Source organism: Nicotiana sylvestris, chromosome 6 (genome assembly GCF_000393655.2).
Source record: "Nicotiana sylvestris chromosome 6, ASM39365v2, whole genome shotgun sequence".
NCBI lineage: Eukaryota > Viridiplantae > Streptophyta > Magnoliopsida > Solanales > Solanaceae > Nicotiana > Nicotiana sylvestris.
This window is the reverse complement of record NC_091062.1, coordinates 155,742,058-155,814,146: the sequence shown is the minus strand read 5'-3', so window position 1 is coordinate 155,814,146 and position 72,089 is coordinate 155,742,058. Positions and strand designations below refer to the sequence as shown.

The 72,089-nt window shown below is 37.3% G+C and overlaps 2 protein-coding genes, 1 long non-coding RNA gene and 1 pseudogene across 5 annotated transcripts in view; 1 reads left to right on the top strand and 3 right to left on the bottom strand.

Annotated features, from left to right (window-relative positions):
• Positions 1–4,002: 4,002 nt before the first annotated feature.
• Positions 4,003–7,799, bottom strand: LOC104231860 (premnaspirodiene oxygenase-like; annotated as a pseudogene).
• Positions 7,800–9,964: 2,165 nt separating this feature from the next.
• Positions 9,965–10,441, top strand: LOC138871517 (serine/threonine-protein phosphatase 7 long form homolog). The gene has a single exon (XM_070149398.1). The coding sequence runs from the start codon at positions 9,965–9,967 to the stop codon at positions 10,439–10,441; it is 477 nt and encodes a 158-aa protein (XP_070005499.1).
• Positions 10,442–37,859: 27,418 nt separating this feature from the next.
• LOC104249212 (histone-lysine N-methyltransferase ASHH2-like) lies at positions 37,860–66,070 on the bottom strand. Of its 2 annotated transcripts, none has more exons than XM_009805596.2 (18): positions 65,870–66,070; positions 62,436–64,243; positions 62,117–62,324; positions 59,643–59,800; positions 59,454–59,533; positions 57,941–58,072; positions 57,738–57,854; positions 53,929–54,021; positions 53,603–53,680; positions 51,600–51,656; positions 49,393–50,275; positions 49,258–49,313; positions 48,676–48,755; positions 48,483–48,565; positions 48,319–48,398; positions 47,179–47,258; positions 40,221–40,266; positions 37,860–39,221 (listed from the first exon to the last, which is right to left on the bottom strand). In XM_009805596.2, exons 2-18 carry the CDS (start codon positions 64,123–64,125, stop codon positions 38,100–38,102), a joined length of 5,043 nt encoding a protein of 1,680 aa, XP_009803898.1. In that variant the 5' UTR covers positions 64,126–64,243; positions 65,870–66,070; the 3' UTR covers positions 37,860–38,099. The 2 variants fall into 2 exon arrangements, with proteins under 2 accessions (XP_009803898.1, XP_009803900.1); XM_009805598.2 differs by having other exon boundaries at positions 62,436–64,217.
• A 3,818-nt stretch (positions 66,071–69,888) lies between these two features.
• Positions 69,889–72,089, bottom strand: part of LOC104249213 (uncharacterized) — a 2,445-nt gene continuing 244 nt past the window's right edge. The window contains exons 1-3 of one of the 2 annotated variants that reach the window (XR_011400606.1): positions 71,654–72,089; positions 70,581–70,715; positions 69,889–70,248 (exon numbers count right to left, since the gene is read on the bottom strand). The exon at positions 71,654–72,089 is cut by the window's right edge and continues 244 nt beyond it. This is a non-coding gene — a long non-coding RNA (uncharacterized lncRNA). The remainder of the gene's footprint in view (positions 70,249–70,580; positions 70,716–71,653) is intronic. The other variant, XR_011400605.1, reaches the window with a different exon arrangement.

The window sequence follows — 72,089 nt, the reverse complement described above, 5'->3', positions numbered from 1 at the left end:
CATTGATGGCATCATATGAGATTTTTGGCGGTGTTTGAGATGGCTTATTGCTCTAGCAACTTGTATTGGGTGAGGCGATATTAGTGGACCTGAAATCAGTGCGATCGAATTTATGTAATGTATATTAAAGAGAAAATGTCACTATTCAGTTCAGAATGAGGTAATAATTTTTGACGAGCGGAGAAACTCCATGAGTTTTTTATCTAACGGGTGGTTATAGGTTCCTGCACACCTCTTTTCTCGTTGCAGTATGGTGAGGGTTGAAACCGGGCTTATATGTGTTATGGAATATACTACGGGCATCTGGTTCGTGAATCTACAGCTATTGTAGCCGGAGGATGTTATCATGAACATACGAGTTGTGCGGTGCATTATGTGATCTCAGCATGGGTGCAGGATCCTATTTGGTACAGTGGGTTGAGATTGTGATGGTGTTCACATGTTGGAATCAAGGCTCGTGGAGAATTCTGGATGTTGGAATTTGGTTCTAAGGCTTGTTAGCTTAGGTTATAGGAAGGATCTTCAGTTTGGTTCGATATAATGTGCTCACGTTGGTTGTGGTGGCACGGGTAGGTGCACAAGGTGTTGAGCAGTGATTTTGAGGCAACTCCATAGCAGTTCTTGGCACGTTCGAGGACGAATGTAAGTTTAAGTGGGGGAGAATGTAATGACCCGACCGGTCGTTTTGAGCCCTAGCGCGTCGTTCGGTGGTCTGGGGCATTGAGTAGCTTCACTTCATGTATTATGACTTGTACCGTGGTCGGAGTTAGATTTGAGAAGTTCAGAGTTGATTCGGATGGAAAATTCTAAATTCGGAAGCTTTAAGTTGGAAGAATTGACTAAGATTTGACTTTGAGTAAGCGAACTCGGAATCGAGATTTAAAGGTTCCAATAGGCCCGTATGATGATTTCGGACTTGGGCATATGTTCGGGTCGAGTATCGGGTCACCCGGGAGCATTTCGGCGCTTATTATGAAAAGTTGGCATTTTGAGGATTTTAGAATTTCCTAAGTTTGGTTTGAGGTAGACTTTGGTGATACCGATGTCCGTTTGGGGTTTCGAGCCTTGGAATAGGTTCGTATCATGATTTGTGACTCGTAAATAAAGTTATGATTTTTTGGACCGCTAGTAAGTGTCGATGTCGATCTCTCGTCACTACTTTTCTGGGGTTAGGCTAGATACTTACTGGGTATGCGTTGATTTATGTACTCACACTACACTTCTGTACTTATTGTGCATGTTTACATTTCTGATGGTCTTTTGGGCACAGAGGCGCAGCTATTGCATGGACTTTACAGTGAGTTTCATTCTATATTACAATCCGTAGCATACCGAGTCTCCATCAACGTTATTTATATTCTCCTGTCTAATTTGTATTCCAGAAAGATATTGTATTTCATTATATTTTTTAGTTGATGCTTATGCACTTGAGACACTGGATTTTGGAGGTTTCTACTAGATGTTTGGTGTGGTAGTTCACGTAGTTATTATCATTTCACCCTATAAATTTTATTTCATAGTATTTAATTAATGAAAATTTTGATTTCAAAAATAATAAAAAGTGAGTAATTAAGTTGATCAATCACCGTTGGCTTGCCTGACGGCGGCATTAGGCGCCATCACGACCTATAGTGGATTTTGGGTCGTGACAATTGTATTATTTTAATATTTCTTTCTCTCTTTTTTTCAATTAAGAAAGTAGGTAAATGCCAATTATTTCAAAAATAGTGGATTAACAGAAGAAGAAAAATAAGTGACTTAATTAAAATGATTTAGGGGATTCTAGATCACCTAATGGTCTAAGGGGTAATTTTTAAAAGTTTGCTGATGGTAGGGGTAAATTTGGCCGGATAGCATAATGGTATGGGTAGATTTGGCCGGACAGTATAATGAAGGTTAAATGTAGACAATATCCGAAAATAAAGTGATATATTTGTCCCTTTTTCCTTTTGAGGTCGTAAAGTACATCGAGTTCCGATGACTGCAAACTAGGAAAAATGTCATCTTTGGGTAGCATTCAGTTGGTTGTGTTTGATAGGTACTCAATTGAGTCAGAAGAAGAGATATTTAATAACATCTTTACAAGCTGAAAACCATCTGGAACTAACACATCCATTATGCAACAGACTGCTAATCCATTCACCCAAAGGAAGAATCTCTGGGAGGTTTAGATACAGATTTCTGTAGTAATCTAATTTATACAATCCGTTTCTAGAGAGAATCCCATGCATCATCAGAGCCTGCGGTGAAGCCAGAATTTTTATTAAAGAATATCAAAATATAAAAAACTAAATATACCGAAAAATCTATGGAAGTCAATGTATAGTAAATATACATATAACAAAAAATTTATCTAGCAATACAGTGTAATTTCCGGCGAAAGAGTGTTGCCCTTGGTTGAATGTGTTAGAAGATAATTCTTATATCTCAAAAATAAAATAAAATATAACATATTCATTATCATTTACTACCCGTGATTAATAGCCATTATTATAATATTATAACTAACTTTTTATTAGCCTTAATGGCTTTAATTTGTAACAGCCCTTTCAATAGCCTTTGAATTGCATTTAATAATTTTAAAACGTTGCTTACAATCTGAAGTTAAAATCTTTGGATTATATATATATATATTCCTATGTGTTACTTTGTGTAGTAGAGTGAACAAAGTTAAAACTTTTCTTCCATTTTCTTTTGTGCTGAGTTTGCTTTTATTCAATCTTTGTTGTTTCTGCTCCTAGTTTATACTAGAAGAACTTGTTGAATTTTGGGGGATACGCCTAATTTTATTCATAACGGTGTAGGTGAAATATCCTTAAGGACGGTGTCTTTAACACGCCTCAAGCTAAACCTTCTATTCTCCATAATCATCCAATATTTTTCCAACAGAATGTGGCATTTCAGGAAAGAATATTTGGATCTTCAATATTGATCTCCAACCTCTTCAAGTTTATAAGCAGTAATACTTTGATTTCCTTCTATCTTGATCTCCCATGCTCTTTGAAGCTGTTGTGCATGCTAGTACTTCTAATGCAACTAGGCAAGAGATGAGATGACCTGGCATGATTAAATTTAGCCTTGTACAATATGTCAATTGTTCAATACCTTTAAAAGGTAAGTCTTCCTAGCTATCTCAAGTGGTAACATCTTAGTTTAAGAATTAATGATGCCTTAGGATTTCTAGATTTGCTAGTGAACTACTACGATGCACTTTGGCATGTTTACTTCCATCTAAGTAACAGGAAATAATTTTTGAGTGTATCCACCAAATCCAAGTACTCTGTTTCTTTCTTTTTTTTGGTTAAGAAGTACTATGTTTCTTGCTTCTCTTAAACTTTGAACTGCAACAAAATATATGTCTAAGTTCAATTCCATTATCTGACCAATTCCTCTATCCTAATATTGGTATACATCTTCTTTAAACAGACAACAAAAGTAGAAAATATATATATATTCCAAATATCTTTGATCTTTCCATCTATCAAAAAATCTTGACTACTCGTTGAATAACGATTAGGTATTCCAACTCATTAAGAAACAGGACACAATCCCCGTGAGTGTGTGTGTATATATAGTATCACACACAATTACAGCACGAAAAATTCTTTTACTTCTTTTAGTTAGATTACTATTTAGATCATGACGGGAATAACCAAAAGCAATTTACTTGTTAATTCTTTAATCAGTTTTAGATCTCCTTTTTTTTCTTTCTTGGGGGAGGGGGGGAGGAGGGGGGGTTCAAGGAATATCATATTTAACTAAAACTGGGTTGTAGATCATAAATATATCTTTGAGAATATAACACCAACGCTCTAAAAGATAAATTGGGGAATAGATTATTTGGTTTGACGGATTGAAGCAAAACCGTGCAACCAACTATGGATGATGTTATTCGTTGGCCATTTTCTTGGCGTTCTTCAAAATGAATACACGTACGTAAACCATGCGAAAAAGGAGATGAAGAATTGTGTAAGTCGACATTTCACCATTTCAAACAACACATCAGAATTCTTCATAATGATTTGTGGCAGCTAAATATAGATCTTCCTGTTTTGTTGCAGTTAATCCATGTGTTTCAGTCATATCCAAATCTTTTGGATTAGTTCCATATGGGAGTTCCCATTCAAAATGATGGAGTAACTGCGCCAATGGAAGTCCAACATTAGCTAAACCAAATAGCACTCCTGGACAAGTCCTTCTTCCTACACCAAATGGAATAAACTCAAAGTGATTTCCCATATAGTCAATAGAAGAGTACTGAAATCTTTCTGGTATAAAATTTTCAGGATCATGCCAACTTTCGGGATCTCTCCCAAGTGCCCATGCATTGACTAGCACCCTAGCTAGTCTTGAGAGGTATGTGAAGAATTGCGTATATGTGTTCGTAATATACAGCGGAAGATAATAACAATCCTAGACAGATCTTTTCATGTTTAAAATTTATTTACATGTCAATAGATCGGATCTAAGACGTACCTAGCGAAGAAGGTCTCGTTTCAAATTCTTCGATAGTGCGAAGACTCTGTATCCACACCGAGACCGATCCTTGCTATCAACTCATTGATCAATGAAACCCGCGAACAAATTGAATGAAAAACTTGTGCTGAAATTTTTCTCAAAAATTTCAACTCAAAGATAAAAGAACAAGAAACAATTTTCTTGTAATTGTATTTTCTCTCTTGACTTTGTATTGCACTTTCACTTTTACGAAGTGGTTTTCTTCTCAAGACTTAATAATAATGCGGCAAATTTTCTCCATCACCCTTTATATAGCATCACCTATAAACTTTTTTCCTATTTAGTTGAGGTAATGATTTACTTAGAGTAAAAGTTTATACCTAAATAAACGTTTTTGAAAAATTTCGATGGAAAATTGAATTCCCATTCAAATTGGTATCGTGACTGCCAAGTCCTTATGGACTTTCCATAAGATCCAATTCCAAATTGGATTATAAGTACTCATAGTATTTTATATTAAAAAATTCTAATCTCATTCTTAATGGTCTAAAGTAGCCGCACGTCCTTTATGGACTTCTCGTCAATCCAATTCAAAATAGGATTTACTTAGAAGCCTTCATTAATATTTATATACATACCTTAAATAAATAAATATTAATTATATATATATATATATATATATATATATATATATATATATCAATCAAGAGATACATTTTAATTTTCTATTCCAAATTGAAAACTTCAAATTGTTCACAATATTAATTATATCCTTTGTGTTAGCAAAGAATATAATAATATTTCATTTGGACTAAAAACTATATTTGACTAATTTAATTATCAAATATTAAAGTAACTAATCCTTTAGCAAAAATCAGAACACTCGTTAGTGTGCGACCCCATAGGTTCAATACTAAACCGGTAGTAAACTGATCACATCAATATACTAATCAAGGGTGGCGTCTAGCAACACTCCTTAACGACCGATACAATGAAGTATACAATTTACTCTCAAGAACCAGTAGAAGAATAATGTAGTAATTCCTTCTGTCCTTATATCTCTGGATCACCCTAGGATATGGTTCAACTGTCAAATCCTAATAGGCGACCAACTATGTGTTCATGTCGAATATAATCGACCATTGAATGACCTAAGAAACTCTTTTCTTCTTTCATTCAATTGCTCTGGCCAAGGTCTTAATTTGGTCGTTTATAATTCATGACAACATGGAGCTTAAACTCAATACCAAGAGTTGACAGATTCCATCTTGATCAATCACTAATTCTACAAGTATTCAATTGTACCCAATATCCTTTCAACTATCGCCATAGGTGTCTAGTATTAAAGCACAACAAATAACTTGTCAATTACTATGACGATCTCAGGTCAAAGGAAACTCTTACATCACATTCTTCAAGAGAATATCCTATTGACATTTTATGGTAATTCTAACCATTAGGAATTATCTAATGAGTCGGTTCAATGATCATATCTCTATATGCATCATCTATCTATGTGATTCAGTTAATGAGATCAACTAATCTTTATCCCATAAAAATAATCACATAAATATTGATCTAACCGGATTACTAATGTCCAAATTAATAATCCTACGATCAAGAACAAATTTAGATTAAATTGTAAGAGATTTTGCTCTCATTATCATGATCTCTATTACGATGACAAATCTCAAAATTTAATCAAGGACCTTATCAAATTAATCAAACAATTAATAATAACTATGATAAAAGAATGGCATATATTTTTATATCAAATAACGTTCACAAAAATATGTTCAAATCATCAAATATGAGTTTGGATCTAGTGCATATCTACTATATCTCTAACAGTATGGTATATCCATCAATATCTATTTGCTCCCTACATTCTCTGGGCAAAAGAGGAATTGGAGTATGAAGCCTTGGTGTCTCCTTAATCACTAAGTTTAGGTACGTCAACTTCTCAAGATCTTCTTCACCATAACTTTTTCTTTCCCTTAAAGACTTTTCTCACTTCACTTTGGGCCTTAGCCATATTATTTGGGTTCTTCATCATTTCCAACAATGCCCAAATAATAGTTGTAGATGAAGTTTCAGTTCCATCAGTAAAGATGTCCTACAATTAACAAACAAATAAAATAAAGTCAATAAAACACAACCCAATAAAATTTGAGTACTAAAATATTAAGGAGAAATCGTTAAAGGGGTCTGGAGCTATAAATTTCCAACTTTGAGTATGTGTTAGTGGATCCCCGGTCGATACAACTTTATGTTTTTCCCTCAGAGAAGTAATTTATTGCAACTATCTTGTGTTGTTAGGAACTACTAGTTAAAACATCAAACCTCATTATATTATCAGGAATGACACTTAGTAAGGACTACTAAAAAATAACAAATGGAAAGGCGGCAGGGTGAACAAAGATTATGAGATGGGAGCAAACTTACAAAAATCACTGCTTTAATATGGTCATTTGTGATTGGAAATTGTAGTTCAGCGTTCCCTTTAATTCTTAGGAAAATGTGAACCAAATCTTCACCTCCAAACTCACCAATTCCCTTGTTCCCAGCTGATTTATTTTCAATATGCTCATTTAAGATATCCTCCATAATTTTATCACCCTTTTGATGTGCATTCACCAATCTAGATTTCGCACCACTCAGTTTGTGAAGTAACATCCAAGAAGGGAACAAATCAGCCACATCAAATCCCGCTCCTAATAAGAGTACTTCCTCGATCAGTTTTATTAACTCGTCTCGATCTTTGAACATTTTCCCGAATGCTGCTCTACAAGTAACAGAATTTGTAAAGTGGACGATTTTTTCTGTTATATTGACTGGAGAACCCCTTATTGAACGGATTGATGAAATGAGACTTGAAAGCTCATCTTGTCGAATTGCACCAAATGACTTGACCATCTTCACACTAAGAAGTTCTATTGTACAAACTTTACGCATTTATCTCCAGTATTCACCATATTGGCCAAATGCAATGTCTTTTTGATTGTAAAATATGATGTTTGTGGATGTAGATTGTGGCCTATTACAAGGCGAGATCGTGAGTTTTTAGAACTTGTTTCGCAATACTAGGTGATGATACGATGATCGTAGGAACTTGCCCAAGTTGCAAGTACATAATTAAGAGGCCCATATTTTTGTGCTAAACTTCTAAGAGTACGATGTGGAACGCCTCGTCCGATTAAGTGATGCAGACTTCCAATAAGGGGAAGTCTCCACGGACCTGGAGGCAACTTTTGGTTTTTGTTTCGACTCCATTGTCGAACTAGAATAACGAGGGAGGACAAAAAGAGTAGCAATGAAAGAAAGGAGTAAAAGATCTCCATTGAACAGTATGGAAAGAAAAGGAAGTTTACGATGCACGGATATTGCTTTAAATAACTTTACAAGCATTTATAATGACTCAATATTCAATTGACCTAAATAAAGAAGTCATAACCTTCTTTACTTTATGTATAAAAAAAGCATACCCATACCCGATACTTACACTAACATAATCAATATATGACACATGGTTTCAGTTACGCTTTTACCAAAATCATAGATAATTAATATACATTCTTACCTTAATTTATGGAGTAACTCCGATCATCATATTATGTGTAAAAAAAATTAAAATATATATTAATAATAAGCTGATACCAACTTTGAATCCTGAATTTGTACAAAAGGACGATGCAAAGTACTCACACCGATCCTATTCATTTATCACTTTTGATAAAATTAGATGTCCAAAAATACTTGTCGTTGACAGAGAAAAAGAAATGGACTCCAGACCCAAATTTGTCTGTGCGTCGTCTCCTCGTTAGAAGGCGTTCTAACTTTTTTGATGATTTTTTGGACAAAAAACACTTTTCTACTACTTAAAAAAAAGTTACATAAATGAGTAAAACGCATTACTATACTGCGAATTACTTTAACGGAAATTTAGCCATTAAAGTAAAACGTAGTACCATACTGCGTTTTACTTTAAATTTTTTTTTTTTTGTAATTCGCAGTACTAAACTGCGTTTTACTCAAAATCTGGGCCCAGGTTTAAATTATTAAAGCTGTTCGCAGTACTATACTTCGTTTTAAGTAAAACGCAGTATAATACTGCGAACAGCTTTAATAATTTAAACTCCCTTCTTCTTCCTTGGACCACTGAGCCGACGCACTCCCTCTTTTAAAAATTCCGATTCTGCTAGTCCCCCCTCCCCCCCCCCCCCCCCGCGACAAACTTAAAAAAAAATTCGGCCCCACTCGTCACCTAAAGAGCTGGGAGTGTAGGTCCCACATACAAGACAAGCTTTGGATTCCTTCTTTCAGGTGCAAAAATTCGATTTCAATCAAATTCAAAAAACTTAAATCAAGGTATTTCGATTTTGTTTATGTCGAAACTCGTATAGTACATGCATATTTGTATAATTATACAGTCCAATTTTAAGTATAATTAATTATTTAATTTATTAAGCTAACACACACAATTCTAAAAATGTTGAAATTGACACGCATAATAATTAAGGATAACTCAGTGTTACCTGGCCTCAAATATCGAGCCTGAAACACATACATAATTATTCAGTCCATTTTTAAACATAATTAATTATTTAATTTATTAAGCTAACACACAAAATTTTAAAAATGTTGAAATTGACACGCATAATAATTAAGGATAACTCGGTGCTACCGGGCCTCAAATGTCGAGCCTGGAACCCATACATAATTATTCAGTCCAATTTTAAACATAATTAATTATTTAATTTATTAAGCTAACACACAAAATTCTAAAAATATTGAAATTGACACGCATAATAATTAAGGATGATTCGGTGCTACCGGGCCTCAAAAATTGAGCTTGGAACCCATACATAATTATTCAGTCCATTTTTAAACATAATTAATTATTTAATTTATTAAGCTAACACACAAAATTCTAAAAATGTTGAAATTGACACGCATAATAATTAAGGATAACTCGGTGCTACCGGGCCTCAAATATCGAGCCTGGAACCCATACATAATTATTCAGCCCAATTTTAAACATAATTAATTATTTAATTTATTAAGCTAACACACAAAATTCTAAAAATGTTGAAATTGACACGCATAATAATTAAGGATAACTCGGTGCTACCGGACCTCAAATATCGAGCCTGGAACACATACATAATTATTCAGTCCAATTTTAAACATAATTAATTATTTAATTTATTAAGCTAACACACACAATTCTAAAAATGTTGAAATTGACACGCATAATAATTAAGGATAACTCGGTGCTACCGGGCCTCAAATATCGAGCCTGGAACACATACATAATTATTCAGTCCAATTTTAAACATAATTAATTATTTAATTTATTAAGATAACACACACAATTAATTTTGTTTAAATTATAGTAGACGACATGGACTTTCCTCCCCCTGCGCATCCCGGACCTACCGAGGATCAGCTACTAGTGTTGCAGGGTGACCATAGGTCCTCCTTTGTATGGTAGGGACAGCTATCGATGCAGCCTCTCCGCCCCAGGAGACCTGACAATTTGTGGGAGTTCATCGGGGAGCATCCTTTCCATGCCCACGTAGTCACGCGCCTACAGGCTACGGGCTTCTATACGATTTTTGAGCTTGGACGGATGCAGCTTGATTGGTCTCTCATCACGGCCTTGGTAGAGCGGTGGCGACCGGAGACGCACACTTTTCACTTGCCCACTGGAGAGGCCACCATCACGCTGGAGAATGTTCAGGTTTTGTACGGGCTACGCGTAGATAGACGGGCCATAGCACTGCCCCGGTACATTAGATCCATGACGCGTGCACAGTTTTTGGATATGATGAGGCATTTTACTGGTTATAGACCTCAGGGTGATGCTGGGGGCAGTCGCGTTGCTTTGTCAGCCATCAGAGATCATATAGCGTTTTTGCACCCAGACATTACCGGCGAGACGGAGGATCTCCATATTGAGAGGTACACGCGGTTGGCTTAGCTCCTGCTTTTCGGGTGTGTCTTGTTCCCGAACACTTCGGGGAGTAAAGTGAGTATGCGCTTTCTCCATCATCTTCAGGAGCTGGATGGTTTACCCCAGTACAGTTGGGGTGTTGTTGTTCTCGCATACCTGTATAGGAGCATGTGCCGGGCGAGCATGGGCCCAGCGGTGGACATATGTGGTTTTCTGCCCCTCCTATAGGTGACAACATTTTCGAATACTCTTTTCATTTCTCTGAATTCTATATGGTCGAAATGACTCATAAATTTTACATCAACCTTTTATCTTAGGTTTGGGCCTGGCAGCGGATCATGTCGTTGCAGTCACGTCTACCAGCACTTGCGCCTGGTGAGGCTTATCCGTTTCTCCCTCTAGCTTCTAGGTGGATTCTCCGGCGGGGGAACTACCGAGGGACCGATGCTCATCATAATCTCCCCCTTATCAGGGATGTGCTAGATATGCTGGTGGACGGACAGGTAGATATGTACCTACACTTACTTGTTTTAAATTGAGTTGTGTTGCGCATACTCACTTTTATGTTATTATTTGGTAGTTCATCTGGACGCCATACAGCGACGAGTTGGTAGCTCAGCTGCCCTTTTATTGCTCAGTCGATCGAATTCTTTGGAGCACCTCCGTCCCAATGATCTTCTTCGATATGGTTGAGTATCATGCCACAGAGCGTGTGCTTCGCCAGTTTCACCGTCCCCAGCCTATACTGAGGGAGCCTGGATGGGTGGCTATACACTATCAGCGGGATGACCGTGCCAGGCTGGACGAAATATATATGGGATGGCTAGAGCAGCAGGTACTTATTTGGGAGGAGCAGCGAGCTGACCGTATTCCGTCAGCACCTACATTTACCCAGGATGTTACTGTAAGCACGTGATTTTTGACCCTCCCCGAGGATTTTCACATTTTTTTTAGCATAAATATGTAATTGGGTCTAATATAGCCATTTTAACTATTTTTACTTTATTTCGTTGCAAAAAGAAAATTTCAAAAAATATATATATAAATTTTAGTTTATGTATCTCTCATAAACTTGAAAAATATAAAAATTGTACTTTATTTTGGTACTTTATATAAATTCGAAAATTACAAAAAATATATATAGTTCTATTAATGTTTGCAGTCATTTTAACTTGGAAAAAATACAAAAATATTACCTCATATTTTATCTTAATATTTAAAACGAAAATTACCAAAAAAATAGTTTTATTAATATTTTGTAGCTATTTTAAAATCTTGAAAAATATTTAAAAATATATAGTTTTGTTTAAATACTAGTCTTATTTTTGGTAGTTATTTTGCTTACATAGGACTAGTTAAGCAACGTATTCCTATTTCTCGGGTCCGGGCAAAAGAATAATATTCGGGTTCAAACTACCCGGTTTTAGGCCTAATTTTCGGACCTAGCCCATAATAAACCGAGTCCAGGACACATGGGGAACCCCACCACGCGTGGGGGACATATGCCTTGAACCCCACCACGCGTGGGGCTCATTTTTCTGGGCAAAGCCATGTCAAATACACGGACTAACATTTGGAAAAGGGGGACTTCCGTTTTTTTGGAAAACAGCTACTGTAGACCTTCTTCTTCATAAAGAAGAAGAAGAAAACCTACTGCAAAAAGGACTACGAGCCCAACTCCGTCACCACCGTCCAAACACCACCCAGTCTCCTCCTAACTCCGTCACCCTTTTGTCCGAAACCACCGTCGACCACTACCCGCGACGACCAGTCGACAAACCAGTCCCAAAACCATCGTCAAACCTACCCAACACCACCACGACCTTCCACCTCCAATTACCAGCCTCACCATCGACCACCGTCCAAACTACTTGCCCAGCTCCGTCAAACCAGTCCGGTGTCCCTCCATTAAACCCGGTGTACACTGCTCGTCGCCTTCCTCCTTTCCTCAAGAACGAAACCCTACCCAAAAACCCACCTCGCGACCACCACCAGTCGACGACCCAACAACCTCAAAGCCACCACCTAACATCCCGCAACCCAACCAGCCTTCCAGCTCCCCTACCCACGACCAACCTGAGCCACTGCCCAAACAGCTCGTCACAGCCCCCCACAGCTGCTCCCCGTCGCGAAACCACCAACAAACAGCCCTCGACCACTGCCAAAACAAGCCCGTCAGCAGCCCCCCTCGCGTTGACCTTACTGTTGTCGACGTTGTTTCATCTTTCGCGAGCAGCTGTGGTTTGCTGCGAGCCTGCTTGGCCGAGCGTTCTGTTTTCCGTCGAGGTCGACTTTGGTTCGTCGAGGTCCGGTACGTTGAGCTTGACGTCGAGGTTCCGTCGTTCCGTCATTGGAGAGGTTTCCGATAGTTGTCGGGACAGTTGGGTTGTTGTTCTTGCTTCAAACAGGTGCATACCCATTTCCAAACTTGTTATATTTGCTTAAATGGAATGAAATGATATGGATTTCCTATGCACTGTTTGTGTATCGGATTTGTTGAATATCGGATTTCCTATTCTGAAAGGTGTTAATTACTTAGTTTGTCTTAATAGTTGTTTATACATGTGGTAGTAATGTTAAAATTTTAGTAGCAATTTTAATTCCGCAGAAAAAAAACCGCTTCATCAAATGAGTTCAATTTATAACCCATGATCTCATGAAGTAGCGAAAAACGTAGTTATTTTAGTCTTGTCCTTTTTCTAAAAGAAAAAAAAGAGAAAAAAAAATAAATAAATAAATAAATAGAAAACGAGACTAGCTTCGCCAAATAAAAATGTACAGATTGCGAAGCCCTCACAAAATATATGTATGAAATATTTAGATTCCGGGACGGGTCGTTTAGCAAATCTCACGGCCCTACCCCAAAAATAATAATGCGCTAGTTGCTTTAGGCGCGCCTTTAATGATGTTATCTCCCTAAACTCGGGTGCATATTTATGTGACCCAAATCCAAATCTCAACGAAATCGAAATGTGTCTCTAATCACGGGTACATTGACTGTGACGTGGTCTGAGATGCATTTCCACGACGTTGCAAATTCCTTTAAAAAATAAGAATGAGATGAGCCTCGCCGAATAAAAATACAAATTGCGGGGCCCTCAGTAAATACTTGTTTTAAATTTACTTAGAATTCAGGAGGGCCGCTTAGCGAATTTCGTGGCCTTCCCAAAATAATAACACGATAGTCTCTTTAGGCGCGTGTTTAATAATCTACTTTCTTAAACTTGGGTGTGCATTTCATGCGACCCAAATCCTAATACCAAAACGTCAAATAAAATATGTTCTGGATTGTGGGTGCATTTCATGTGACGCAGTCCAAAGACATGTTTTAAGCGATGTTCACATTCCTTAAAATAATGATAATAAAGCGGTAAAAGATAAAATTTGCACATGGTTCATAATTGTATTTAAAATCAGATAAATAAGCCAAATATAACAGTTGAGCGACCGTGCTAGAACCACGGAACTCGGGAATGCCTAACACCTTCTCCCGGGTTAACAGAATTCCTTATCTGGATTTCTGGTACGCAGACTGTAATATGGAGTCATTCTTTTCCTCGATTCGGGATTAAAATTGGTGACTTGGGACACCCTAAATCTCCCAAGTGGCGACTCTGAAATTAATAAACCAATCCCGTTTCGATTGTCCTTTAATTGGAAAAAACTCCCCTGCGCCCTCGCGGGTGCGGAAAAAGGAGGTGTGACAGCTCTGGCGACTCTGCTGGGGATTGGGACACCCAGAACCACTGGTTCAGGGTTAAGAATTCGAGCTTAGAATAATTGTTATTATTTGGCTTTATTTATTATCTGATTATTACATGTTTTGAGCCTAATGTGCTAAATGCTGCTTTTACCGCTTTGATATTATTTGAACTGTATATAAACTGTGCCGAAACCTTTCTCTTCTTACCTCCGGGGATGTGCTTACTGGTTGAGACTCCCTATTCTGTTAGTGTCATACCCTAAATAAAAGAGGCTCGGAAAGTTTCTAAGCCGGCTGGCCTTTTGGTTCCCGGAAAGGAGCTCCTTCCTCAGCTCGAGTTGTCCGCTCGGGTACACTGTCTAGAACACCGACCCAGGTTTTTGAACCTAGTATAACAAAGCCACATGCCGGATCCCTAGTAGGAACGTTTATTTGCATCATGTGCATTTGACTTAGGGGACTCAACATAGGGGTTGGGTCCGTCTAGGACAAGCAACCTGAAAATAATAGACCATCTTATGGCATCCTATGTGCTACATGTTGTATTCAGTCAAGGGCGAATGGGTCATTTGGTCATTTCCAGCATGATGTTATTTTAATCAAAGCATGGGGAACATTTGTGGAATCCAAGAAGCCTTGGAATTCCCTATGTCCCCCACGCTTGCTTTTTGGGAAAGCACATGGGGAACATTTGTGGAATCCAAGAAGTCTTGGAATTCCCATATGTCCCCCACGCTTCATATGTTGGGAAAAGCGCATGGGGAGCATTTGCGGAATCCAAGAAGTCTTGGAAATCATTATGTCTCCCATGCCACATTTTTGAAAGAAATAATAAATATAAAAAATAAAAATACAAATAAAAAGAAAGCATGAAAATTCAAAAAGATTTTGTATGTTGTCATCATTTTCCACATATAAGAAAATCGTGAAAAAAGGAGAAAATAAACGCATAGAGAAAAAGTCCGAGCAGAGTCGAAGCTCTGCCGAAATTTTGAGAAAATGAAAAAATGTCTTATTAAGTTTGTTTTATTAGCAAGTCTTGTTTTGAAAAAATGTCAAAAAGTCCAAAAGTTTTATTATGTTAGAAAAAAAAAGGGAGTCGGGCGTTGAAAGTGGTTTTATTATTGCAAATATATATATAAAAAATAAAAATCAAATAAAAAAAAAGAATCCAAAAAGTTTTTCTTTATTTCCAAAAAATGTATATATATCTTTATCTGTTGCAAGAACATTTGTCTTGCCAAAAGTTTTTAGAATCCCAAATTTCAAAACAAATAATCCAAAAATATTTTCCATTATTGACTTCTTTAGAAAGTCTTTCTAGTTGTTTCTTTTAAAAAAAAAAAGAATAAATATATATATATATCTAATTGTTTCTTTTAAAAAAAAAAATATAATATAAAAAAAAACAAATCCGAAAATATTTTGATTCTTCTTTCAAAAATTGAAAAGAAAATTCAAAATTCAAAAAAAAACATTTTAGAAGCATTTCTTTTATTAAAGGTAAAATTCCAAAAAAATATATTCTTCTTCTTCTTTAGAATAAAAAATAATGCAAATGAAAATTCAAAAAATATATCTTAGAAGTGTTTCTTTTAAAAAGAAAATCAATCAAAAATCAAAAAAATACTTCTTTTCTTCTTTTAAAGTAGTTCTTTCACAAATTCACAAAAAAAAAAGGGAGTTAGTTCATCTACTTATTCTTGATTGCCTGAACTACGCGGGTTTGATTCTCACCGGATGTGAGATACGTAGGCAACCCTCATCGGGTCCAACCCCCCTTTTGCTAAAAACAAAAAGCCAAAAAACAAAAAAAACATGTCAAGTTTTTATTCATAAATAAGTCGGGTGATGTCCAACTTCCCCTTTTACAAAAAAAATATAGCAAAAATATATATGTCAAATTTCATAAAGAAGTCGGGTGACGCTGTTTTATCAAGACATAGCCGAATGTTCCCGAAAGGGACGCCGGAAGGCTGACTTTGCATAAACAGCCACTTTTGGGTCATGTTTAGGATTTTTGGTCTAGTTGACCCACACAGCCTTATAAATCTTCGTCCCCGAGGCGCTGAAGGGCCGTGTTTGCAACACCAGTTTCTTTTGTAGTTTGAAAAGAAGAAAAAACAACTAGTCAACGGTCAGGTGAATACCGTTCAAATTTTGTCATAATAAGCCGAGCCAGCTTCGGCCGCGTCTTAAACCGTTCTTACCGAAATAGCCTTAGAGTATCTTTTAGTTGTCGAAAGGTTATTTTCGTAAAAGAATGGACAAGTTTGTAAAGTGTCAAAATAATCCTCCCCGGCCTCAAAATTCATGTGAAAATTGGAAGGGCCACATTTGCAAAAATAACTGTTTGGTTGCATTTGTCGAACAGAGAAAGGGAGCTAGCCTTTTGTTTTTGAGTTTATAAATCTCTTGATTAGAATAATGTGGGTTGCTTGAGTTTCAAGTTTGTAAGGTCATCTTCAAACCTTTGAAACTCAGTTTGTTCTAATATGAAAATTGAAAAATGTTTACTGTTGTTTATCTTTTATTGGTCCGAACTACGCAAGGTCTGATTCATGCGGGGACATGATACGTAGGCAATCTCCATAAGATTCGACTACCACTAAAATGAAAAAAAAAAGAATATATATAATAATAAATAAATAAAAGAGAGTGTGGAAAATTTTCAGGGGGCACAATTGTCTAACTGCTTAGGTACATTGTATCTCTGATATATGATTGTATGTCCAATGCCCTAACGCTAACGTTGATGGCTTCCCTTTGCTTTGTTCATATATAGAAAAGTGGTTGGTTGTGGTAACTCCTCCCTGCAAAGCAAAATCAAAGGACAATGGCTCAGAACCGCAGAACCGAGTGGGTCGGTACTGATGACCGACAACAATTGATCGAACGGAACAGCGGGTTGGTAGAAGAAGTGAGAATGCTGAGACAGCATGTGGCAGACATGTATCAGGCATGGATAACGGGAAAAGCACCACCCCCTCCACCGCCAAGTCTCTTGAGCTCGGTCATTTCCCAAGCACCCAACACCATAATGGAAGATCCCCCATACTCTCCATCCCAACCCACTTATGGCAGCTTTCCCAGCTATCCGAGTAGCTCCATCACTCCTCAATGCTTCTCCGCTCCCCAACACCATTTCTTTCCCCGTGACCTCAAAAGCCATACCTCACTTCCCAGGGACCCGACTCCACGAAATGCTTACCCACCCATACAGGCCTACCAAAAGCCATCTGGATCAGGTTTCCGGCCCTGTCAACATGCAAGAATGAAGAGGTTGCTGAAACGAGGAAAGGCTCTCACCCCCATCGGGGTATCTTATGCCAGTTTGTTTGAAAGGCTAAGGCATGCTGGTTCGATTGAGCCACTCCCCGCATGTACTATAAATCCACTTGCAAGGAGCTTTGATCCGGCAGCACGATGCGCCTACCACTCTAATGTCATAGGGCACAACATTGAGAGCTGTCATAGTTGGAGAAGGGAAGTAGAGAAAATGATCCGAGAAGGGCGGGTTGCGATTAATAACAGTGACATGGAGCACTCGAACCTCCTCGAGAACTTGCCTACGGAGGTTGATGAGGTTGAAGCTGGTAATATTGATGCAAAGCTCAGTGGCTAAAATGCCAATTTTGATAAAGTGGGAGGACGTTTTGTTCCTTGGTCAGCAAGAGAGAAGCTTGTGGTGGCTCATTTTGTTGTCATTTCTGTTGTTCGGATTATTAGGGTTATGAGTCGGATGTTGTCTTATCCAGTTTGTTTTTAGGATTTTGTTCGGGATTGTTTTGTTTGTTTTGTTATTTAAACCATTTCACCGGTAGTCTAATACAAAGTCCGGTCTTTTATTATTTCCAGTCATCTTTTGTTTAGTCCTTTTTACCATTTTTGTTCAATGCCGATTCTAGGGACAGGACATGCGCACCCAGTTTGGGCCTAATCTTAAAAGTTAATCATAAAACCCTGGAAAGGCGATCAGACCATTTAAAGAAAATAAGGACGGTTTGAGATTATTCAGAGCTCGAGTCATGTGGAACTGGGGCAAGTTAAACACAAAGAAAACCGTTAAAGAAAGATTCGCCTAAATTGGCATGAGGGTCGTTCATAATAATGAGAATGAGAGTGTCGCCCAACGGTGCTTTAGAAGTGACAAATGAACAAACATATGGTTGAATATAATTGTCAAGTCCAGCACCATCGGAAGAGACTATAAATCTATTGTTTGATTGTGTTGTTTGCACTTGGCATGTTTTGAAGACTGGAATGACGAAGGCATTTTGTTCTGCTACCCAAACACTTTATCCTTCGTTAACACCTTTTGAGCCTTATTTATTTTCTTTCATACCCCTCGTTCGGAATCAGTAGCAGCGAAAAAGAAGAAAAAAAAAATGAGAAAGAAAGAAAACAACAAAACGAAAAAAGAGAGAAAAAAAGAGAAAAAGAAAAGAAAGGAAAATGATAACAAAGAAAAAAAAGTCAAATGAAACAGAGGAAATGGGAACTACGTTTGACCTGATTCCTCAAAGAGGATACGTAGGCGCTTCACGGCTCGGTCATAGTTTTGAAAAATGAAAAAAATCAATTAAAATATCCCCAAGCAAGAAACTGGGGCAAAAGTTGCGTTTGATGTAAATAAATCTAATTCCGAAGGTTGTAATTAATAACCCAAAATTAATGCATTTTTGAGCCTTTAATACCCTTTCTTTCTAGCCCTATCCAAAACCCACATTACGGTCCAAAGAAAGACCTTCTGACCAGTCTTCAAAAGATGCCAAGTCAGACAAATAAGATTCTTACCGGCGAACATAACATTCTGTTTCCACAACAGAAAGGACTCTAATCTCCAACAAAAAGAGTCATGCCGGCAACACTCCAAATTCCCAGCTGGAAAGTGATACAAATGAGAGAGTCTTATTGGTGAAAACCTTCACAGACACCATAAGGCGATGAAAGCTGAGAGAAGAACCCAGAAATGAGAGAGACTTGATAGTGAAAACCCTTCGGGCACTACAAATCGAATAAGATTGAGAATCAGAGGGGGAATCACCAATTGAAGATCTTGAAAGATGATTGACGGTAAAGGATAGGCCACATACGCATGTCATGGCCATTAGAGTCGGTATCTGCATTTGATATATTTTTATTTATAGTTTCTTTTGTAAAAGAGTCATCGTTTCCTTTGTCTTTTATTTTGTTTCTGTTATCTTTCTCCTTTCATAGAAAAATCCCCAATAGAGTCTGTTTGGTCAGAACAAGTGTGAATTGACTTCAAAATATGCCATCAGCTTTCTAAATATGCAAGATGAGATCTGACTAGTACATCCAAATGGTATAGTCAGCAAGGAACAAGCGCGAGGCCAGTGTCAATAAAGATATCCCCAGCAAAAGGGAATTGACAAAAGGATTGACGAGCGTCAAGAGGGATATCCTTGCCAAAACCAAGGTTATAAACCTCAAAGACAAGGCCCGTGAACAAAGCAAGGAGAGCAGTGAGCATGATTTGGCGAAATCCATACTAGACTAAAAGGTCGGGGAAATGCCAGTTTCCAAGCTATGCCACAAAAGAAGAGGGATATCCCCAGCAGGAAGGGATTATCCCCAGCACATAATATCATCCCCAACAAGTCGTGGAGCACAGCGCAATGAAGGAGAAAGGGAAAGCAATCCCAATAGGAGTATCACAGCCAACCACCATGTTTTAAACTAACAAATTTTGTTTGATTTGAAACAGGTAAAGGAAATGGCATTGATGCAGAAGCGCATGCCACAAGGGATATTATCAAACTGGGGCAGAAAATTTTCCTTCCATTTAGAAAATTTTCTGGAAGTCAGGTACCCCCAGCTGATAACATTTTACCCCCCCAACAGGTAAGTAGATCAAGGGAGGTAGTCTTTGAAGGAAGAAGCTATGCAAAAACAAAACAAAAAAGAAAATAAAAAAAAGAATAATAAAAAGAAAAACAAAAAGAATAAAAGGATAAAAAAAATAATGAAAAAAGAAAAAAAGTCATCCCCATCAAAATAGTTCCCAACAGTTTCGAGGGAAGACAACACATGTAAGTAAATAATTCAAAAAAAAAAGAAGGAAATGGTTCACGCATAGGAGACGCACTTCCTAAATGAATATGTCATTAATAGGAGACGCACTTCCTAATTTGAAATCATTAAAGTTTTACTCATAGGAGATGCATTTCCTCCTAGGTTTGTTTTAGTTTTACCCATAGGAGACGCATTTCCTCCTAGGTTTGTTTAGTTTCATTCATAGGAGATGCATTTCCTCCTAAGTTTATTTTAGTTCATTCATGGGAGATGCATTTCCTCCTAAGTTTGTTTTAGTTCATTCATAGGAGATGCATTTCCTCCTAAGTTTGTTTTAGTTCATTCATAGGAGATGCATTTCCTCCTAAGTTTGTTTTAGTTCATTCATAGGAGATGCATTTCCTCCTAAGTTTGTTTTAGTTCATTCATAGGAGATGCATTTCCTCCTAAGTTTGTTTTAGTTCATTCATAGGAGATTCATTTCCTCCTAAGTTTGTTTTAGTTTCATCCATAGGAGATGCATTTCCTCCTAAGTTTGTTTTAGTTTCACCCAAAGGAGATGCAAATCTTAGTCTGATGAATCTTTCTCCTAAGATAACAAACAAAAAATGACCTAGTCTGATGAACCTTCTCCTAGGATCAAAATCTTAGTCTGACGAATTTTTCTCCTAAGATAGAGACCTAGTCTGACGAACCTTCTCCTAGGATCAAAATCTTAGTCTGATGAATCTTTCTCCTAAGATAACAAACAAAAAATAACCTAGTCTGATGAACCTTCTCCTAGGATCAAAATCTTAGTCTGATGAATCTTTCTCCTAAGATAACAAACAAAAAATGACCTAGTCTGATGAACCTTCTCCTAGGATCAAAATCTTAGTCTGACGAATTTTTCTCCTAAGATAGAGACCTAGTCTGACGAACCTTCTCCTAGGATCAAAATCTTAGTCTGATGAATCTTTCTCCTAAGATAACCAAAAAACAAAAAATGACCTAGTCTGATGAACCTTCTCCTAGGATCAAAATCTTAGTCTGACGAATTTTTCTCCTAAGATAGAGACCTAGTCTGACGAACCTTCTCCTAGGATCAAAATCTTAGTCTGATGAATCTTTCTCCTAAGATACCAAAAAAGCAAGACCTAGTCTGATGAACCTTCTCCTAGGATCAAAATCTTAGTCTGACGAATTTTTCTCCTAAGATAGAGACCTAGTCTGACGAACCTTCTCCTAGGATCCAAATCTTAGTCTGATGAATCTTTCTCCTAAGATACCAAAAAAGCAAGACCTAGTCTGATGAACCTTCTCCTAGGATCAAAATCTTAGTCTGACGAATTTTTCTCCTAAGATAGAGACCTAGTCTGACGAACCTTCTCCTAGGATCAAAATCTTAGTCTGATGAATCTTTCTCCTAAGATACCAAAAAAGAAAGACCTAGTCTGATGAACCTTCTCCTAGGATCAAAATCTTAGTCTGACGAATTTTTCTCCTAAGATAGAGACCTAGTCTGACGAACCTTCTCCTAGGATCCAAATCTTAGTCTGATGAATCTTTCTCCTAAGATACCAAAAAAGCAAGACCTAGTCTGATGAACCTTCTCCTAGGATCAAAATCTTAGTCTGACGAATTTTTCTCCTAAGATAGAGACCTAGTCTGATGAACCTTCTCCTAGGATCAAAATCTTAGTCTGATGAATTTTTCTCCTAAGATAGAGACCTAGTCTGACGAACCTTCTCCTAGGATCAAAATCTTAGTCTGATGAATCTCTCTCCTAAGATAACAAAAAGAAAAGACCTAGTCTGATGAACCTTCTCCTAGGATCAAAATCTTAGTCTGACGAATTTTTCTCCTAAGATAGAGACCTAGTCTGATGAACCTTCTCCTAGGATCCAAATCTTAGTCTGATGAATCTTTCTCCTAAGATACCAAAAAAAACAAGACCTAGTCTGATGAACCTTCTCCTAGGATCAAAATCTTAGTCTGACGAATTTTTCTCCTAAGATAGAGACCTAGTCTGACGAACCTTCTCCTAGGATCAAAATCTTAGTCTGATGAATCTTTCTCCTAAGATAACAAAAAGAAAAGACCTAGTCTGATGAAGTGTTGAAATTGGGAGCCCGCCCAAAATAACAGAGGCATACATTCAGTCTTTACTTTCAAATGTTGAAATTGCGAGCCCGCCCATAATAACAGAGGCATACATTCAGTTTTTACTTTCAAGTGTTGAAGTTGGGAGCCCGCCCATAATAACAGAGGCATACATTTCAGTCTTTACTTTTCAAGTGTTGAAATTGGGAGCCCGCCCATAATAACAGAGGAATACATTCAGTCTTTACTTTCAAGTGTTGAAATTGGGAGCCCGCCCATAGAACAGAGGCATACATTCCAGTCTTTAAATTTCTTGTCAGGCGCCCACCTACATAACGAGTGGAATACTTTTCAGTCTTTAAATTTCTTTTCAGGCGCCCACCTGTATAACAAGAGGAATACCTTTTAGCCTTATACTGCAGATTTTGGAAATCAGTAACCCCACCAGAAGGTAGAAGGTTACAACAGGAATCCCCAGCTCCGGGAAGCAGAAGGCTACAACAAAAATCCCCAGCATTCAATCTCAGTTAGAAATAGTAAAAGCTCGCCTCAAGAACGCGAATCAATAGTCTGGGATGATCAACAGAAGCTGGTCACAAAAACAAAAACAAAAAAAAAGAAAAAAAAAAGAAGAAAGAGAAGAGCCCAAAATACGGAAGTGGAGAACAAATGTGGTCTGCTCAAGAACTAGCACCTACAACTAGCAAGTATCAAGGTTCAGATCCAAAGTCTGTATGAAGCACCATTCAAGACTCAAGACCAAGTTTCAGAAGACTTAAGAGATAGGAATCCTTGTAACTAGTAGCTGATAGGCTTAGTTAGTCTTTTTCAGTTTTCATTTTTGTTGTAATGACAGGACCGCGGACCGGAACCTCAACGGAACGGCACCTCGATCGGCTCTTCACCTCGGTACACTTCACTATCTCTCTCATTTCCGAACTACACGTGGCCTGATTCCTGTATAACCAAGGATATGTAGGCAGCTCAGATACCAGGGCTCGGTCACATTCCCTCCCTTTCCTTAAGTGTAGTCCGTCCAAGTAATGGTCGGGTCAAAAACACGTCTAGTCGTTCTTTGTCGGAAAACTCTTCGTGTTTCCAGTCAAAGAGGGGCAGCTGTAAGCACGTGATTTTTGACCCTCCCCGAGGATTTTCACATTTTTTTAGCATAAATATGTAATTGGGTCTAATATAGCCATTTTAACTATTTTTACTTTATTTCGTTGCAAAAAGAAAATTTCAAAAAATATATATATAAATTTTAGTTTATGTATCTCTCATAAACTTGAAAAATACAAAAATTGTACTTTATTTTGGTACTTTATATAAATTCGAAAATTACAAAAAATATAGTTCTATTAATGTTTGCAGTCATTATAATTTTGAAAAATACAAAAATATTACTTCATATTTTTGTCTTTATTTTAAAAAACGAAAATACAAAAAAAATAGTCTTATTAATATTTTGTAGCTATTTTAAATCTTGAAAAATATTTTAAAAGATATAGTTTTGTTTAAATACTAGTCTTATTTTTGGTAGTTATTTTGCTTACATAGGACTAGTTAAGCAACGTATTCCTATTTCTCGGGTCCGGGCAAAAGAATAATATTCGGGTTCAAACTACCCGGTTTTAGGCCTAATTTTCGGACCTAGCACATAATAAACCGAGTCCAGGACACATGGGGAACCCCACCACGCGTGGGGGATATATGCCTTGAACCCCACCACGCGTGGGGCTCATTTTTCTGGGCAAAGCCATGTCAAATACACGGACTAACATTTGGAAAAGGGGGACTTCCGTTTTTTTGGAAAACAGCTATTGTAGACCTTCTTCTTCATAAAGAAGAAGAAGAAAACCTACTGCAAAAAGGACTACGAGCCCAACTCCGTCACCACCGTCCAAACACCACCCCGTCTCCTCCTAACTCCGTCACCCTTTTGTCCGAAACCACCGTCGACCACTACCCGCGACGGCCAGTCGACAAACCAGTCCCAAAACCATCGTCAAACCTACCCAACACCACCACGACCTTCCACCTCCAGTTACCAGCCTCACCATCGACCACCGTCCAAACTACTTGCCCAGCTCCGTCAAACCAGTCCGGCGTCCCTCCATTAAACCCGGTGTACACTGCTCGTCGCCTTCCTCCTTTCCTCAAGAACGAAACCCTACCCAAAAACCCACCTCGCGACCACCACCAGTCGACGACCCAACGACCTCAAAGCCACCACCTAACATCCCGCAACCCAACCAGCCTCCCAGCTCCCCTACCTACGACCAACCTGAGCCACTGCCCAAACAGCTCGTCACAGCCCCCCACAGCTGCTCCCCGTCGCGAAACCACCAACAAGCAGCCCTCGACCACTGCCAAAACAAGCCCGTCAGCAGCCCCCCTCATGTCGACCTTACTGTTGTCGACGTTGTTTCATCTTTCGCGAGCAACTGTGGTTTGCTGCGATCCTGCTTGGCCGAGTGTTCTGTTTTCCGTCGAGGTCGACTTTGGTTCGTCGAGGTCCGGTACGTTGAGCTTGACGTCGAGGTTCCGTCGTTCTGCCATTGGAGAGGTTTCCGATAGTTGTCGGGACAGTTGGGTTGTTGTTCTTGCTTCAAACAGGTGCATACCCATTTCCAAACTTGTTATATTTGCTTAAATGGAATGAAATGATATGGATTTCCTATGCACTGTTTGTGTATCGAATTTGTTGAATATCAGATTTCCTATTCTGAAAGGTGTTAATTACTTAGTTTGTCTTAATAGTTGTTTATACATGTGGTAGTAATGTTAAAATTTTAGTAGCAATTTTAATTCCGCAGGAAAAAAAAACCGCTTCATCAAATGAGTTCAATTTATAACCCATGATCTCATGAAGTAGCGAAAAACGTAGTTATTTTAGTCTTGTCCTTTTTCTAAAAGAAAAAAAAGAGAAAAAATAAATAAATAAATAGAAAACGAGACTAGCTTCGCCAAATAAATATGTACAGATTGCGAAGCCCTCACAAAATATATGTATGAAATATTTAGAATCCGGGACGGGTCGTTTAGCAAATCTCACGGCCCTACCCCAAAAATAATAATGCGCTAGTTGCTTTAGGCGCGCCTTTAATGATGTTATCTCCCTAAACTCGGGTGCATATTTATGTGACCCAAATCCAAATCTCAACGAAATCGAAATGTGTCTCTAATCACGGGTACATTGACTGTGACGTGGTCTGAGATGCATTTCCACGACGTTGCAAATTCCTTTAAAAAATAAGAATGAGATGAGCCTCGCCGAATAAAAATACAAATTGCGGGGCCCTCAGTAAATACTTGTTTTAAATTTACTTAGAATTCAGGAGGGCCGCTTAGCGAATTTCGTGGCCTTCCCAAAATAATAACACGATAGTCTCTTTAGGCGCGTGTTTGATAATCTACTTTCTTAAATTTGGGTGTGCATTTCATGCGACCCAAATCCAAATACCAAAACGTCAAATAAAATATGTTCCGGATTGTGGGTGCATTTCATGTGACGCAGTCCAAAGACATGTTTTAAGCGATGTTCACATTCCTTAAAATAATGATAATAAAGCGGTAAAAGATAAAATTTGCACATGGTTCATAATTGTATTTAAAATCAGATAAATAAGCCAAATATAACAGTTGAGCGACCGTGCTAGAACCACGGAACTCGGGAATGCCTAACACCTTCTCCCGGGTTAACAGAATTCCTTATCTGGATTTCTGGTACGCAGACTGTAATATGGAGTCATTCTTTTCCTCGATTCGGGATTAAAATTGGTGACTTGGGACACCCTAAATCTCCCAAGTGGCGACTCTGAAATTAATAAACCAATCCCGTTTCGATTGTCCTTTAATTGGAAAAAACTCCCCTGCTCCCTCGCGGGTGCGGAAGAAGGAGGTGTGACAGCTACTATTCATATGTATGCGTCATGGTACCGCCATCACACCCGACTGATTATCGGGAACCCCATTCATGTACTTGGCGAGCGCTACAGACCATACGCCGGGAGACACGAGGCATTGGTATATTTTTTGTCTTATTAATATCGTATAATTGTGATATAGCGTTATTTAATTAATATTTTAAATATTTCACAGGCTATTGGGCATCATCACCTCTCCCAGTTGGGACAGGAGATACAGCAGCATACCGACATCCCTGCAGTCGTTGACTATGGCCGGCGGGTGGCACAGTTGGCTCGTCGGACCCTGTTTCAGGCGAGAGATGCCACAAGGTTGGACCACGAGTCTCAGTATGTGGCGCCAGAGGACTACCATCGGGGTAGGGGTGTCCCACGAGGGAGGGGTGCCCCACGGGGTCGCGGGGGACGACGAGGAGGTGGTCCCCAGCAAGGGGGCGTTGAGGCACCTGTCGACCCACCTGTTGAGGGACATGATGAGGGCTTTGGAGTTTTGGCGCTTGGAGATGATCAGTCGGGTTATATACCTCGGGAAAATGAGCCTTCCAGCAGCATGCCTTCGTACAACCTTCAGTTATCTCTGCCAGCATCGCAGGTCACCCCGTCAGGAGCATTGTCGATCACGGGTACATTCGACGGGGATGTATACCAGTACTTTGCATGCCCATCTACCACAGCTAAGGATCGGCCCACCCGGGACATGGATGGCGGGCGCAAGTTGAGTTATGCCTCATCCCCGGCTGTTGATGCGGATCTACCACAGGCGCAGGTATGTTTGTATTACTTTAAAATTTCAATTTGTTTTCTTTTCCTTAATGAGCTGCCATTAATTAATTTTTAACTTTCTTATAAAGGCTTCGTCCCAGCCCATCTTTGAGGCCACTTCATGCTTTGATGAGGACACCACAGATGCATATATTCAGGAGGCCGACGAGACCACGGTGGGAATATATTTTTTGACTTAACACGTACAATACAAATATACTTTGTCACCTGCTAAGTTTAGTACTTGTTTTGTAGGTTGCTGACGGACCGACGGCCTATTCTTTCGATCCTGCCAGCTATGGTGTCGATGCTACTGCACATCCTCACATAAAGAGGCGGCTTGATGATGATGATCCAGATAGTGTACCCGGGCGACAAGGGATGCGACTCAGGCCAGCAGCAGCACTGAAGCACACAGGCTGCGGGACTCACTAATCTACTTAGGTTTTTAGTTTGTGTAAATAGTGCATTATGTAAATAATGATAACAATTATCTTTTAACAACATTTTTATTTTAATTGCGTTTGAACAGCAGTTTTACTTAAACAGTACACAAGAAACACAAACATTGCAAACATAACACAAAAACAAACAGTAGAACTAAAACCATCACAAAGGATAACTAAAACCAGCTTTTTTCACATGGTTTTCATCTTTTTCAGAACGACAAGACAGCTCCATAAAACGCAGTACTATACCACGCTTTATGTATTAAATTTTTCTGCAATAAACCAGTTTTTTTCACATGGTTTTCATCTTTTTCAAAACGACAAGACAACTCCATAAAATGCAGTACTATACCACTTTTTATGTATTAAATTTTTCTGCAATAAACCAGCTTGTTTCACATGGTTTTCATCTTTTTTAGAACGACAAGACAACTCCATAAAACGCAGTACTATACCACGCTTTATGTATTTTGTCTCGCCTATAAATAACGGCATCATTGTAGTTATTTTGTGTGCTCAAAAATTAGTAAAAGCAAATATTTCATTAAAAGTAAGGTTTTTTTTACTAAAAGCAAATATTTCATTAAATGGCTCAACCTCTTCGTCCACCAAAGTGCAGTTGTGGAAAAGAATGCTCGATACAAAATTGTTAGGACGGTGGTGAAGTTGGACGCCGCTACTGGTGTTGTATGAACTAGTTATACAAGGTTCCCGACGAACCTATTTGTGATTTTGAGGAATGGGTTGATGAACCATGTTATCAGGAATGCTACAGAGAACAACTGCAGTTTCTTCATAATATGTGTTTATGCCAACGGGAAACACAAAGAGAAAGCGATAGAATTATTGTAGAAATGAGGGCGAAACTGAAGGAGGTGGGAGAAGAAAAATGGAAAGCACAATGGAATTGTGAAACACAAAATGAACGAAAAGAAAAATATAAACGGGAACTTGCGGAGGTGAAGGCGAAACTAAAAGATGTAGAAGAAGAAAAAGAACGAATGGAAGAACGATTTAAGTGGTTGGAGCGGAGAATAAATGGCAATCGGGACTAAACATTGGCATGTATATGTTTAGTGTATTTTTCATATTTCATGTATTTTTATTATGTTGGCCTGTTATGTTTGTGTTTGTGCTGTAGTAATATTTTATTTACATTTTTCTACAATTAAACAGTTTTTTCTTCACTCATTCCAAATTGTGGAACATAATTTTATTTGATATATATTGCAACATACACAAGTACAATCACGTATTACAAAAAACAATACCAAAATAAAAGACTAGGGGTATCCTTGATAGTTGGGTACATTCGACGAACTTGCACCAGGAGCCGGATTACCACCGACGCACACCACCTGAAGGACATTTACGACGGTCGTGTCCTGTTTGCGAGCATATGCCACATTTACGCGCATAAACGGTGTCACCAACATCCATTTGGTTCCGTATACGAGTTCTCTTTTGCACTTGCAGCTTGCGCAAATAGTCCTTGTTACATACCATCTTAAAAGGTTTCGGCGGCCAATAATGCTCAGCACCTAATGGTTGCAACTTCCCACTATACGTGTCTATGTATGCAGCAACACTGTACTGCCTATCAATATAGTTTGTTGCCCCATATCCAACTTGTTGAAAGCACTTCAACGCATGTGCGCACGGTATGTGGTAGATGATCCATTTCCCACATGAACATAACCTTCTATTTTCATTCACCGTCTGTAGATTATTCCCACGGTGTCCGCGGATAGCGGTCTTAACTTCAAAACACCCCGTCCATGATCGTACTGAAGAAATGAATGCCACTGTGCTCGCCTCCTGTACCTTTCAAATCTTCTCATGGGTATTGGCATAAATTGAACACCCCTGTCCATCAATGCTGATGCAGCTTCATGACTTTCAACAAACCTCTTCGCACTCTGTTTGAATGTCATGCGGACCATGGCAGTGACAGGCAGTCCACGGGCAGACTTCAACAAGCCGTTGAATGACTCTGACATGTTTGTAGTGAGGGCTCCCCATCGTCTTCCGCCATCAGCATGCAATATCCACATGTGCCTCATCAACCAAGTATAGGCTCATAGTTCTAAATGCCGGATCGCTTCCATGCGCCTCGTGAATTTGCACTGCTGGTGCTCAGTTGCAGCCATCCACATTAAGTCATGCAATGCCTTGTCAGGATATTTCTTCTAGAAATTGGCCTTCAGGTGACGCACATAGTAACAGTGGTATGCATATGGTTCCTGCCATTCAGGCAAGTGACGTACAGAACTTAAAATACCACCATGCCGATCAGATATTAGACAAATACCTGAACGTTGTTTGACAACGTGCTGCTTCAAGTGGTTCAAAAAAAACGTCCATGTCTCTTCACTTTCGTTGGCACATATGGCAAAAGCTAGTGGAAATATTTGCTCGTTGGCATCTACTGCAACTGCAATCAAAAGCTTAATATCATACTTTCCATAGAAATGAGTACCGTCTATGGAAATAACAGGACGACAATGCACAAAACCATCAATTGTTGGTTTAAATGACCAGAACACATAGTTGAAAATATATTCGGGTCTGTCCGGACTCCGCTCACGCCTCCATTCAACAACAGTCCCGGGGTTAAAGTGTTGCAGTGCGGCCATGTACCTGGGCAGATTTGAAAAAGACTTATCCCAGTCGCCATAAATAAGTTCAAAGGCACGTTTGCGACCGAGATATGCCTTTCTTTTGGTTATAGTACAACCATATTCCTGGTGGACGGTTGTAATACACTCTTTAATCTTGAACCTAATAGACACTTCCAAATATGGAATCAAGACAAGAGAAATCAAGTCCACATCCAAGTTGAAGTGATTCTCATTGTATGTGTCCATTTCACATATGTGCTCGCTAATAAACTTACCCACTTTCCACAAACCTAATTTCTTCTTGGTGGCACGCAATATCCAGCGACAACCCATAAAGTCTCTACGGCATACAGCCCTGTATTTCTCCGTAGTTGACTCACTTAGCGTCATCTCACGGCACTCTCTTATACTGTAGATTTTTACAACCCTAATTAAGCGAGCTTTATCAGGGAAATACATGCCCTTTGTCAGAACAGCTGGTCTAGACTCATCCTACATCGCTCACCGAAATTCATCATCATCCCTTGTGAGGGCATCCACGTTCAACATGCTTGGCAAATTATCAAGGTAGGGAATATTCCGCTCATGAAATGGCACGTGGGACTCGTACACTCTTGGTCTAGCGGGAGGTGGAGGAACATGCTCCCTCGTCAGCTCATGTTCAACATTCACTTCCTCCTCATCATCACCCTCATCATGGAAGGGTGTGTCATCCCCAGACTCATTCGCATTGTTGTCATAATCACTATCATCTTCCTGACTTTGCGCATCTGCCAAATCACGAGTAAATACGTCGTCTATGGGCAACTGTGTGAGGTTAGGAGCTTCAAGAATCTCGTTTTCACTGCACAAAAATAACAAAATGATAATATACCCAACTAGATAAATACTTTAGATATAGCTATATCACTTTACTTACAAGTTGTACTGTCTTGACGTTTCATGATGGATATTTGCTTGTTGGTGATGACTCCCGGATGGACCACTGTGGTCCAATACTCCAGAACTACACATATTCCAACTAGGGGCGGGGTCATAACTTGTAAAATTCGTATCCGGACGGTACCCCCTATGAAAAATATAAGTGTTAATACAAATCCAATTAAAACATAAAATAAACATCGCTAAAGCACCCACGGAATTAAAGTTTACCAGTCGTCTTGTTGATTATATAAAGTCGAAAAATTATTTTGCGGCTGCTCATTCGCTGGTGGTGACAAGTTTAAATCAAGGCAAGCTCTTTCATCAGCAATCTGTCCGGCAAAAACTGCTCCAGAATAACCACCCGATGACTGGGGGTTATCCCTACTATGCACGCCCTCATTATTGGGAACGTCTTCTACCTTGACGTACATTTCCAATAATTTTATTACAATAAATTCCCTGTATTCATCCGGAATCCGCAAAAAATCTCTAAGAGTTTCATCATCCTCGATGTTAAACTCAAAATAATAAGCAAACCCCTGCGGAGTCACTGAATACGGAAATCTACCGGTTATTTTAAGGTTAACCGAACGCCACCTCTCATTCATTTTTTTACGTAACAACGATACCAATTTATCGTACTTCATAGTAAGCGGCAATTTAACATGACATTGTGGAGGTGAGCTATACCTCACAGAGTTATTCTCCAACACAACCTCACCCCCTCCCAATATAGTGAAACCCTTATTTTTGCCACTTCAGACATTGTAAAAAAATGATTGATAAGAAGAAGAGAGAAGTATGAACGTAAGTTTGAAGATTGAATGAATTTTCATAAAATTGAAACGCCTTTAAATAAGGCAAGTCCGAATATAAAACGCAGACAATACTACGTTTTATGTATTGAATTATTGTTATGTCAGTTCATTATTGGTGGGGCCAAAAACCAGAGTAAAACGCAGTATAATAATATGTTTAAGTAAAACGCAGTATTATACTGTGTTTTACAAATTTAATTAGTAAAACGCAGTGTAGTACTGCGAATTACAAAAAAAAAGTAAAGTAAAACGCAATTCAGTACTGCGAATTACAAAGAAAAAAGTTAAAGTAAAACGCAGTATGGTTTTACTTTAACGACTAAATTTTCATTAAAGTAATTCGCAATATAGTACTGCGTTTTACTCATTTATATAACTTTTTTTTAAAGCAGTAGAAAAATATTTTTTATCCAAAAAAATCATCAAAAAAGTTTGGGAGGTCGATAGAGGGCCTCATACCCATTCATACTATTCTACTCACACCGTACATTTGTCTTGGAGTAAGTAACTTGTTGATATTTTTTACTACTATTATTTATGTTTTCGCTACTATCGAGCAAATTCATATTTTTCTGACTCTAAGATTCACATTTTCCTGTCCTTTCAAATCCAAAAGCTTATGGCCTCACATACTCTTCAGATAGTGTCCTAATTTTAAAGAATTATCATATCTTTCTCACTACTAGATCCGCAATTCTATGTCATTAGGCTCTGACTGTCACATGTAATACTTCCAAGAATATATATTGTATTTTCGTAGTTTGGATCAAAATCATGATATTCCAAGATCATAATTTTAATCAGGACTCTGATAGGTTTTCAATGTCTTTGTCTTATATTTTAATGATCTAACAAACTTAATGTCAAGAACCAGATAGGGAACCTGACACACTTGGTACACATTACATATGAACGGATTTCAGCCAGGACTTCACTGCTGCAAGTGTAGAAAATAGAGAAACAAGACAAGGACCTGATCCTTTGTGTTTCCCTGACAATTGTACGAAAGTCAACTGTGCACAACTGGAAAGTGACTGCCACAGAAACAGTGCACACAATGCAGCCGTTTTGCAGTCACTTGCCCTTTGACCAACCAAGTGCTTACATCATTCAAGTGATGTTACCAAAGGTGTATTAACAAGAGCACTATAACAAAACATCACTTGAACACTTAGAGAAATTACTTCAAGCATTCAAGTCTTTTGCAACAGTTAACTTAATTTTCAAGAGCTTGAAGAACAAAGTTAAACGCTACTACGGATCAGTTCCTAAATCTAGTATTATGTTGTCCTTAGTTGAGTTGTAACTTTGTGATTGTTCTTATTGTAACTCCTATCTTGCTTTCTTAGAAGCTTTATTTTAGGAAACTCAAAATCATAAACTTTCTAAGTTTGTGTTGTGACTAGAGTTAGTCATAAGTTAAAGTCTTTGTAACTAGTGAGTGACAAAGTGGCTTGTGGTAAGTGTATCACAAGTGTTGAGTTGAAGTCTTTGTAATAGAGTCATTACAAAGTGGCTTGTAATAGTGTGTTTACAAGTTAGTGAAGTTGAAAGCCTACAAGTGTAGGTCATGGTTTTTGTCCCCTTGAGTTGGGATTTTTCCACGTAAAAATTCCGCGTCTCATTTACTTACTATTTCACTAGTATTATCAGTGGATACTCATAGAAGACCAGGTACTCTATAGTTTGGTGGAGTCATATAAACTAACAGGCTCAAATTTGGATAGCTTATCTTACCTACTATATGGATAAACTATAGTATTAAGATTTGGCATAAAATAATACTCTCTCTGTTCCAATTTATGTGAACCTGTTTGACTGCGTACGGAGTTTAAGAAAAAATAAAGACTTTTAGAATTTGTGGTCTTAAACAAGTCAAAAAGGGGGCCAGAGTATTTGTATGGTTATAAAAGCTTCTCATTAAGGGTAGAATTGTAAGTTTAAGCTAAATTGTTACCAAATTTATAAAGGAGTCATTCTTTTTTGAACGGACCAAAAAGGAAATAGGTTCACATAAATTGGAACAGGGGGGATACCAATTTTTGTTAATACACTAGTAAATTGACTCGCGCTTCGCGCGATTATAAAATATTTCAGTGAACTTGTTTTTATAAATTACTGGGGGATAGAAGAGACATAATTGTATGTTATATGCATATAAAATTTAGTTTATTATATTGATGGAATCACATAGACAAGTTTTTATTAGAATTAGTCTTAGATGAACTGAAACTTTTTGTTATCAAAGATTCGTTAAAGAAACAAAAAGAAAAATAATTTGAAGGGAATATACATGTGTCTATGATGACATTATTTATTAGATGTATGTATATTCGTATTTGATTACTTTTCTTTAATTTGACAGTGATATCTTTGTTTGTCTGGAAATGTTCTTCAATTCAAATAAAGAATACATGAAATGAGAAGTAAAGAGACTAAGGGGAAAAAAGAAAATAATGCAACTTTTTTTTTGGTAGTTAAGACATAGCAATTTATTATGAAAGTGAGAAATATGTAGAATTCAACAAAAAGATGCTGAAGTTAGGATATGAAACACCAAACAATCTACTTAGAGAAAGCTAACAAAATATAATATCGAGGATAAAAATTGAGCTTATCTAACTCCATTGCCGATTTAGTCTATAGTGTCCCTGTATAGAACACTTCTTGTATCACCAATCTTATAACCACTTCAAGTCGTCTCTGCAAGTTCCTGAAACACTTTCTTGCTATAAATAGCAGATACTATCTGATAAAGTCATTTTATACATCTTCAGAACATGCTACTTATTATTCATTTTATACATCTTTGCAACATGTAACTTACTGTTGGTTTAATTAGTTTCCAATTGTATCAGCATACAACTAACATAAAAAAAAAAATGCCTCGCTTAATCTATCAACTTCAACTCAAATAGTCATCCATATGCCTATTAAAAATACTCAACTTTAGTCTTATAACCGTCTTAGATATATGTACACATTTGAACCTAAAAACAACATTGACATTCTAGGTAACATTAAAGAGATTGCACCAATTGTTACGGATGTGAACTTGCTGATGTATAAAGAGAGAACAATCTCATTATTATTAATATTAATTATAATTTAGGTCTATGAATCGATAATTCAGTAAGTACATCAAAAATGAGTTCAAAAGGTAAATATTTAAACTTCAGTTGAAATTGATAATGGCCAATATCGCTCTAAATCTTGAGTATTCATTATCAGTTGATGATCTAATGTGACAAATGTGCGCTGTAGTCCGGCAAGTTTTCCCCGCAAAAGCTTAATATGAAAAAATCCTTAATAAGCAAAATGGTATTTTAATTTCTATTAATAGTATTACACCATTTGAAAGCAATAAGAGCATCTTTTTTACTTAATTTTTAACTTATAAAAAAAAAAGTGCCTAAACAACAATATTGATTTATTGTATTTTCTATACAGTAAATTTGCATTCATAAATCACAAAGTTGAAGCTTAATCTGCATCACTGCAAGGGAGGAGTGATGCACTTTTACCATGTTAAATTCACCTGATTTGCCAACACAATCACAACCTCTTCATTCATTCCTCCGGCTCCTCATCCTCACAGTTCTCTCCTCTCCACCACTCACTTCTTCATCCTTCTCCATAAACTCAAAGATCAAAAGCTGGATTTGAAGTGGATGGAGGGTGTGTGTTTGAAAGGAAGTGCTACTGTAATATTTATGGGCTTGGTTTTTGTCAATATTACGTTACGGATGCTGAAGTTACGGGACTTAATGGAATAAACAACGTGGGTATAAGACCTTGATAAAGAAGGGAACGTGGATGAAAAGAAATAAATGTTAAGATAATAAAGAATGACATAAATTAGATGTATTTAATTTTTTGCATATTTTGTAGATGTAAAGAGAATAGAAAACGTTTTAGAAAAAGAGATTGAATAGTATATTAATGATGAAAGAAATAAATAACGCATGCTTAATTCTTAGCAAATTTTAAATGCAAAAATAAGGAAAAATATGTAAAATCTAAGAAAAAAAGATAAATGTGATCATTGGCCAAAGAAACATGCCATATCATCATTTATTTTCCCAGCTTTATTATATATATAGATATAGATATAGATTCAACAAAATATAAAATAAGTTTTATTCTAACTTAATTCCACTTAATCCACTTAATTCCTTGAACCAAACAAATCTAGTAAATATCTAGATTCGAACTGGTTCCAATTTAAAAAAATTTAATGGGTATAGGAATGGTACTGCGCCCATATTTTGTGGTTTGTACAGATTCGACTCCCCAAATAAAACAAAACTTTCCTGAAATAGCTTATGTAGTAGATAAGATTTCCCTTAAAAGTATAATTCAGAGAATAGTTTGGGATTTGTACTTACTCGACTCCTCCCATTTATTTTATACTTATCTCACCATGCATATTTACGAGAGCATATCAATAAGGATAAAATTGAAAACTCAGAGTTAAATAATTTTTAAATATAAAAATATATTACAATTTTTAAAACAGACATCATATAAAATAAAACAAATAGAGTAACAATTACGACACAGAACCTCAGAAAAAAGGTCTTCGACAAATTTTTCTTTTTGGTTGTTGCGGAGGAATAACACTTACTCCAAAATGCAGAGGTATATCAAAAGAACTGTTGAAACAGTGACTTCAGGAATAGTACAACAGTTAGCAGTAACGTTATGAAATGGATGCATAAGATAAGATACAAGAGTGGGACTCAAAAGTCCTTCAGCCTTTTTCCACATCCCTGTGAAGTATCACTATTCACTAGCAGTGGCGGACCCAAGTGGTGGCTAGCGGGTTCAACTTGGTGGCTAGCGGGTTCAGTTGAACCCGCTTTACAAAAAAATAATACTGTGTATATGTATAAATTAGGATTAAAGCTGTGTAAATTTTGTATAACTATTTCTTTGAACCCACTTGACAACTACTACTATTTTACGACTAAAGTTATATACTTCTAAGATTGAACCCGCTTGCACAAAATCCTGGGTCCGCCACTGTTCACTAGTATGTTTCTAAATTGTCAAGACGGGTAATAATTGCTCGAGTGGATTTAGCAAGTGCCTATCGTCTTAAATTAAAAGAGGGATATGATACAGAAGATAAGTTGAAGATGCATGAAATTCTAAGACAGAGTAAGGATCATCTAGTAAAGCTTCTTAATGAGGTGGAAGTTAATGAAACACCATATGTGGCTAGATTATAATTGTTGAAGTTGGAAGATGAGTACATAAACAGTCGACCAAATTTAGCAGATTATTGGGTTATGGTGAAGCAGAGACCTAGCTATAAGGTGATTGGCAGGTACTTTGATGGATGGACAAGTCGAAAAACACTGCTGAAAACCTGGTGTTTCATCCGTATCTAAAAACCTGATGACCATCAATGCTTACAGTCTAGTGCGACTGATGAGTCTTTCCACATAATAGGTGTGGATTCCATTCTCTCAGTCCCCCTTTCCCTTCCCACATGTAATAGAAAATTTAAAATAGTAATAATTTTGAAGAAAAAAAACACGCTTGTATGATGTAACTACTCATATCTCTTGTCTCCCTTCCTTCCCTTTCCCTCATGTTTTCATGAAAAATATTTTTCTGAAAAATGTTTTCGGTTGGTGAATAGAAAATATATTACAGAAATCATATGGCTCAGCTACAAGTCAAACTTAAACCAAACTGAAAAGTAGAATGTAGTTTCAAAATATAAATGGTTTGATTCGGCTTGGAATGTACTCAAACCGTGCTTTTCCAGTTTGGTTAATTTTCCCAAACTATATCAGTAAAACTATGCACGCCAGGAGTATATTTTTTACAATTAAAGAACTCATGAGTTCACGCCAGACGCCAGACGCCAGCAGAAGTTCAGCAGGTCCATTACCTCAAAAAATGGAAGGAAAAGAAAAGAAATCTACTATATACAGATTTACATAAGCTAAATGCCCCTAGCAGAATTAATTTCTAGGTCAACGCATACACTAATATGCAGAAGCAACAACCAAGTAATCAAATGGGTCATAAGCAAGTGCACGAGGAAGTCACACGCACGCCATTCCATAGAGGCCATCAGACAATTTTTTTAAGAAAAATCAATTAATAACGAAAAGAATGAGCCAGTTTACCTCTTTGAGGCATTAAGGTCACTGTCAATGCATGACATCAAATAAATCAGAATAACTTTGGTCCTAAACCTAAAAAAAAATTATGAAAGAATCAAATTTACAAATCTAAACGGTGCTTTTCATTTTCTGTTGGTGACAGAGAATTGCAAGTACAAAAGGAGAAGCACTGGAGAAAATTTGGAAGCTGCTGCAAACTTTGCCTCTATAAGATAAAACTAATACCTGTGGGAAGTATGCTGTCGTAAAGTATGCCCCAAATCTTGCATTCCAAGGTTATGCTCCACCCAACTAGGAGTACTTCTGAACTCATCTTCCCTGCTTGCTACACCTGCAATGCACATGCTATTTTTTGAGTTGTTTCCTGTGTATTCCCAGCCACTTCTTATCCGAAGCCAGGGAGGTGCTAATTTTGAATTATTGTACTTTTGCTTCCTAAAGTATCTCCTTCCCGCGTTACAAGAGTCACTAGCTCGTTTAGAGCCAAGTTGGTATCCAGTGCCATCCTGAGGCTGGTATGCTCCAGGTACGCTTGGAGGATTTTGAGCCAAGTGACCAGGAGAAGAAGTATGACAATCTTGTCCAGTATTTTGAGGTAGTTCACTGATTGCCCCCGGATTAGCAGCAGAAGGCACAGATTCTCTTCTATCACAGGGATATGGAGGCAAAGGAGGAAAAGGCTGGAAAGGTATTCCTGGGGCAACAGTCCAAGCATCAAATCTTCCTTTTTGAGGAGACCCAAATTGCTGCACCTCAGAAAATGGAATTCCATAAGAGACAGGCAATCGTGAAATGAACCGCTGCTGCAAGTTCCCCATAACGACTGGCTGTTGATGTTCTCTGCATCTACATTCTTCGGGACTACAAATAGCTGCTGAAGACGCATCAGATAAAACCCTACAAGCTTCAACCGGGAATAAAAATCCAGGAGGGAATTCATAACCAGGGGGAGCGTCGTAATCTAGGACCTGCCTTCTGTCATCAGCTACATGGCTCTCATTTCTTGGATCTGGCTTTTCTTCAGCCTCTTGATCCCACCGACTTTTATGCTTACGTTTCCTTGGCCTAGAGGTTGCCCCGATATCAGAACATGAAGCAGAGGAGCCATCAGGCACACAAGCATCTGCTTGAACAGATGAAACTGTTGAATGGCAGGTATTCTGAGCTGCTTCCGAAGGTTTACCACCAAAATCGCACCATGGATTTTGTGATGCTAGACACCTATTGTAAGGTGAACCAGAATGCATGTTGATTCGGCTGTCATCTCTGTCAATGCAGCTTCTGTTCCTGAGAGGTCTGTGTAACCACCTATCTCTAAAGTTCCTTGCAATTTGATGAACCTGACATGCAGTAAATTACATGGATACTTTATCACCTAATGGTTCTGATAAAGAAAATTTCTAAACAAAGTAATTTAACAGGAAAAAACTCCTGCAATCAGGCTACAGATATAAATCAAAACATAGAATCAGCAATAAAAACATAACAAGAATGGGAAAAATCTATTGCAATGGGTAAAAGAAAAAAAGAACAGAAGCATACACATAAGGTCGAGAAAAAGCAGTAAGAATAAAGTGCATGCAATCATTGTCCGGCAGCACTAGTAAATAGCATACTAACCTTCGTGGATAAGACCATAGAGCTAGCCCAAATAGCACCTCACTTACCAAGTTCTATCAAGCTAATTTAAGTTTAATAGCTAAGATTAGCAGAAAATTGTATTTCATTCCCAACTATAAGATGACAGACCCAGGTCAAACAATCCTTTATCCAGACTAGCTCTTTCTTCTATCAATCAGTCAAGTAGTGATCTTTTCGGGTACGTTGCATGCTCTTTTAACCCAGGGCTACCTCTTTCCTTCCTTCCTTCCTGTCTTACAAGGGTAATTAAGATGCTAGTCTCTTACTTATCCATCATCCCCAAATGTGGTTAATTTGAAATTGGGAAATCAGTAGCCTAAATCATTTATAGCAAGATTAAAACAAGCACGATGACAACATGAAATAATCTTGACGAAACCAGCTTTCCTCGTGCATCTACACAACATCAAGCAACAAGCACAAACAGAACTGCGAGTTCTTTTTTCTTTTTTTTTCTTTTTTTTTTTTTGAGAAGGAACAGAACTGCGATTTTTTTTTTTTTTTTTTTTTTTTGAGAATGAACAGAACTACGAGATAACTATGAAGCATTTCAATTTCATATCAATATGAAATTTCGACTCTTTTTAAGAATCGATTAAATGCAGATATTTCGCTGGAACAATTAAAAGGAAAAAGAATGTGATTCTACAACCACTTGATGGAAACAAAAGACCTGCATGGTAACCAGAATGGATTACCTGTTTGTCTTTGTGCTCTGTCAATCCCAAAATTGAGTCCCTAAAGCTGCAGAGCCAAAAACAACACTTCAGAGGTGATTTGGAATCTGGGTTTATCACTTGCAAAGGCATAGTATAAACGTGATTTTTAGAGAATTACGACAAGCAAAAGCAGGTTAAAAATTTGATGGGTGCCACATATGACGGAACACACAATCTTAAGTAGTCAGTCAGCATTTGGAGAGATGTTATCGCCATAATAATCAGGAAACACGTGTCATAAATAGGAGTAATGTAGGGTTTTACCAGATTTGGATGAATTATTTATGAAGAACTCTCTTGAGAGAGCATCCCTTTGTGTTAATATACTTTACCTCTTTAATTGAACCTCTCTTAGATTCTTCTTGCAAGTATTCATGTATGAGTTCAATTTCTCTTCCCCTGGAATCATTTCTTGTAGTTAAATTGCTAGTTAGTAGGTATTACTTGCTTGGGTTGACTGGTTGCTTCTTCTATTAAATTCTATCCTTTCTTTCTTATTTTATCTCTATCTTCTCATTTCTTTCTAGTTGTTGCTCTAATTGTTTAATTTCCCATATTCTTTCCGTCGTCACGAGGGAATAGTAGTCTGGAATATCATAAAAGTTCATTGATGAGAGAATGCACGGGAGAAAAATCTATTGATTAATATATTGACAATGATACAATGAGCCCTATATATATATATATAAAATACATGTCCTACTCCTAATACATATGGGATTAGGGTTATTTACTACTATTTTAACTATCAAACTAACACTCCCCTCAAGCTGGTGCATATAAATCATATGTACCGAGCTTGTTACATATATAACTAATACGAGGACCAATGAGGGACTTGGTGAAAATATTAGCAAGCTGATCATTCGACTTCACAAATTTTGTAGCAATATCTCCCGAGAGTATCTTTTCTCTAACAAAGTGACAGTCAATCTCGATGTGTTTAGTTCTCTCATGGAACACTGGATTTGACGCAATATGAAGAGCAACTTCATTATCACACACAAGTCTCATCTGACTAATCTCACCAAATTTCAACTCCTTGAGCAACTGTTTGATCCAAATTAGCTCACATGTCGCCATAGCCATTGCTCGATATTCTGCTTCTGCACTAGACCGAGCAACCACATTCTGTTTCTTGCTCTTCCAAGACACCAAATTTCCTCCTACTAAGACACAATATTCAGATGTAGAACGTCTATCGGAAGGTGATCCTGCCCAATCAGCATCTGAGTATCCAACGATCTGCTCATGGTCTCGATCCTCAAACAATAAGCCTTTGCCTGGAGCTGATTTTATATACCGAAGAATGCGGACAACTGCATCCCAATGACTATCACAGAGAGAATCCATAAACTGACTCACAACACTCACAGGAAAGGAAATGCCAGGTCTAGTCACTGTGAGGTAATTTAATTTACCAACAAACCGCCTATATCTTGCAGGATCGCTAAGAGGCTCCCCCTGTCCTGGCAAAAGTTTAGAATTCGGATCTATCGGAGTGTCAACAGGTCTACAACATGTCATTCCTGTCACTTCAAGAATGTCTAAGGCATACTTCCGTTGTGAGATCACAATACCTGAGCTAGACTGAGCGACCTCAATACCCATAAAATACTTTAATCTGCCCAGATCCTTAGTCTGAAAGTGCTGAAAGTGCTGAAAGAGATGTTGCTTCAACTTACTAATACCATCCTGATTATTGCCGGTAATAACAATATTGTCAACATAAACGACAAGAGATTTGAAGTAGAATGTCGATAAAATACAGAGTGATCAGCTTCACTATGAGTCATGCCAAACTCCTGAATAATTGTGCTGAACTTACCAAACTAGGCTCGAGGAGACTGCTTTAGACCATAAGAGGGACCGGCGCAACCGACATACAAGGCCACTAGACTCCCCCTGAGCAACAAAACCAAGTGGTTGCTCCATATAAACCTCATCCTCAAGGTCACCATGAAGAAAAGCATTCTTAATGTCCAACTAATAGAGAGGCCAATGGCGAACAGCAGCCATAGATAGAAAAAGGCGGACTGATGCAATTTTAGCCATGGGAGAGAAAGTATCACTGTAATCGAGTCCAAATATCTGAGTATATCCTTTGGCAACAAGACGAGCCTTAAGTCGATCAACTTGGCCATCTGGACCAACTTTGACTGCATACACCCAACGACAACCAACAGTCGATTTACCTGAAGGAAGAGGAACAAGCTCCCAAGTACCATTCGTATATAAAACAGACATCTCGTCAATCATAATTTGTCGCCATCCGGGATGAGACAGTGTTTCACCTGTAGACTTAGGGATGGAAATAGAGAACAAAGATGACACAAATGCACAATGGGATGATGAAAGATGGTGGTAACTTAAACCGACATAATGAGGATTAGGATTAAGTGTGGACCGTATACCTTTTCGTAGTGCAATCGGTTGATTAAGAGACAAGTCCGCAGTAATAGCAGGGTCAGGTGCAGGACGTGAATCAACTGGGCCTGATGCTGGGCGCGGACGACGATGATAAATCAGGAGTGGTGGAGCTGTAGAAGGTTGAACTGGATTAGGTGGTGGCACTGGATCTATAGTTGGTGCAACTGGACTAGGTGGTGGTACTGGACTCGGTGGTGGCACTGGAGCTATAGGTGGTGGAGCTGCAACTGGAACTGTAGATGGTGGAGCTATGGAGGAAGATGAATGGGAAATAGGGATTGAATCTCCAAAAGAAGGAACTGGTAACACCTCAGAAATATCTAAGTGATTAACTGGACCTGTGAAGTATGATTGGGTTTCAAAGAAGGTAACATCAGCAGACATAAGAAATCACTGAAGGTCAAGAGAATAACATCGATATCCCTTTTGCGTTCTCGAGTAACCCAGAAATATGCACTTAAGAGCACGAGGAGCTAACTTATCATTTCCTGGAGTAAGGTCATGAACAAAGCACGTCCTTCCAAAGACACGGGGTGGAAGAGAGAACAAAGGTAAGTGGGGAAACAGGACAGAGAATGGAACTTGATTTTGGATAGCTGAAGATGGCATACGATTAATAAGATAACAAGATGTAAGAACTGCATCACCCAAAAAACACAGCGGAACATGAGATTGTATGAGTAGGGTACGAGCAGTTTCAATAAGATGTCTATTCTTTCTTCCAGCTACCCATTTTGTTGGGATGTGTACGGACAAGATGTTTGATGAATAATCACATAGGAGTTCATAAACTGTTGAAATGGGGAAGACAAATACTCTAGGGCATTATCACTACGAAATGTGCGCATCGAAACCCCAAATTGATTTTAAACTTTAGCGTGGAAGGTCTGGAAAATAGAAAACAACTCAGATCGATTTTTCATCAAAAATATCCAAGTGCACCTGGAATAATCATCAATGAAACTGACAAAGTAGTAGAATCCTAAGGTAGAACTGACCCGACTAGGACCCAAAACATCTGAATGGACTAAAGTAAAAGGTGACTCTGCTCGATTATCAAGACGCCGCGGGAAATGGGAGCTAGTATGCTTACCGAGCTGACATGACTCACACTCTGGAGTGGACAAGTGAGACAAGCCAGGTACCATTTTCTGAAATTTTGACAAACTGGGATGTCCTAACCGTTTATGTAATAAATCTGGTGAATCAGTAACGGGACAAGTTATTGGAGGAAGACAAGATGCGAGTCCATGTGATTTTGCAAAGATAAGGTAATAAAGTCCATCTGATTCACGTCCGGTACCAATGATCCGCCATGTACTGCGTTCCTGTATAAAAACAAGGTCATCAAGAAATAAAACAGCAGATTTAAGTGATTTGGCTAAGCGACTAACGGCTATGAGATTAAAATGACTACCAGGAACATAAAGAACTGGGTCTAAAGGTAAGGAAGGAAGTGGACTTGCTTGACCTATTGCAGTTGCCATGGCTTGAGAACCACTGGCCATTGTGACTGTTGGAAGAGATTGAGAATATGAAATACTAGTGAAAAGAGATTTGTTACCAGAAATATGATCAGATGCACCTGAATCAATGACCCAAGACTCAGAGGTTGAAGATTGGGAGACACAAGTCACGCTACTATCTGTTTAAACAACGGAAGCTATCCCTGAAGATGTCTGTTTACATGCTTTGTACTGAACGAACTCAATATAATCCGGTAAAGAAACTATCTAGATTGGATTCAATGCATTGGATTCAACGGATTGTGAGTTAAACGCTTTTGATACGAATGCCATTATAATATTGTGCCGGAAAAAACAGAAATTTTCTGGGAATCATTGTTCACGCTGGAAAAATCAATGCAGCTCGCCGGAAAATTCCAAAGTTGCCGGAATCTGTCGGAAATAGTACCAATCGACTCGAAATTTATGTGCGACTAGGCTGTCCTCAAGAAGCTTGGCCAAAAAATGGTCGGGGAATCGCAGATCTGGGTGGCGCGTGGAGGTTTCTGAATCTAATGGTGGTGATGGTTTGTGCACAACACTAACCAAACATAAGATGACGCAAATAAGTCACTTAGGTCACCGGAAAATTGCACAGTGACTGAATTGTTTCTTCCCGGATGTCGCTGGAATGACGCACAATGATCTTTAATCACTAATGCTCTGATACCATGTGAGAATGCACGGAAGAAAAATCTATTGATTAATATATTGACAATGATACAATGAGCCCTATATATATATATATATATATATATATATATATATATATATATATATATATATATATTACATGTCTTACTCCTAATACATATGGGATTAGGGTTATTTACTACTATTTTAACTATCAAACTAACAATTGCGAATAAACAAATGTAATATACTCATCATAAATGGATACGAGATGAAATTCTAGCAGCTCTTCCCCGATTTAGAAATTTAAAAACAAAATCAAGTTTCAGTTCCACAATTTAGAAATTGCAATATGGTGGCATATTGATATTGCAGTTGTGCAACCTTTGTTTCTGCTACCATTTTTTTTCCTTCTCTTAAATAACTAATGTAAAAGAGTTCCACTTTCGCAGATGACACTCTTATATTTTGTGGGGTAGATAAATCTCAAGTTCAGTTCCTTAACCTCACTCTGATGCTTTTTGAAGCCATGTTTGGTCTCCACAGTAACATGTCTAAAAGCATCATTTTCCCCGTTAATGTGGTTTCTGAGCTGGAAGAGTTGGCAGATATTATGTATTGCAACACTGGTTCCTTCCCTACCTCATATCTTGGTCTTCCTTTGGGTGCCAGTCAGAGATCAACTGAAATATGGAATGCAGTTGTTGAAAAGTTTGAGAAAAGGTTGACTTCTTGGCAGCAGCAGTAACTATCTCTAGGTGGCAGATTAACACTAATCAACAGTGTTTTGGATAGCATACCTACCTATTTCATGTCCCTCTTTCCAATGCCAGTCAAAGTGCATAAACAGCTTGACAAGATTAGGAGATCTTTCCCATGGGAAGGTAACAGCTCCAGCCACAAATTCCACCTAGTCAAATGGGCCAAAGTCACACTTCCTAAAACACTAGGAGGTCTTGGGGTCAAAGACCTAGCACTTCACAACAAGAGCATGTTAATGAAATGGCACTGGAGGTATAACCAAGAAGATGCTGGCCTTTGGAAGGAGATAGTTCAAGCAAAGTATGGGGCTAATAGTCACTAGTGTACCAATGCTGTCAGAACACCTTATGGTACTGGGTTATGGAAGGGTATCAGGAAACTATGGGATGACGTCTCTTGCAACACATCTCTTCAGGTGGGAAATGGGGCACTCATTCAATTCTGGAAAGACAAATGGCTGGGACACACTACTCTAAAGGAGGCCTTTCCAAGACTATTCCTGGTTGCAACCAACCCAGATTCTACAATTGCTCAAAACAGGGAGGACAACACATGGAGACTGAACCAGAGAAGAGACTTAAATGACTGGGAGATTGAGGACCTATTTGCACTTCTTGAAAGCCTCCAAAACAGCTCTTTCAACACCCAGAGCAGAGACAAACTCAAGTGGGGCAATAGCAGGGAAGGCACTTATTCAGTGAAAGCAAGTTATCTTCAGTTAAGCTCCAACAAAGACTTAATTGATCAATGGCATTGGAAGCTTGTCTGGAGAGCAAAATTACCACCAAAAGTCACATGCTTCAGCTGGATCACTTTAAAGGGAGCTTGCTTAACTCAGGATAATCTCATTAGGAGGAATTTTCAACTACCTAACAGATGTTACATGTGTTTTTGCAACCCAGAGACAATTAATCACTTGTTTCTTCATTGCCCAGTTGCGACAAGTATATGGAACATGTTTTTGTCACTTTTTGGACTGCACTGGACTATGCCATGCAATGTCAGGGAGGCTTTCTTGAGTTGGAATGCCTGGAGAGTTGGGAAGTCCATCAAAAGTATATGGTCTATGATTCCTGCTTGTATTTTGTGGTGCATATGGACAGAAAGGAATCATAGATGTTTTGATGGCATTTCAACTGCCAACGATGCAGTCAAGGCCAAATGTTTTAGTTAATCTTTTTAGTTGGGTTAAATTTACACCTGTATATAATCCTGACTCTTATTTGGAATTTATCAGCGCCTTAGTCTTGCAATAGTTTTTTTGTCATTTGGGCTGATATTTCCCTTCTTTTGTAACCTATGCATCCCCTGGATGCTTCTTGTTAATGAAATACAACTTATTTCATCAAAAAAAAGAGTTCCAGTTCTGTAGCTTCTAATCTACCATTCGCATATCTTTGTCTTTCTAATCTACCATTCGCATATCTTTGTCTTTACACTGTAATTCATATTTCGGTTTCACATTCGAGTTGCTTTATTAGATCCTTATCACTGCACAAAAAAAGGAAATTCTACCTGGACGTCATATGGAGGCATTAAACCCACTCAGACTATCAGAATAAAAGTTAAAAAATATACATAAGTAACATGCGATAACATCTGCTAACCTCTCAACTCCAGCTCTGGACGTGTCTCCATTGATGTGCTCAGGAGAAAGGATGTCTCTTACAGCTAGATACTCTAAAACCTGTAAAGTACAGTTGACATTGTAAAACCAGCTTGGTAAGATAGCAATGACAAACAACAGGGTGTGCTAGGTATATCAAGAGAACCCTGCACTGAATATGTTTAGCCAACAGAAGATCTCACGTAAGGAAAAAATGGGTACAACAACAAAAAAAAAAGTGACTAAAAAAGCCACTAATATATTGCTCAATTACATATTGACGTACGCCTCACTGAAATTTTCTGGTACAGCATCTTATTGACAAGAAAGACAATGTTCTTACCCATTTAGATCACCACCCAATTTGCTGCTTTTGTTAAGACACTTTTGTTCGTTAAAGGCAAAATTTTGAAAGGAGCAAATGTTACCTCTTTATACCTGATGAGACTTTGTGAAAATTTTGAATCTCCAAGGCCAGAGAGGACGAGGAGAAGATTACTAATAGATTTAGATGTGACATTGTATTTTATGTTCTTCTTACCAGTGTTGGAAACTACTTCACATTGTTTTTATCCGTCTAACCGTTCAATGATTTGAATATATTGTTACTGATCTTAGAATGGATAAAATACAGAGAGTATATCTGGTGTTTCATGTTTAATTAATATATTATATGTATATTATCCTACTCGTTTAGTGACATCATAATGACAGACTGTAGGCATATTGTCCATGCTACTCGGCTTTGATCTTTGAACTTAAACTCACAGTGCATGAAATGATCAATAACTTGCCATATGCTTTCTTTTTTCTTTTTGGCAAACTTAACTACAGTGATTATTGCACTTATATGTTATCTAGTTGAGACCTTTTTTCCGTAACCCGTTAGCTATTTAATATATGTTTATACACAAATATGTTTGAGTGACACATTAAGACGCTGTGTAGTGAATAAATAATTTGTCAGTTAAAAAACTTCTGGCTTTCTTCTCAAAACAAAAACTTCTGGCTCAAGAATATGCAGATCATGATTAGCAGGTGGTAAAACTGACATTTTCTGATATACCTCTCAAATTCTACTTTCAAGCTAATTACTCAATCACTAGAGTAGAAGTATAGGACTAGAGAATAACTACATTACCTTAAGCAACTTTCTGAGAATTGGGATCTTATTGAATTCCCTCCTGTATCGCTTCATTATGTTGTGTAACATCTGTAGACCTACAAGCAAAACAAACACAGATCCAACTCGGTAAATTTGAAAATAGGAAAAGCTAATACATGCAATAAGCACCAATTTATTACCATTCTTATTCATAATATCCATCAAAACTGTGCGTGACTTTGTTTTCAAGATCGCATCAAGGATCATAGAAAGTTCCCGGTTACTGCTAACAAATAAATGCACAAATTAAAAATTGTATAAATAAGAAGTAGCAGCAGCTAAGAATTCAACTCCTAGCACTACAAAGAGTGAAAGAGGCAAGCCATTTGTTACCTCTGGATAGCTTCACCATTGCAGCCATCCCCTGAAGCAGCAGTTAAAAGGAGGAGCTTCAAGTAGCACCTTGACGCATCCTGCTCCAAGAAAAGAGAAAACTAATAACTGAAAGAAAAATGTAGGAGTGCCGTGGAATCAGCATGCACGCATTTACACACATGGCAGAAGTTAAAAAAAAACAGGAATGCTTCAGAATATTATAGTAGAACGATTAAAATCTAAATGGAGAGGTTACTAAAGTCAAGGCTGAGTTACGAAACTGGAATTGCCTCAGAAGATCAAAATAGGACCATGAAAATGTAAATGGAAACATTATTAAGCCGGGGCTACATTATGTGCCCAACAATGAACCCTTACTACCACCCACTGTATGGACTCCCAGCCCTCCCTTTCACCAATGTTTTGGCCTATTCCCTTTTGATGAATTAACACCAAAGAGGCTGCACCAAAGTGCAGTAGAAGAAAGGTAAAAAAGAGGGGAGCATTCCCACAAACCAGCACAATGAATAATCACAAATCACCAAGCAAGAAATAAAAGAAAGAAATGCAGATTATATCTTGTAGCTTTTAACTACTCACCTTGCGTTTGCTTATTCCACCATTATGATCCAGCAACTCATTCAGTTTCTCTTCAACTGCAAATTCAGGTAAAGAAGATAATGCAAAAGTACTCCACAATTCTGCAGATTCCACAAAATGACAACGATGACATACCTGCTTCAAAATGGCCATGTAAGGAGCCATCCGGTGGTTTCTTGAATTTAGGTAGTGAAACTTGCAACATGCTGTCCACATCAGGCAGGGGTCTGGAATTCACAGCATTATTCCTCTGTTTCACCTTCTTCACTAAAGATGATTCACGTGAAGTTTTCACAAAAGGACAGGGTTTTAAGGGATCATGTGTCTCTCGCCCATTGCTGGATTTTGACTTTCTCAAGGACTTGCTAACCACTGCATCAAGAGAAGTTACCTCAAATTCCTGAGTGGAGGAGAAAGAGTTCTTTGATACTTCGCCAGCTACTGAGCACTCTTTTGTCACTCCGGACATGGTTTCACATGTATCCTTCAATGACAAAGAAGTCTCTACAGGTTGAACAGAAGAATGAGACATACACTCTGAGGCTTCCAGTGCCACAGATGTTTCGTCATTTAAAGATGATGCAGGAGACCCGTCAGGGAAGTTTTCTCTTTCCTCTCTAGCATTCAAGCTAACAACAGCAACGGAGTTACCCAAATTAACATTTTCTAGACCCACGATACTGTTCATATGTGTTTGATGGGAAGTATCCTGATTTCCAGCAAAAGATTCATCCACTGTATTTCTGTTTTTAGGTGGTTTCCCTTGAATTTTAATTTCAGCAACACTAATAGCACTTGTAGCACATATACTGTTGTCTTGTTTATGATTCATGTCAGCATCCCCATGCAGCATGACAGGTTCAGGATACTCATCATCCGAATCATCCTGAACAATCACTTCTGCATTTAGCGGGTCACCACCTATATAGCCCCGACAATGAGGTGAGCCACAGACACACTTTTTAACTGCAGCCCCGAAGACTCGGACATAATTGTAGTCAAATGTCACCTCTTCGCCCTGATAATAGGATCCAAAGCACAGTGATCTATTAAGCCAAGAATTGATTCCATTCAATAGTCATACAGGCAGCTTACAGATTCTACAGTAGACTGAAGAGCTGGACACCAAATAAATTATTGCAATCCACGATAAAAAGGGGAAGTAAACCTTGATTGCAGTCCACAATAAAAAGCAGGAAGCAAATCTTGAAACTGAAAGCATGTCCTAGAATTTTTTTATTATTGTTGAGGAATATCCTAGAAGTTGTTGAGGTCCAGTAACTTTTCTGCATTTAATTTACACTTTGAACAGAGCCTAGTTTGCAAGTTCTTTAAGTTCCATCCGATTTATGTATTTAGTAATACTCTTTTGATATATATGCATTTAATGATATTATGGAGAACCTGTTCCCTCTTAACGACCTGAAGCAATTCTTCAGATCTGACAATAAGCAAATTATGTGAGGAAAAATTAATGTTACAAGTTTGAAAACTCTTTTACTCTATGCATTTTAGCATCTATATGGCATATCAAATAAATCACCGGGAGTGCAACCCATACACACCACTGGATAGTGGACACAAGATCCACAGCAATAGCAAAGACCCTCCCTAAACATTAAAAATGGTTCTAACAATTCCAAAATTTGCACTTCACCTAGCAAATGTTAATCCCTAAAAGAATCTCTAATCAGCACATCACATTTTAAAGCATGTTTGACATTAAGAACAAAAAAGAAATTGCTTTTGAAAAAGCAATTGTTTTGTTCAAATATGTTTTGTTGTTTTGATTTGCTAGTTTCCAAAAAGAATAAAAATCAATTCTCTCACATCAAACGCAAAAAAATCCTCCCAAAATTAAATTCTTAATTCACAAAAATAAGACAAGGAACAAAACGAAAGAGACACATATACACAACATTTTGTTTTTCAGCCCAGAGAGTAGTTGTGAGTGTGTATTGTTTACATCTCTCTTTTGGCATAATGTATGCCATGTAGTAGCACATGCTAGCCAGCACTAAGGTCAGATCATAGCAGCCCCAACCTCACCTCCATAATTTTGAAATCACTAGCAGCAACCACCGAAGTACTTATCACAGTTCATGATTTGATGATTGCAACAAAAACCAGTTACAATTTTCGCTATATGTTATGCTGATGTTTACAACTTATTAGGTATTAAAGAGCTCAGAACTACTTGTATAATTGTTGGCTGTACATAAGACTGGAACTTAGTAAGGGGTATAGAGGACACATTTTTTTGCTATGTGCAGAGCATTTAAGAAAATATCAACATAGTCAAAACTAAGTAATATGGACTACAATAAGAAAAAAGACTTTACCTTCTTAATGTCCCTTAAAGCAAAGAGTCCAATGCAGACCTCGCCATTCACCATCCACTATTCAACAAATGAAAGAAAGTTGTGTCACAACATTAATACCATTGAAGCATGCACTCAATATAAACAAGTTGAGAGAACTAGGTGTGAAACTATATCAAGCATTTTCTGCTGAAAATAATTGGTGGGAGAGGAAGGGGGGAGCTCGGTGTGATTTTAGCCCAATGAACAAGGGATCTTGATGCACAGGTTTAGGTGCATCTATAAGCGATGAAGCTACTTCCTATTTCTAGATGCAAAATCAAAACCGATAATTGGGTGGACATAGATAGCTTTCCTAAAACAATAAAAGAAAACGGTCATATTCTCAGATAATACAGTGACCAACGACCAAGGTAAGATAACACTAACTGAGAAAATCTTGCAAATTTTCTAATTCAACCCCAACATAAAGATGATTGCGTCAGGCTTAAAACTTATCTTTGTTATGTAGTTTGCAAGTGACGGCACTTTTACTTCAATAATTTAGCCTTACCTAAGACAGAGCTGTGACCATATCTAGGACTTTCAATACATATTGAGTCCACAAAAGAACCAATTCAACACTTCTGATCACTTGTATACATTATTGGGCAAACAACTAAGCTGCAGTAACTATTTATAATGTTTTAAGGCAATAAGCAGCTGCACTTCATTGAAACCGTTCATCACAACTTCCATTTTTTATCAGTGAAAAAGCCAGAGGTAGGTGTACTTTTGAAGAAGTGAGCCCAAACATTGAGTTAAAGATTACTTCTTGTTGAATTTGAGATCCTATAAGGAAAAATGTAGCTGCAATTAACTTGTAGAGCAGCATACCACATGGTGTCCAAAATGTTCTGAATTGCCATGAGAATCAAATTCCGCTTAAAGGAGAGTTTACATCTTGAGGCAAACCACAAAAAAAGCAAGAGGAATATGATGGAATAAACTGGCCATGAGTTTTGAGTTACAACAAATAAAAGGAGCGAAACTTCCTTACTAAAAAAAAAGGAGCGAAACAATCACAAAATTTGGGGTTAACATAGAATGACTAATCAAAATCCTTCGACAAAGAATATAACGTGCCCTACCTTGTCCAATTTATGTGGCAAACTAGACTTTTGAAAGAACGTAATCATGTCCTATCTTTGTCTCAATTTATGTGGAAAACTAGACTTTTGAAAGAATGCAATCGTACCCTCCCTTCGTCCAGATTTAAGTTGCAAATTAGACATTTGAATGGATATCTAAATATTTCAAAAATCTAAAGATTGTAGCAGATACAATTTTATTTAGTTTTTGATTGATCACGTTCATTTTTAAAGTTGAAGGAATTCACAACAAAACTGATAATTTGACCTCAGAATCCAAACTATCTCATATGAAAGGGTTCAGATTAGAGTACATTTTATCATCTAGCAGCTTCTAGTGTATTTCCTACTGTGAAGAAGAGTAAAGTCATGATGACGCAATGCTTTCCGAAATTCATCCGTCTCATCTCACTCCTCTGCCATGTCAGCATTTCATGCACCATATTCACTACCTCTGACATATAAACCTGATCTATGATCCATTTGTGCCCAAAAAGATCACAATAGTTTTAAAGCCAAAGCAAGCGCAACAGCCTTCTGATCTTTACCATGACTAAGAAACTATTATTATACGTAATTGAAAATTTCTTGAGTAAGCAATAATTGCTGAATATGTACATTGTTCAGGGAACTAATAAACTAATACAATTTAAAAAAGCAAAAGAGACTCCGAATTCAAGGCCACAAAATTACAATGAAAGGGTAACAAAATCTCAAGGGAGAAGACAAGCTACACAATAACATGAAATGGGCAAAGTATAATGAAAGGATACGGAATTTCTTCTCTGTGCACAAATTCCTCAGTAAAAAAGATTCAATTTTTAGTAAATTCAATTGAATTGGAATGGGAATTTTTTGAAGTAAATGCGAAGTGCAGTTGCCTAGCACATTTACCTTTTCGGTACGACAATTAGGGTCACAGCTATGGTTGATAAAACGGCCCAAATTACCCTTAGCACATGCATCAATTACCTGAAAATGAGGCATAAAAAGGACATTACCCAACAAGGTGAGAGAAAACAGAAAGATTAAAGAGTCCATAACATACACCGAGTCATTACAAAATTGGATTATCGACTGCAGAATGATAGCGGTTTAAAATAGATACACATACCAAACATTCATCTCCTTCTTATTATAAATCTGTCTACATCAAATACCTAACATTAAGATGGAGCTTAATATCTATTAATTAGACATATCAAGGAAAACTGTAATACCTCACTGCCGTTAAGTGTCATGAAATAAAAATGCTTATGACCCTTCAATGCGTACTCCTTTTGCCGTGCCTCGTAAGCATGCATATCCAGCACCTATGAAATTTTAAAATTTAAGGCTAAAATATTTCAGTAATGCCAACGCAAATCATGCATAAATACATGTCATACGCATGAAGAGGAAACCTGTAGAAATCAAATGACAAATTTCTAGACAATCTTTTGATGAAAATAAAACAAGGATCAATGGCACTAATGGTAAAATGACGTGAATTTGGATCAAGCTTACACCTATGTCAGGCATTCTCTACTACTTTTCTTTTTTATTTTTAACATAGAAAAAAAAAGGGCAGCCCGGTGCACTAAGCTCCCGCTATGCGTGAGGTCCGGGGAAGGGCCGTACCACAAGGGTCTATTGATTTTTAACATACTTCTGATAAATTCACCTCAAAACCAGGTCTAATTGGCTCCCATGGAAGTGATAAAGTCGCCATACGCAAGATGAAGGTGTAAGGTGTTGCATCAAGAGCAAGTAGCTTAAATACACAATTGGACATTTGAACAAAAGGAAATGCATCAACAATAGAGGTTTAAGTTCTTTCTAACGGTATGTGTTATGTTTAACTGAAAAGATTTTTAAAAGAGATTCAAAGTTGGAGCAAGCCATTGTGGTGATGAGAGAAGGATAAGAGAGAAGGAATCTATTAGAAAGCGAACAATGGTAGGAGGTATTCCTAGTCATCAAAAAAATGGTAGGAGATATTCCTTCTTCAAGGAAAGAATAGACAACCTACGAGTACCAGCATACCAATAAATATCCATAGCAGAGAGAGAATTAATGGTTTACATGATTTCTGAATGAGGTATCCTGATGGGAAGTTCAAGTAACTAGTGTGCAAAGTGGGAAAGGCCACTATGTAACTCTTGGGAAGGGCGGTTAGGAAGTGAGGCTTACCATAACAAATAGCTCAAATAGACAATTGGACATTCGAACTAAAGGAAATGCATCAACCGATAGAGGTTTTACTTCTTCCAAACGGTATGTGATATGTTTAACTGAAAAGATTTTAAAGAGAGATTCATAGTTGGAGCAAGCCATTGTGGTGATGAGGGAAGGATAAGAGAGATGGAATCTATTAGAAAGCGAACAATGGTAGGATATATTCCTTCTTCAACGAAAGAATAGACAACCTACGAGTACCAGAATACCAATAAATATTCATAGCATATTCATAGCAGAGAGGGAATTAATGGTTTACATTATTCCTGAATGAGGTGTCCCGGAAAGGGCCCTCCATCTCAAACCATGATGTTTGGAAGTTCAAGTAACAAGGGAGCAAAGTGGGAAAAGCCACTATGTAACTCCTGAGAAGGGCGGTTCGGAAGTGAGGCTTACCATAACAAATAAAATAAATTTCTGAATGAGCTATGCTGGCACCAAGTTTGATGAGGAAAGCTGGAGTTTTTGGCCAATATTGTCCCTTATCTTTGAGGGTAGGTCTATTTTGGTCCCTCAAATATAACCCTGAGCATATTTAGTCCCTTAACTATGCTAAAGTGGAGCACCTTTAGTCTCACTGACACAATGTGTTCAAAAACTAACAGCACTATCTCGTGTTACGCATGTGACACTGTAAGAAGAAGATCAACAGTAAAAGAAAAAAGTCGTTCCCTTTTCGGGGTTGGTTTCAGCACTCACCGTCTTTTTAACTTATCGAAAATATGTTATAAACCAACACCCTCTAATAGTACAGAGCTGATAAATTTAAGATTTTAACGTTGAAACTTTTACTTTTAAAAATTTTGGTTGATTTTTCCAGAAAGAAAAGTTATAATTTGAAGAAAAAAAATAGAGCTGCCAGGATCACTTCTAGGCATATTATTGAAGCAAACGAATAACCAGGTTGTATTATCACTCTTAGCCCGCGCCAAAAACTATTTACATCTGGTAACCGAAAAAGTATATAAAACTTGTATAATTTTTGTATATTAACATACAAAATGTAAGTGTGTGTGTAATATATATACAAAAAATATACAAATTATATCATTTTTTCGGCGATTATTTTTACAGCGGTTATACAGTATCATTTTCTCACTGAAAACTGCCACAGAAGGGGATATTTTCAATGTCAAAATTTTAGAAGACATTATCTAAAAATGAGGAATTAAAGTGATAATTTGCGTTATCCAATAAAAGGAGAAGAAACGTTTTGCTTCAGAGAAGAATATTTGCTTCATGAATTAGAGTTGGGTAACACTGTTAGTTTTTGAACACATTGTGTTAATGAGACTAAAGGTGCTCCATTTAGCATACTTAAGGGACTAAATATGCTCAGCATTATATTTGAGGGACCAAAATAGACCTACCCCCAAAGATAAGGGACTATTGGTCAAAAACTCAGGAAAGCTGAGTAGTGTGAGCAACTGCAAAAATGCAAATAAGTACGGGTTGATGTAAACTAATTGTATATCAAGACAGGAAGGCCATAGAATAAGTGGAAGAGGAAAGCCTCATATCCAAATATGGATAGTCAATCCGGGAGAAGAAGTTATGAGGAACTTTCTGAGTTGTAGACAGATGGCCTAAACAAGAGTCAAGAAGTGAAATATGTCCCAACCAGCCCTCAAAGATAAATTATGGGCAAGATAGATAGGTAGGGAAATAGCCAGAAACAGTTAAAGACTCAGTCTCTAAAACGCTCCTTGAATCATATATTATTGGAGTTCAATGGTAGGAAGTTCAGAGAATTCTTGGGTCACAATAATGCAACACTGTTCGAACTACAGTTGAGTCAAGTAGGTAATAACGCCAAAAATTATCAGCAAACAGAGGAAAATTAAGTTGGTGACCTCTTGGTTACATTATCCTTTCTCTTTTTGAATACAATAGTGTAGCAGAGTTTGATAGGTTCAAATCAGAATTCAAAAAGAGCCATAATATCTCAGGGATGAAGGCAGATTGTTTAAAGGTGTCCTTATAACTGGAAAGACACCAAAACAAAAAGAACAGTACAAAGCTGACTACAGCGAAGGATGTGCAAAATGAATGGGAAATCGGAAGATGATTCTCAACTCTCAAGGAACTAAAAGAATTTGGGAACAGCAGCACAGGAGTAGGAATAAAGCATTATTGTGGCATTAATCACCAACAGCTGTGAAGGGGCATGCCTGGCCACAAAGATCTGAGTTGACACAAATGAGACAAGCAATTAGCCACAGACACTGAGAGGTAGCATCTTAAGGAGGGCGGGAAAGTGTTGAGGATATTGTGATTAAATAAAGCAAGAAGCATGAGCCTAATATGACAATCAACAGACACTAGCAGGAACTTAATGATAAAGAGATTCTAAAGAAAGCCCAAAAGCATAACTTGAACCAAAAGAATTGAAATTTGGAGTGACTTATGATACTAGAAAGTCCAAAAGTATAGTTTTGAGGTAAGTTTATAGAAATGAAATAGTGTAAAAGGGAGCAAAGGTGTTCTGTTCTCTGAAGGAAAATCAGGGTACTGTTGTTTTCTAGGCAAATGGGTTTTGATGTAAATTTGATGCCTATGGGTTTTCCACCTCAAGTTGGTGATTTTCCAAAAAAAAATATTAGTTACTACTAGCAAGGTCATCTCCTAACTTTCAGTCTCTTTTCGTAGAACATACCCGCCCAGTGGTAGGATTGGGATAAACAGAATAAAGTTTTGGTATTATTTAGGTTAATGTAGGAAAAAAATGTCTGTGGTTCCAAGCATTCCGTCCACAGTCCACTTCCCCTAACTCCCACAACTTCGTCCAAACTTTGTAGAGAAGAAATCTCACCTCCCCGACGTATTCAATAAGAAACTGCCCTTCATATACATCTTCAAGCAGCTGCAGGCCATAACCCTTCTTTCCACATTTAAAGCACTTCAGTTTAGCATAATTGCGTTTCTGGAACTGCAAGCAGTATATGATAGAGATGATACAATCTGCATAGTAGAAGCAATATACAAGAAAAAGTAACCCTTTGCAAGTTCAAGAACCTGTTGATTTGAACAGAATTCTCCACAAGGACAAGTCCCTTTAACGCACTCTATATTGAGCATCCGGTTCAGGCATCCATCTCCACAGCCCATTCGACCATCTGAAGGTGGCTTGCAATGGCAGACCATGATCTAACAGGGAAGGACAACAAAGGAAGTAGAAGTTACTGAAGGAAGTAAATTAAGTTTCTGTTACCTCAAGCACATTAGAAATCATAAGTTGATTGTAGATGAACACGGAAATACTTGAAGAAGCAGCAGTTCACAAAGAAATAAGTAGGGACAACGGAAGGGACACTTACGAGATGTTAGCCCAACATAGCACCAGCCATGGGAAGGTTTGCATCTCGTAAACATTGCATATATCATTTGATATCTAATTCTACAAACGAATTGCTGCTTTAAAAATTTCTGAAGAATCTTCATTCTCCTCAAAATCGAGCTTATATCAATTAAGAGTTTAAAATAAATTTACTTTTCCTTTAAGACTTAAAAATTAAAATATATTTACTTCACCCATCTAAAAATGCTTTAGTTAACAACTTAACATAACATAAGTCCATTTCTTCCCAGGGGTTAGCTCAATTGGCAAAGGTTGAGGGACTTGTGTCTAGGTTGCAGGTTCAAGCTCTGCGCCAAGCGAACTAACTCGGGTATTTAATAGGAGAAGAATAGAGGAATGGGCCCATCATACCCGAGTTACGAAGGCTGCGGTTGGCCCAAAGGATCAGTTCCAGACAGATTTCTTGGTTAAAAAATAAAGTCGGTTTTTTTTGTTTTAGAAGTTAATTTACTGCTCTAACTATTAATGGAGAACATGTAGGCTTTTTATCATCAGAATGACCCTTCTAAAAACATCATTGAAGGGAACCCCAAAAGAACCAGATGATCCTTCCTTCTCAACAAACAACGATTTCCTTCCTTCTCAACAAACAACGATTTCCTTCCTTCTCAACAAACAATGATTTCCTTCCTTCTCAACAAACAATGATTTCCTTTCATTTTACCGCAAAAATCTACTTCACATAAATAATATATCCACTTAGTGTCACAGCCAGGTTGAAAATGTCAGCTCATGGACATTGAAACCATGGTGGATAGGGCAAATCACCAATAGATTTACAACAAGAAAGATTCAAAGTAAAAACACCAATTAGTTGTCTAAAGGAACCACGAGTTACTCAAACACGGCATTTCTTCCACGGGATGCACCTGAATGTCTCATTGTAACCAACACCGAAAATGTGATTTTATTTATGAATCAACTTCTTCGAGTGAAATTTCATTTTTTATGGCAAAAGCCTTCAATCAAGAATAAGCAACAAGTTTATTTTCAGTAAACGAGAAAATCAGGTGACCAAACTTTTAGAAGCTTTTTTTTGCTAATGAATTTTAGATTTATTGTCTAAAACCACAGCAATCCTAAGGCCTTTATCCTCCTCTTCTTTTTATTCTTGAAGATGTACGCCACAGTGTATATAAGGCAATACTGCAGACTAGATCAGGCATCTACCTCATCAACAGTTTGATTTTTGCGGTTGCGATGCAAAAACATGTTTGACTTGATCCGAGACCAAGATGATTGATGGGCCACTGTAACAAACATAAAGAAGGAAAATAATCAGATTAGTGCAAGTCTACCCCGAGAACATGTACCCAAAGACAATACCAGCGCCATTTCATAACAACAATCAGTAGATACCAAGTGAATTTTTCTGTCCTGATCCATTCGAACTCAAGTGCACACGAGAAACATCTTCCTCATCTGATATTTCCAGCTCAGCATTAATTTCTGAATTTGACTTCTCTTGGGGAAATGAGCAATCGGCAAAAGCTTTATCCAGATTATCCATACAAGTCCTTTAACATTGATAGAAGAACTGTAAGCCATCAAAACTCTTGTAAACCAAAAAAAAAACACATTATGCTTCCAAAATCACAAGAGTTTCCATCTCAATTACTGACACCTCAAATACTAAATCGAGATTATCACACACACACACACACCCGGGGTGTGAAAAAGCAACAGTCATCTGATGCTTAGTTTTAATAGACCCACTTAGTTTTGCAGAAGCAAATATCAAACCCAAACCAACACCTGAGCGTTCCGACACCAAACAGCCAGATATGGGAAGAATTTTGGACGCACTCAAATTAGAACTTTTTACTAGTCAATAAACAAGAGACGGGAGATCCATTATTTACAAAATTAGTTACCTTATCAAAAAATTAAGCCAATAAACAAGAGAAAGAACAATATGAAAGACACAATAAACACAATAAGTTGCCTAATTTGGGCATAAAGAATGGAATAAGCAATGCCACTTCAGGATTTTGTATTCAGAAATATAGCACGTCACCACTTACAATGATCTCAAATGCTAAACCTTTCATTGTGTGGCAACTTATCTCGGAGATAGTTTTGGTCGTCACAATTTGATCAATTAAAACAAGTAATGAGTACGATGCACCTTCATCAGGATTTCACTTCACACATCTAATAGGAGGATATAATCAGCTATTCATGAATAAGATGCACAAAATGAATTTCTTTTAAGAATCTGAATTTCGTACAACAAAACCTTAAATACTTCGCATATACAAAATTGGAATGGCAGTGTCATTTATCAAAATAAAAAGAAGAAGATAAGCCCCACTTCCCATGGACTAGTTCTCACGACGAATGATATGTTACTTTTTCCTTTTAAAACTTTTGTTTCTGAGAGGACAAGGTGAATTCCACAAAAAGAAAGTTCATTTCGTAGACCAACAACTAAAATGTTTAGCTATCTGAGTGCTCATGTACACCAATAAAGTAAGAAACCTCACTTGGCCTAGATAATAAGACTACACACAAACTATTGTCAGGGTCCTCGGGGAAATTGCAAAGCAATGGCTGTTAGTCATATTTAAATTTTTTTTAGCTGTTAGTCATATTAAACTACTACCAGCTCCAAAGGAAATGATCTATGTTTCTTTCTTATCTGCCCCATAAAACTTGATTTTTTTCATTAAATGGAAAAGTTTTCTCTTTCTAATACTTCACGCTAATACAAAAGTATTATTCCCTTTGTCCCATTTTGTATGACACCATTTGACTGGCACAAGTTTAAGATCTTAATTTGATGTGTGTGTACATACATATACATACAGACATATACATGTGTGGGATACATATACACACAGACATTTATATACAATTGTGTGGGTGTATTGATAACAGAGAAATCCGTGGTTTCCAGCTTTGAAACTTGGTGGATAATCGATCCACCCTCTTTTTTTTTATAAGGTTAATCGATCCACCCTTCTACACCTAAGTAGCACATTTGGTTCATCTGGTTTCCTACTCGTGATGCGGTGCCTATCACACATCTCGTGTTGTACTAATGATACCACTGAAACCAAAACCCTGATTTGATGTATATATTACATTAGTGATAGTGGAGTAAAAACTTAAAGTTGGTAAATGAAAAGTTAGTTTAACAGAGAAAAACATCACATCAAAGTCTAGAATTGAAATACATTAGTGGACTCGAATCCTTAAAAGTTGTGTAAGAATAGAAGAGTGTTAAATATTTTGGGTCACAAAATGAGAAGTGTCAATTTTTAGAAGGGTGTCATATAAACTGGAAAGGAAGGAGTGCCAGCGCTTTTACAGTGCTCTAAGTAAACCCCACAAATTACAGAAAATACAAAAATTACCTAATATGTAGATGACTTAGTGCTTAAGACAACAAAAAAATTAATTAACATTTTCAATCTGAGCATGCTTAGTTTTAGAGCATACAGAATCACCTAGCATCTAATAACAGAAGGGAGGCTGACTTTTATGGTGACTCACAGAAGCAACGGATTGCAAATCCCAAGAAGGCATATCTTGCAAGGATCATCTTACTAGTTTTATTGAGTTACAGCAGGAAAATATAATGCATGCATATAAACACATAAATACGCATATGAAAGCACACACACACACACGAAGAGAAGCATAAAGAGGAAGAGAGATCTAGCCATAGTCCACCAAGAAAAGGCTGTTCCTTCAGCTGTCAAAATAAAGGAAAACCAAATCCTTTCACAGTGCTGAATTTCTACGCACATGCAGTCAACTAACAGGAAACATAAAAGTATACTATTGGTACTTTTGTAATTCAGAGATTGGATGAGCATAGCACATACCATCTGCAGTTTGTTTCTTCTATTTGATCAGCAAGGAAGGAAGGTATACGCCTCCATTTATGGCAATCATCACACTGCACCCAAGCATTTCTTGGTGGCAAGAGACGCTCGCCTACCTCAGTCGGCAGAATGTCCAAGTTCGAAACGCCTCCACCTAAAATTTTCTTTTCAGAGCCAATTTGTCCAAGCCCAGATGGTGTTCCATTTTCTACGACATTAGTTAATATAGTCATAAAATACTTCAATCTACCTAGGTTAGCCTTACATAAATTGAATTTAAGAAGCTCAATATACTATTATGTGCATCATCCGACAATACCTGTTCCAGGGTGCTGTCTCACTTCACATAAACCCTTAGCAAGGTCACTTTTGTGCTTCACTTCATGCATAATGTCTTCCTTTTCTTTGTTCTCCTTCTTTTTACAACCTCTTCTTTTTGACGGCTTTGGGACTTCTGACCTTCTCTTTCCTGATACCTTTGGTCTTCCCACTTTAGAAACTTTTCGCTCATCAGGAGAGGATACCAGTTTCTCTGACAACCCTGACTCCGGAGACTCAGTGCCAAGACTAGAACAATGATTGCCCTCTAGATCACTTTCCAGCTTTGAGGAAGCACAGGAGATTCCCAAGCCTGACAATCCTGAACAATGTAACAGTTCTCCTGAAAATATCTCATTGCTGAACATGTTACCCGTTCCATTTCCAGCTGTAGTTAAAACAGAAGTATCACAACAACAAGAACCATCCCTTTGTTTTTCTCCCTGCATGAGATTCCAGAATACTTGTTCATTGCTCATACTTTCTGGACTAAGCAAATCTTTCACACCACAGTTGGAAACCTTTGGGAGCATATATATTTTCCTTTCTTTTTTGCTGATCTTCTCATGCATCAAAATTGGAGCATCCCCAGGAGCAGCACATGGCTTAGACAAAGTCAAATCATGCAAGTCCTCTGGAACATTGACTGGAGTATCAGGAATCAGGTTGATGACTTCTGAATCAGGTGAAGTTCCTGGATCTGAAAACCTGTTACCGATCGATTCTCCCTCCTGGGAAAGTGACCCATCATGGCAAACTAAAGTCTTAGCATCTGTATCTTGAACTGCGTTCTTTCCAGGTTGGCATCCATCTGATAAAGAAACATAGTCATTATGCAAATTTCCATTGCAACCATGGAGCTGCATATCTAGCAACTCCTCCTCCAACCTATCATCAACTTTGCTGGCAATTTTAGGCAGTTTTTTCAGTTCTTCTCCAGTAGTACAATTTTTGTTAGTATCGTTATCAATAAGAGGAATAACATCCATCAGGCAACGGTGACCAAATTTAACCTTCAAGGAGATAGGTCCAGTTGGTATGAACCGTTTACCCTTCCCCTTCCGTGACTTTCGATCAATCTGATTCTCACCATGCTTCTCATTTCGCCTACTACCCTTAGTTGCTGTTCTTATATTTTTCTGCTCCCCCGAAGTTATCTCAAGCCTGATATTATGTTCAAAAGATTGCACCATATTTTCTAGCAAACCCCAAACTGAAGAACGAGCTTGTTTACTGAAATAGCTTCTTCTCTTTCTTGTAATCTGCAAGGAACTAAGATCTATGGATGCCTTTTTATTGGCTATTCTCCTGCCACTTGTTGCTGGTACTGTAGCCAGATTCTGGCTTAACTTGATGTTGCGCCCACTCCTTCTCCGAGGGGCAATACATACATTGACAGGGCATTCACTTTCAGAGGCATTATCAGTTTTTACAGTATCTTTGCTTTTATCATCCATCTTACGGGGCAACGCCTCAGTTATGCTAATTGAGTCAAAAGCATTCACAAGAACATCAGTTTCTGAAACATCAAGTGCAACCATTCTCTGAGGCACATCATCATCTTTTATCTCAAAGGATTGAGATGATTGCAAAGAGACAGATAAGTTTCCGGTCGTGCAATTGGGATTCATGGCAGATGAACTCTGCCCGAACTCGCAGACATCGTCTCCTATTGATATCTGAGAAGCCATATCAACAGTTTAACAGCAACGTTCAAAGAAAGCATAGGCCTCAACGAAAATTCCTTATACCAGCACAAGAACTAACTGCCATGTAAAGATACCTGTCTCAGAAATTCGTTGCAGTAATCTGTAAGAGCAAATAGTAGTTATTTTAATCAGAAAATGCATAATCTTCATCAAACAAACAATGAAGCAAATAAATACAGAAAAAGGCGGGAATTAGAGAGCAATTCCCCACACATTAATTAGGGGGGAAATGCTATAACATGGACAAAAAACTGATCACCATAAACAAAGATGTCAGAAAACATAGCTCTGAAGTCTATTGGAGCTTAACAAACTACCAGGCATGAGAAGGAAGGGAACATTAACCTACTACTACATTGCTTTTTTGCAACAGAGTTATGGGTCTATTCCATGTTTAATATGTCATGACTGCCACCTTGCAGTGGTGGATGTCATGGCAAGTTGGATGACAAGCAGTCGGAGGTCAGAAAGAGAAGAGTTGTGGAAGATTGCTCATGTTTGCAGGTTTTGATTGATAAAGGAGAAAGAAGTAAGAGAATTTTTTTAAGGTGTAAAAAACTCCTTGTGGAAAGTAAAGAGCTTCCTTTAGCTACATTTATACTTTTGGCCCAGAAAGTATGTTGCCCTATTGAATAGATAGTTGGTTAAATCTCGTGGAGTAAAGAGCTTCCTTTAGCTACATTTATACTTTTGGCCCAGAAAGTATGTTGCCCTATTGAATAGATAGTTGGTTAAATCTCATGGAGTTTGATGTAAAACCGTACTTTGGTTTGTGTCACTAGCTTGGAGGGACCTAAATGAAATATTATTCTGGATTATCCAATGAGCCCTGTGCATCCACGTGCTTAAGGGAGTTTTATCAATTAAACAGTACATGACCGAATATTTTCAAATCTGCTAAAGATTAATTAAGATTATGCAGCCCAACTCTTTCCATAACCCACTTAACCTAATTTACTGCTGAAACATTCCAAACAAGCACAATAAGTACAATTTAAACTTTTATTTTGTTCTACACATATTTTGGTGCGTAACAATGGATAGAGCTGGGATTAAGACTAGGGAATACCAGGGTTTAAATCCTGGCAGAGTCATATAAACTGGGTGATTTCTTCCTATCTACCTAAGCCTTGATGGCAGATAGTAATGGAGCCAGAAATTTTGACAAGCGGATTAGAAAACATTTGCGACTAAAGCAATCAGTGAACTACCTTCCTTATGTCAAGAGGATACAAAAGCTCATATAAATATGAAAATGGAAAAAAAAATTATACTCTATTTGTGCAGTTTACTCTATTTGTGCAGTACTACTTTGGGATTCAATCGAACCTCCTTCCTTGACTATGGCTCCGCCATAGGTGGCAGAGTTACCCACTACTTGTATGGAAGAGAGGATGATCACTTGCTGCATTGAGCTAGAAAAACCGCAACACAAGAAAAACCAAATAAATGCTTAGTTTTCAAACTGCAGCTTTAATGCAAGACACAGATAACATATGTCTGCACAGCGAAAACTGAAAAAGTAACGGCGTCCCGTTTTCTGCCAGAAAATTCCAAAAGCGAAAGAGTAGATAAAAGAAAAAAAAACCCTAAACAGCTAACATTTAGCAGTGCATCAAAATCCCTAAAATCAAAGCTCAAACACCAATGCAGATACATACATATATCCACCTCGTTGGCACAAAATTAAATTACAAGAAAAGAACAATCAACATAAAGATCATACCTGGTGGTGAATTTGAAGAAACTTCACGAATAGTAGGAAGACCAACTTCAAGGAATATATGTACATAAGTGTGTGTCTGTAGTTTTAGAGAGAGAAATTGGATTTATTTATTTTTTTAGAGAGAGAAGAGAGGAATCGCTTGGCGGTAGTCAGCAAACGGTTTTTATAAAGAGTTGTTTGCGAAAGAGAAAGAGAAAGGGCTCCGATGAAACTCATTGGAGATTTTCCTCTTTTCTTCTTCTTTTTTTTTTTTTTTTTTTGTTTCCGACTATTATTAGTATTTGGGCTGTAAGTATTATTTCCGTGAGAAATTAAAAAAGGGATTTTTATCTATCTATACCATATATCAAACTTTATTACCATTAATGTTTAAGGTTTGTGTTTATTATATTTAAGCATACTAAATTACTATTTCTATACCATAATTCAAATTAGGGATATAATTAAGGGTTCATTTATATTAGGCATAATTATAGGACTGTATCTTCCCACTTTCTCTTTCCTTTCATCTCAACTGTTCACAACACACACAACTCACGATGCTCCTATGCTTTCTCTCGTTGATCATCCCAAACTGCCCACCACCGTCGAAGAATATCATATTTTCAGATTCACAAGAAAATTTTAAATTCTTTGATCCAACCGCTTGAATTCCCACTGGAAATAATAATGGCAGAGAGTTCGAAATTCTTTGACCTCTTTTTTTTTTGCAGTGGTTGAAGGTTACTGGTTAACACAGTCGATTGAATTCGAAGAAGAAGAAGAAGAAGAAGAAGAAGAAGAAGAAGAAGAAGAAGAAGAAGAAGAAGAAGAAGAAGAAGAAGAAGACATATTTCCAGAATTTGTAGATATTTTGTAGTCAAATTAGAAAAATTGTAGATAAATTGTAGACTGTTTTTTGCAGAAGATTTTGTAGAAGTTTTAGTCGTTTTGGATTTGTGAAAACAAAAAATAATGCATCTACAATCAGAATACAAATAATCTACAATTTATCTACAATATATCTACAAAATAGATACATTGAATTTTAATATCCAAATTCTCATTTCAATTGTAGCATAATTGGCATTTTTTAACATAATTGTAGAAGATTTGTAGAAGTTTTAGTCTTCCCAATCTACAATTCATCTACAATTTATCTACAATTTATCTACAATTTATCTACAATATATCTACAATTCTACAATTTAACTACAATTTATCTACAATTTCTGGAAATACGTCTTCTTCTTCTTCTTCTTCGAGTTTCAATCTAAAATTCAGTCAAAACCAAGTCTAATCTTCACCAAAACCCCTCAAAATTGAGATATAAACTCCTAAACATATTCCGAATTATTTACAACAACACTCAATCCAAACAAATAATGATTTTTGAAAACCCAAATTTGAATTCAAAGCTTTCAAGCTTTTTAATGGCTATCAATGGTGGAAAATATATGGAAGAACAAATGAAGATGAAGATGAAGATGAAGAACAGAAATCTCCTTTCCGTTTGATTACTGGAGCTTCAGTAGCTTGCGTTTTTTGAGAATTGTAGTTGAGTGAGAGAATAGAGATCTCTTTCCGTTGAGGAAGGAGAGAATTACGCAGCAATTCGAATTTGATGTTGACAGAATCACATGCAGATCTGGTGCCTTCATTTTAGCGCGTTTTTTATGGCAAAATCTACCTATTTTTGGATTGGTATATAATTTGTAGTAAAAGTGTGGACTACACGGGTAAATAATAAATTATGAACATTTTTGGTAATAAAGTTTGATATATGGTATAGATAGGTAAAAATTCCATTAAAAATAGTCAGATTGACAAGTGGCCATTCAAAAATAGCCACAATTTCAAAGGTAATCGAAATTTAGCCATTTTTCATGTAAAGATGAATCTGAACGAAAATGTCATTCAAAATCCAGAAAAATACTCCAGCATAATATACAGGAGTTCCAGTATATTATACCGGTCTAACATAATATACTGGAGTTTGGAGCATCGGTGCTCCAGGCTTTAGTATATTATACTTGAGCCAGCAAAGTATACCGGTCCAGCATAATATGCTGGAAGTTCATACACAGGTGCACCGAACTCCAGTATATTATGCTGGACCGATCTCTGTTACAGCAAAATAGTGGCTATTTTTTAATAATTTGACAAACACTGGCTATTTTTGAATGACCAATCCGAAAACTGGCTAGACCATGCTATTTTTACGTTATTTCCTGGAACGTGAGGTCAACCCCTTTTAGTTTTGGTGTCTCATTAGTTTCTTAATTTTCTTAACATAAAATTTAGACATTTAACAACTACATAAAAGTATTACAAATTGCAGGTACTTTTAAATTTAATAAGAATATTTTAGAAATATGAACAAAATTAATTGATTCATTAAATAATATCAGTGCCATATAAAGAAAACAAATAAGCAATAGCTAAAGCTTTAACATAAGTACTTACAATAGATTATATTACTTTTAAGTCTTGTATGTTCCTTAAGCTTTTGAAATATTTATTAAGAAAATTATGTGATACCATTAATTGTAAAAATATTTAACTAATATCCTTATATATCTTCAGTAAAATAGTAAGTACATATATATCTTTTTATGAGTAATAAGGACATAAGTGAAATAGAAATTAATGACTTCCTAATTTTTTTAAAGTAATAAATATTTAGGACCAAATTTATTTTAGTTAAAGTGATACTACTAGACTGTAATTAATACAATGGAGTTTCATTTTTGCACTTGCTTTTAGTAACAACAACAACAACAACAACCCAGGAAAATCTCACAAGTGGGGTATGGGGAGGGTAGTATGTACGCAGACCTTACCCCTACTCCAAAGGGGTAGAGAGGTTGTTTCCGAAAGACCCTCGGCTCAAGATAATAAGAAAAACAAGAAAAACAAAAGGGGAGAATATTAGTTTCACCATAGAGATCATAGGAAAAATAGGAACCTAAAATGCATAAGAAAAATACAAGGCAGAAATGATGGCTAGTAAATAGATCTAGCACCGAAAAGAGGAAATATTAAGACACGACAATGCCCCTAGTAATTTTCGATTAAAACCTTACCAGACTAGGCTCACAATGGAACAAAGTAACGCAAAACTCAACTAGCTCCTAGCCTACAACTGTAATACTCGACCTCCACAAATTTCTATCAAGTGTCATGTCCTCGGAAATCTGAAGTCTCGTCATATCCTGCCTGATCACTTCTCCTCAATACTTTTTATGCCGCCCTCTACCTCTTCTCCTGCCCTCCACAACCAGTCGCTCACACCTCCTCACTGGAGCATCTGGGCTTCTCCTCATTACATGTCCGAACCATCTGAGCCGCGTTTCTCGCATCTTGTCATCAATGGGAGCCACATGCACCTTCTCCCGAATATCATCATTTCTAATCTTGTCCATCCTAGTGTGCCCGCACATCCACCTCAACATTCTCATTTCAGCTACTTTCATCTTTTGGATATGTGAGATCTTAACAGGCCAACACTCCGCCCTTGCTTTTAGTAAATGGATGGTTAATGACACGTGGCATAAGGGGCAGGGTGTTTTAGAGATTTTCTAGGTCTTCGTCATTTTTTGTACTAGTATATGTACCCGCGCAATGCGCGAATTGTTAAAAAAATATATTAGCATGATAATATTGCTCTTAATTATTAGCTCATTTGAATTCTATGAAAGTATGGTATATTACTAAATTTACTACATAAATAAAGAAATATGGTCAAGAATGCTTAATTTAAAAGGGAGTCATCTCAAACTCAAAAATAACATAGTTTCTAATCGTGCACTTTAGGAACCTTTTTACCAAGTCCTAAACCGTGATGTTGTGGCTTGGCTCGAGTATTGATTCCCGTTTTTTCCATTTTACAGGGATGGCTTCAATCGATGTCCTTATGTTTGATATTTTTGAGAATTCAAATACAATCTCTTATATTTGAAGAACAATTTATTTGTCTAATTCCTTTAAAACTTTTGATGAGGTTCCATAGAAACAAATAATTATGGTTTTATGCTCTATCACTTTTTCTATTAAGAAACATAAGTGTATGGTACTGCAAAATCAAAGTCTTATAAATTGAAGCTATCATTTGGTATTATATTGTGGAAAGTGAAATGATCTCACGTCAATCATCCATTCAAAACTACTCTTGCACTGCTCTTCTAGCAGTATCTTCTTCTGCTTTCATCTGTCTCTCACATCTTCTCTTCCTATAATCAACTTCTGGCTTTTTCTGCATTAGTTCAACTGTCTTTTCTGCTGATATTCTGTCACACTTGTGTCCTTTCTGCTTTGTTCTTATCTCCTTGGAAAAATACTTTAATCTTTTCAAGTCTTTTGTCTGAGTAATGTATGTGCATCTTTTAGTAAGTTCAAAACTGAAAGTACAACAATAACAAATGTGCTTTAATCCCAAGCATAAGGAACCAAAAGCCTTTAGCTAAATGGAATAAAGAAAAAATAGGTAAGAAACTTTACTCTCAAATATATCAATTTCACAAAAGTGCCAGTCTAAAATAACCTCACATATAGCAACTAAGTAGGCAAAACTGCCAAAAAGCTAAAGCAGAATCATTAAAGGACTTTTCAAATTTATATTTTTCACAAGCAGATGTATTTCTATTGCAAATTGCATAATTAGGACTGTTTGATTGTCCAAGAAAAGTGACATTATGAACTGCTAGACCAGAGATTAGTCAAGACTTCATACCTTCTCGCCGCTGTCATTACTAACAACCTTGATTTCTACACCTACAACGGCAGCATCAGGAGCATGAGGAATCTCTTCATAGCTAAAAAATTGTATAGCACTAGAATCGTAGCGAAAGAAGCCAAAATCATGAACCTAGAAAATGAATATCAATAGCTGTTTGTAAACGATTAAATAAAGAATATGAAGTTCAAACATTATTTTGAAAATTTCATCATCCTTAATTTAAACTTGTAAATAGCAACATGCTGGAGCAAAAAGAAAAATATCATTTCAAGCAAACATGGAGTTCTTGGGCATATGCATCATATGAAGTTATCCAATTTGTTTTTCAGTTTCACATGTCGCTAGAAGGCTTTCCATCAGTAGCAAGATAATCATATTGGATATCATAAGATATAACAATTATGGCCTTCATTTTCACTTGGAAAAATACTTTGATCTTTTCAACTCTTTTGTCTAAGTGATATTTGTGCATCTTTTAGTAAGTTCAAAACTCAAAGTACAACAATAACAAATGTGTTTCAATCCCTAGCATAAGGAACCAAAAGCTTTTAGCTAAATGGAATAAAGAAAGAAAAAGGTAAGAAACTTTACTCTCCAATAAACTTTACTCTCCAATATATCAATTTTACTAAAGTGTCAGTCTAAAATAACCTCACATCTAGCAACTAAGTAGGCAAAACTACCAAAAAACTAAAGCAGAACCGTTAAAGCACTATTCCAATTTGTATTTTTCACAGGTGGAGGTATTTCTATAGCAAATTGCAGAATTAGGACTATTTGATTGTCCAAATAAAGTGACATTATGAACCTTTTGATCGGAGATTAGTCAAGACTTCTCATACCAACAATACTCTCTCATAAGATATAACAATCTGACACGAATTTGCTATGTCCATATTCTCAATCTAGAGTTATCTATATTCTCATTCACCAATATGTCATTCCCTTTGTTCTGCTTTGTATTTGAAGACAAACAACTTTCAAATGATGCTAATCATTTAAACATTCTAGATAAATATAGATAACCATTACATACAAATTAAGAAATTAGATCATAAAAGACTAACCATTTCTCAAATCTCATAGTGAAAGGGATTTTGGATTATATTCAAAAGGTTTGGAAGAAAAAACTTGTCCGCAACTTGTTATAGGGATGCCAACAGGTGGTGTACAATTCTGATATAATGGAGTTGGCACAACAACATGTCTATTTCTTTTATCACCATCTAGAGCATACATTGCAGCCATTCTAATTGTACTCAATCCAGATTCACCTGAATTCTTTTCAGATGTGCCATGACATATATTTGTGTTAATTGACATATTTGTTCTCATCACATTCCTTTGTTTCCTTATTTCATTGACATCATCTTTTAGAAAGCACCTCGTGCGTCTCGACTGGGAAACTGTTCATGAATATTTTCAATTAAGATAAGCTTGATATATATGAAAATATTTAGTAAAAATTAATACCCTTAGATTTATAGGAACTGGCCATTTGTT

Coding starts and splice junctions, on each gene's coding strand:
- LOC138871517 (XM_070149398.1), top strand. CDS start 9,965: ATGCAGCCTCTCCGCCCCAGGAGACCTGACAATTTGTGGGAGTTCATC.
- LOC104249212 (XM_009805596.2), bottom strand. CDS start 64,125: ATGGCTTCTCAGATATCAATAGGAGACGATGTCTGCGAGTTCGGGCAG. Junction 58,073..59,453: donor AAAATCAAACTGTTGATGAG/GTAGATGCCTGA, acceptor CTTCCCTGTTAG/ATCATGGTCTGCCATTGCAA. Junction 51,657..53,602: donor CTAATTGTCGTACCGAAAAG/GTAAATGTGCTA, acceptor TTTGTTGAATAG/TGGATGGTGAATGGCGAGGT.